Here is a 61,178-nt window from a genome sequence, read left to right on the forward strand (position 1 = left end):
CCACTTCGATCCTCGAAGCACTCCATCACACTCCTGGTGTTGTGACATGGCCCATTATCTTGTTGAAAAATGCCATTACCGCCGGAAAACATGATCGTCATGAGGGGGTCTGCGTGGTCTGCAACCAGTGTACTATACTCCTTGACTGTCATGGTGGTTTACACTAGCTGCCTTGGCGCTGTGGATGCCCTCGTGAATGTACCTCAGATCATAATGGGGCCACCGCCAGGTTGTCTCCATCCGGCAGTACAGCTGTCAGGGACCTGTTCCCTCCTGCAAGACGACAGATTCCCGCTCTCAGATCGGCGTAATAAAGAAGGTGTAAAGATTCATCAGATTATGCAACGCTCTACCACTGCGCCAACGTCCAGTGGGATTGTCACGTGCCCATTTCAGTCGTAGTTACGAATTAGTGATATTAACATTGACACATGCATGTATTGTCAGCTGCAGAAGCCCATCGTTAGGAGAGTTCGGTGCACTGTGTGTTCCGTACATTTGTGCTCTTCCCAGCATCAAAGTTTGATGTCAGTTCCGCCACAGTTCGCCGTCTGTCCTCTTTTACCAGTCTGCCCATGCTACGACGTCCGACATCTGTAACGAGGAATGGTCACCCAGCCCACCACGCCTCGACGTGGATTCACCGGCAGTTTGCGAAATCCTTGTTCCAAGCCTGCGGGCCACCACAATCTGCCCTCGGTCAGACACAGACAAAGTGCGTGCCTTCCCCATTCTACACACGGACAGCACGCCCACTGGTACTACACGCACCGTGCGTGTGTTTGACTAGCAGTCATTCCCCGCCAGGTAATGCTGCTATCCCCAAGACGCCTTTATATCGACTGTGGCGTGGTAGTCACAATGTTCTGCCTGACCAGTGCATGTGACATATTCTAGGTTGAGTGTACATGGAGTAGGATTGTGTCCTTTTTATAAAATAATATTCTGGATACGAAAGTAGACGAAACCATGGTGTTGGAGGCTACCAAATGGATCAGCTGACGTCTACGGCAAGACACGCTAGTTGGGCCACAACCACGTGTGACATCACGAAGTGAGTTACTGTGGAAGTGTTTTGGGTTAATCTCGGGGCAATGGTATGTACCAAATAAATTAAAAATAGAGGATACTGATACCCCATGGTTCAAAACATGAGTCAGAACACTTTTGCAAAACCAACGAAAAAAGGAATGTCCAGTTTAAAAGAAAGGAAAATCTCCAAGTTTTCACAACGAAATTCTGTCTCGGAATCTGGCAGAAAACCAAAAGAGATTAGTGTTATATTTAAAGTACGCTAGCGGAAAGACGTAATCAATACTTTCACTGCGCGATAACAACGGTGACATTACTAATGACGGTATCACTTGTAACACCCCAAGGACAGAAAACCCCAATTAACAAACTTGGTGGAAACTTAAAGTAGGGAAGTGAGTCATCTTGTCAGTGACGGCAACTATTGACGATAAAATCCACACTGGTAATATTTTGATTAACACCTGTATCATTCAAATACTAAGAATAACATACAAAAAGAGAGATAAAAGAAAAGGATTATCATAGATTCTTTATCAAACATCTAGAGAATAAATTCAAAATCATATGAACGAAGGTTAAATCCAAGAAAGCAATTCAGTCACATTTACCATGGAAGAGAGTTGTAGCCGCATCGAAAAGGAAATTCAGTGCGACTACAATGCAACTCGGATATGGAAATGTTCAGTTAGTTAGTTGCTCTTGAGTCGCTCTAGAGTACTTTTGCGATAGTTGTCTGGACGCAAACGATACTAGATTGTTTGAGTTTTGGAAGTTTGATCATTCGTGAGGTAGAGACTGAAGTATTGCTCAGTCATTCGACTGATGAAAGTTAATCTTTAACGTTCTCAACGCGACTGTACAGTAAGACGAGTGTTAGACTTCAGTTGCGTGATACTGGTTTATCGGCCTAGTCTTCGTACTTATGAACTGTTACAAACTTTGAGAACAATGGATCAACGACAGAAACACCATTCGTAGTCTTGAGTAGGGCACAATAAAACGAAGACACGAAGAAAGACAAGTACGCCGATTAGTCAAAAGTTGTCGTCAACGTCAGGATTACTGAACTGAAAAGAAGTTAATGTTGAATGATATATCGGTGGGCGTGTGTTGCAGGGACAAACAATTAATTACAGAAAGAACAATAAAATCTGAGTCAAAAGTTAAATCTTACGTGTCGCCTATCTCATTAAACGGACAATACAATGTGTATTAATGCAAGTTGATTGACTCTTTAAACATTTTAAGTGACTAAGTGAGTACATGAATAATGGACAGTGATAAGTAATTAGTTTAAACCAGTATTACGGCGCCAAAAAAAATACTCCAACATAAGTTATCTCTGGAATTGCGTCGGACCGTTGTTTATAACTTGACGTAGCAACGGCATAGCAACGAAATACTAGACAGCAAACTTTCATCCTCGCTACGTATGACGTGAAAAACTACCGTAATGATGAAATCAAGAATGAAGATTTTATTTCATCATGGAACTAACCGGGCATAAAAATAAAAATAAACGACTGCAGTTTACCAGTTCGCAAAAGATGAGAAGACTATTGTGGACAGGTGACAGAATATTTCTAAACCACGCGAGCAGTTGTGATCTTACGAGAGTTACGGGTGTTGTTCCACTTCATACCGACGGGGACGAACATCGTTACGATTCGCGTCTCCGCCTGGCGAGTATGGAAGGAGGGAAGGGCGTCACACACTAAAGCAGAATTACTAACCTCGGTTTTCCGAAAGTCCTCCGCCAAGAAAGACGAAGTAAATATTCCGGAATTCGAATCTAGAACAACTGTCAGCACCAACAGCGCAGAAGTGGGTATGCTCGATGCAGCGAAGCAGCTTAAATCACTTAATAAACCCCAAGCCTCCGGTCCAGATTGTGTAACAGTTCGGTTCGTTACAGTGTATGGTGATACAATTGATCCATACTTAGCAATCATATTCGACCACTCGCTCGTCGTAAGATCCGTACCTAAAGAGTGGGAAGTTGCATAAGTCACATCAATACGCAACAAAGCAAATAAGAGTAATTCGCTGAGTTATAGACCCATATAACTAACGTCGATTTGTAGTAGGATTTTGGAACATATTCTGCGTTCGAAATTACGGATTACCTCGAACAAACTTATTTATTCACAATAATAGTCAGCACGGATACAGAAAATATCGTTCTTGTGTAACACAACTACCTCTTTATCCTCACGAACTAATGACAGCTGTCGACAGAGGATGTCAAACTGACACCATGTTTTTAGATTTCGAGAAGGCTTTTGACACCGTTCCCCACACGCGACTTCTAACCAAATTGCGTGGCTATGGAGTATCGCCTTAATTGTGGTACTGGATTCGTGAGTTCTGCCAGAAAGGTCGCAGTTCTTAGTAATAGACGGAAAGTCATTTAGTAAAATAGAAGTAATACGTGGCGTTCACCAAGGGAGTGTTGTAGGCTCTCTGCTGTTTCTGATCTATGTAAACGATTTAGGAGACAATCTGAACAGCACTCTTAGAAAGTTCGCTGGTGATGTCATTCGCCGTCTTGTAAAGTCATCAGATGATCAAAACCAATTGCAAAATGACGTGTACACGATACCCATGTGGTGCAAGAAATGGCAATTGATTCTAAGTAACGAAAAGTGCGAAAATATCAGGATGAGTAGTGAAAGAAAACCGATTTCGCACAAATCTAAATGCTGTGAATTCAAATGGGACTGAAAGTACGAATTGGAACGATTATGTAGATAATGTTGTGGGGAAAGCAAACTTTAGGCTGCGAGTTTTTGGCTGATCAGAAAATGTAACTGGTCCACTAAAGATACTGCTTACACTACACTTGTACGCCATCTCCTGGAGTACTGTTGTGAGGTGTGGGATCCACACAAGTTAAGACTAACGGCAACCATCGAAAAATTTCAAAGGAGGGCAACTCGTTTTGTAATATCAGGATACAGTGAAGATGGCTCTGAGCACTACGGGACTTACCTTCTGAGGTCATCAGTCCCCTAGAACTTAGAACTACTTAAATCTAACTAACCTAAGGACATCACACACATCCATGCCCGAGGCAGGATTCGAACCTGCGACCGTAGCGGTCGCGCGGCTCCAGAATGTAGCGCCTAGAACCGCTCGGCCACTTCGGCCGGCAAACAGTGAAGAGAGCGCCACGGATACCATAGGTGAATTTTGTTGTCAATCATTAAAACAAAGGCAGTTTTCGCTGTGGCATGATATTCTCATGGAATGTCAGTCACCAGTCCTCTTTGTTGGTGCTTATCCGCTTAGCGAGACATAATCGTCATAGCAAAATAAGAGAAATAAGAAGTCACACAGAATGATTGAAGTGTTCGTTTTTCCCGTGCGCCGTTCGAGAGTGGAACGGCAGACAAATAGCTTGAAGGTAATTCGATGATCTCTGTGCTAGGCAATTGATTGTGAATTACAGAGTAACCATGTAGATGTAGATGTAGATGAATGGCGAAGAGAATGTGTTCGCTTCCCCCCCCCCCCCTTCCCTCTTCTTATAGTACAATTTTTTTCTAATATTTGGCTCTGAACCTGCCATCTTCTCATAAGCGGCACTGCAACAGGCCGTGTTTCTGTTCTCGGTTTCTGCTACGCTGCAACGAAAACAAAATCTGCTGCGGTAAAGTTGCTGTTTTACCTGTAACACCCTTTCAGATTGAACATAGAGACTTATTCGCAACGGAAAATAGGAAAATTAAGTCTTCTGTCTCACCGTTCGCTGCTCAGTGGCCTGCGTGTTTCAGGTCAGAGGCTGAACAGGGAGCGTTATTCTGACAGAGATCTGCGCACCACACCCACTCACGCGCCTCCGGAGTCAGCCAATGAACGACGCTGCGCCTCATTGCACATACACGTGACAGTCTCTTATCCTGCCCACGTACGTACTGTAATGCAGAGTCATCGTGCCACACCAAGGTGCGTGGCTCACGCGTGATATTCGTAGGGCAAACGGAAAACTTGGCAAACACGTCGACAGTATTGTCTGAGCCTACGCTAAGCGGTCGCTGACTTGATTACGTTGAGAGGCTAAGCTTTTCTAAGCCATCATATTTTCGTGAGCGTTGACATTAAATACCCTCATCTCCGAGAAATTCATTGTATACTGATAACGAGGCTGTACAATCGGTGTAGAGGATAAGGTCTGCGATAGACAAAGAGTGATTACTGAGGTAATGCATTCATGTTAGTCAATACCGATGTACCACACCTGAAGCAAAAAGCAACATTTGTTCTAAATAGTCAACGACAGTAGGAATAACTACTGAAATGAGACCATTTAAGTGTGTACCAATGGCTATTCGTACAGTGTGGTCACAAACTCTGTAAAAGGCTTGCAAAGTTGTTGTGGGGCATTTTGCGCTGAGAAGTAATTGTTAAGAAACAAATTCGATATGTGGCAGCCTCCCAGAGACAGTGTCAGCAAACGCATTGTTCGTCATGACTCCTCAAACTGAATAAATGCAGCTTTTGCTCGCCTAGCTTAAATGTATCGTTTCCGGAAAAGACACCTTTTTACTTTTAATGAGCGTTTGAGCACACGGACCCACAGATGTCTGTGCAATAACGGATTTTAGCACATGCAAGTGCTTGAATCTGTGCGCGCGACTACCTGATTGCCTAATGTCAACGCTCATAAGATCAAAAAGGGCGCAACCTATTGATTTATTTTATTAACAATTACATCTCAGTAGAACTTACCCTGCAACACCCTTAGAAGCTTTTCAGACTGTTTCTGACCACGCTGCATAATAGTTCAAATGGTTCTGAGCACTATGGGACTTAACATCTGAGGTCATCAGTCCCCTAGAACTTAGAACTACTTAAACCTAACTAACCTAAGAACATCACGCACATCCATGGGCGAGACAGGATTGGAACCTGCGACCGTAGCAGTCGCGCGGTTCCGGACTGAAGCGCCTAGAACCTCTCGGCCACCGCAGCCGGCACTCTGTATAATGATTCTAACTAAATCCGCTGATAGTCCACTGAATATGAGATATCTAGAATGCAGCGCTTACCACCTATCTCGTGTCTTGTTATAGAAGTGATTCGATGCCATATAGTCCCCGCTAGATGTAGCTTGTTAGACACTCACGACTCGTTGAAACTGGTGAGTGTTTGCACGTAAGACTCGCCCCGCAGCAATCCAAATGTAATTAATAGAAATGAGATTCTGACAGAGCCCGCGGGTCCGTGGAACTTTCACCTATACACACCGGCATTAATTAAATGTCCAACACATCCTAATCACTTTCTTACTCTATACCATTTACTTTCTAAGACTCATTCCATCGCCATGGACCTCATTCGCGGCTGTCACTCATAACATGTCGCAGCGAGCTGATGTTGTCATTCAAGAGGACAGGTGCATTTCGACTCTGCAGTTGGCGCTGCATCTGTCAATCAGAGAAGAAAGAGTGGATGCAATTATCCGCACTCTTGGAAATTCAGAAGTGTGTGCAAGATGGGTCCCGTAGTGTCTAACAGCGAATCACATATAGCACGGAAAGAAACATTTGGCTTCATTTGTTGCAACGATTTGAAGCTGAGGGGGAGGCTTTCTTGTAGCGGATTGTGACAGGTGATTAAACCTGGGTTCACCATTTTGAGCCCGAAACAAAACGACTGTCAATGGAATGGCGCCGTTCCCACTCCTCACAGAAGAAGAAATTCAAAACAACTGCTTCCACCGGTAAGGGCGTGATCACCGTGTTCTGGGACTGTGGAGGTGTGATTCTCAGTCATACGATGCCAAGAGTCGGTACTATTAATTCAGAAACATATGTTATCTCGTTAACAAAACTGAAGACGCGCTTCCGGCGACTTCGACGCAACAGCATCCTAGGATATGTTTCTCTGCCACACGATAACGCTCGGCAAGTCTGAGGACTGCTGAACACATGGCAAAACAGGGTTAGACAGTGTTACCCGATTCACCCTACAACCCTGACCTAGCCCCCTCGGACTTCCATTTGTTTGGGCCATTAAAGGATGCCATCCGAAAAAAATGGTTCAAATGGCTCTGAGCACTATGGGACTTAACATCTTAGGTCATCAGTCGCCTAGAACATAGAACTACTTATACCTAACTAACCTAAGTACATCACACACATCCATGCCCGAGGCAGGATTCGAACCTGCGACCGTAGCAGTCGCGCGGTTCTGGACTGCAGCGCCTAGAACCGCACGGCCACCGCGGCCGACGATGCCATCCGACGAAGACATTTTGTGGACGATGAGGAGGTGATACATACACGCCATGGTTTCGCGCTGGATGAAGGCCATAGAATGGGATGGAGATTACTTGGAAAAATAGGGTGTGTAGATTACATGGAAAGGGTGTGAGATTACATGGAAAAATAGGCTGTGTATATAAAACACCATTCTTTCGTGTGCGTAATTCTCACTATGTTCAATAAGGAAGACAAAAAAATGTGGTGCAACTCTCGTAAGTGCTGATATTTCTGAGGTGACTCAGGACGATTTATAGCCTAATAATTATATATATTTCAAGTCATATGTTTCTAGGTTGGTTGATATTCCCAAATACAAATGTCATCATCATACTCACCAATTTACTACTTGATTAGCAGTTTCTTTGCGTCTCCACTTTATGCGACCATTGCTTGTTTCTTAATGCCAATGCATGTGCTGCCGCCCATCACATCATCCAGGATCTGAAAGCCCTTCCTGCCTCGCTGCCTCTCTCCTTCCTCCTACGTTTCTGTTTTTATGAGCCACTCTTCCATTCTCAATATATTCCCTACGGAGATTCGTTTCCTTCTTTCTGTTACACCCAGTAATTTATTTTTCTCTCTCATTCGCAGTACATCTTCATTTTTCAATCAAGCCATCCAACTTATTCTTTCCATCCTCCGCCATGTCCAAATTTCGAAAGCCTCCAGCCTTGCTTCATTTTCCTTCCTCAGTGTCGGAGGACACTCTTTATGAAACACTTTATTAACCTTTTTCCTTAAATCTATGTGCATATAGCTGCAGAATATTCTCTTCTGGGAAGAGCAAGGCACTAATACTCATTTCCTGCTAGGCAGGAGGTCAGGTATTGAAGTATGGTCGATACTGACAGGCATAATACACATAGTGGTGCAGTTAAGGCAATGTGGCAAATATCAGGACGTAAAATTTGTGAAAAGTTTGTGGAAAGACTTTTCAATGTAGAGAAAAAACAACCAGCACACTGATTAAGGTACCACATACAAAAATTCCTTCGCTTATACTCGTTACGTTCTGTACAGTATCCCATATGAACACATTCGGTTACCAAGGACGTGTTCAGCCATCTACAACTTCGTTGGCTCCCCTCTCATAATTAATGCAGTGTTTACACGCTACGACAGCATTATTCATTCTAAGAACTCAGCCCACCATGTCATTACTTCCGCCATTGACAGCCTTTTTCCGTTCTAAGGACTACCTAGTAAGTGGATTAAAGACAGGAAAGACCCACCGTGGTTTAATAACAAAATTCGGAAAATGCTAAGGAACAGGCCGTTCCGCTCTCAGTTCAAAGGACGCACAGGTAAGACAGGCATAAGATTAGTAGAGATTCGTCTCTGAAAAGATCTATGCGCGTAGCATACAACAGGTACCACGTCATATACTGCATAAAGATTTGGGGGAGAACCCCAAAAAATGTTGGTTCTATGTAAAAATCTCTAAGTGGCTCTAAGTCTTCCATCCAGTCAGTCGCAGTCACTCATTGACCTGTCTGGTTTGGCAATAGAAGATGGCGAAAGAAAGGACGAAGTTTTAAATTCCGTGTTGGCCGTACGTACGTACCGTCGTTTGATCATTGCACAGAGTCCCGTGTGGATGATATAGTAATAAGTATCCCTTACTGTACCACAAAAGTGATGCAGTTCACATCTCTGACAAATTTATCTTGTAATAGCCATTAAATTGCTTTCCGTTTGGCTACAGGTATTGAGTCAACATTTTCACTTTCGTTGAACATTTCCCAAGTGAGTTGTATATCTGAAATCCTGAGTGTCCCCCATTATTTTTGTACCTCCTTCTTTTGTCTATCAACTGAATGATTTCTTCTGTTGCCCATAGTTTCTCTCTAGTTACCTGCATTGTACCTACATTTGTCTTTCCACACTTCTATGATTTCTCTTTTTAGAGATGTTCATTGTTCTTCTACTGAGGTGTCTACTGAGCTATTCATTATCGCAATCTATGTAGTCTCTGAGAATTTCAAGCGGATCTCTTCACTCATTACTACTTCCGTACCCTACTTCTTTGTTCATTTATTCTTTCTGATTAGTATCTTAAACTTCAACTTCCTCTTCATCATTAGTAAACAGTGACCTGAGACTGTATCGGCTCCTGGGTATGCCTTACAATCCAATATCTAATTTCGAAATTTCGCCTGACCATGATGTAATCTGAGATCTTTCCGTACCTCCCGGCCCCTTTCAAGTATACTTCGACCTCTTGTGATTCTTGAACAGAGCAAACACTATTACCAGCTGAAATTTATTGCATAACTCTAGTGATCTTTCTCGTCTTTCGTTCCCACTACCAAGCCAATATTCTCCTGTAACCTTTTTTCTACCCCTTCCCCTATAACAGCATTCCTATCCCCCATGACTGTTAGATTTTCATTTCGCCTTACGTAGTGAATTACTCGTTCAGTATCCTGGTATACTTTCTCTGTCTCTTCATCTTCTGCTTGCGACGTCGGCATGATTACCTGAACTAGTCTTGGAAGGACTGATTTGCTGTTTATCCTGATGAGAACAATCCTACCACGGAAGTGTTCACCGTAAATTACTTGTGTCCTACCTTCCTATTCATAACAAATCCTACTTCCTTTATACCATTTTCTGCTGGCATTACATTATACTCGTCCTTTTCTCTTCATTTCACTACACTGACCCCAACTATATCTAGATTTTTCAGATTTTGTAGCTCCCCTATCACCCTCAAACTTCAGACATTCCACGCCTGAATTCCTAGAGCGCTTCACTTTCGTTGATTATTTAGTCTGTTTCTTATGGTCGCCTCCCGCTTGAAAGTCGTCGCTGAGAGATCCGAATGAGGTACAAGTCCAGAATCTTTCGCCAATTGAGAGATCATCAATACACTTTTTCAGGTACAAGTCGTATGTCCTGTGGATACACATTAGATGCCTTCAATGCAGTGATTTCCATTGCCTTCTGCATTTTCATGTCGTTGATAATTGCTGCCTTTTCCGTCTTTTAGTGGCAGCTTCCCACCCCAAGGGCAAGTGAGTATCCTGAACCCAGTCCATTCGTCCGCCATTTTTGACAAGGCCATTCACAGAATGGTGGTGACATCTTATGCCGGAAGTCCCATTGCCTATATTTAAACAGAGGCGGGATTCGAACCCGGGACCCAAGACGTTCTGATTACTACTCAAAGACTCTACCCCTAGACCACTACTGCCATATGGTAAGATTTGACATTTGTGACATGTAAGAACAACATATGATATGGCGCACACCAAATGATTGGAAGAACTTCGAAGCATACAGGGTGATTTTTTCCACCGTGCACAAACCCTAGGGATAGATCGATGATAGGATACGGAACAGTAAAGGTCTAATGATCTTATATCCGGAATTGCATGGTTTCCATGTTAGAGACGATTTTCTCAATCGCAGATTGTCACAGAGACCGCGGTCTAATATTCGCTGTTCCATGCAGTCAAAGTTACGGTATGCATGGTGTCCTCCTAGAGGGTCGTACTGTCCCTCATACGTCAAGCCCTAGCGCCCTCTCCTGCCCGTTAACAGGTAATGTTGAAACAGATTCATTTTTCTTGCTGACTCACTTTGTACTGGTTGTGATACAGCGTTGTACACATTGGTTCCGCATTCGACTTGAGCTTGCCGAGTTGGTGTTTACATAAGGAAGGGCAAATGGTAACGGGCGGCGAGTAGAAAGGTGGTATCAAGAGACCTGTCCCCGCCCACAACAACCACAGCATTCAGTACTTGCAACAGTTATTCGCCGTTTCTATGAGACAGTGTCGTTTCTGGAAGCAGGAAATCATGAAGGACGTAGTCGAGATGTTCGGACACCAGACTTGAGGGAAAAAGTTATCAAGAATGTGGAAGGCGACCGCTGTGTCAGTACCAGGCAGTTGTCCCGCCAGTATAGGGAAGCCAAACGACTGTGTGGAACGTTCTCTGTAACAATTGTTGCCACCCTGGTCACTTACAGCATGTGCAGGGCTGCCTAGCGACAGACGTTCCACATGGGGAGCAATTTTGTCGCTGGTATCTTCACCAGGCCACCACGATTCACATATGAGTCGCTTTTACGTTGACTGGGATCTTCATCTTTCGTAACATTCATCTGTGGTACAGTATGCAGAAACCCCATTGTATGGTGACAGCGAATCATCAGCATTGGTGCAACCGGAATGTGTGGACCAGTCTTCCAGCCACATCGCCTAACAGGCCGGAACTATCGCCATTTCTTGCCGTTGACTTTGCCTCCCCTGTTGGAAGAAATGCCATTGATGATTCGAAGGGTTATGTGGCTGCTAAATGATGGTTCCATACTCCAATTCGCCATGAACGTCCAAACGCATCTCAATCGTAACTTCCCTGGTATATGGATGGGACAAGGAGGCCCATCTGCATGGTTTGCTCATTCACCGCATCTCAACTCGTGGTTATGGGGCCATCTCAAAAGTATCGTGTATGCAGAGCCCATTCCAGATATGGAGAGCCGCGCGGGGTAGCCCCGAGGTAGATTGTATAAAGGGTGGTCCATTGATAGGTCACCAGTCCCCTAGAACTTAGAACTACTTAAACCTAACTAACCTAAGGACATCACACACGTCCATGCGCGAGGCAGGATTCGAACCTGCGACCGTAACAGTCGCGCGGTTCCAGACTGTAGTGCGTAGAACCACTGGGCCACCCCGGCCGGCTGACGGACACCATTTTGAGCATTTATTACATTATTGTGGTATTTACAGGTAATCACGCTCCAACAGCATGCGTTCTCAGAAATGATAAGTTCACAAAGGTACATGTATCACATTGGAACAACCGAAATAAAATGTTCAAACGTACCTACGTTCTGTATTTTAATTTAAAAAACCTACCTGTTACCATCTGTTCGTCTAAAATTGTGAGGCATATGTTTGTGGCTACTACAGCGCCATATATCAGAAAGCGAAAAAAGTGGTCCAACTAAAACATTCATATATTTTTACGTGCTACACGAATATGTAATGAAAAATGGGGGTTCCTATTTAAAAACCGCAGTTGATATCCGTTTGACCTATGGCAGCGCCATCTAGCGGGCCAACCATAGCGCCATCTGGTTTCCCCCTTCAAGCTAGTAAGTTTCGTTCTTTGTAGTTTTTTTCGTTTAACGCTTATTTCGTGAGATACTTGGCCCGGTCACGATCACTGGACCACCCTGTAGATGACGTTCGTAGCATAAAAATTTTGAAAGAGACTGTAGCCGTTTTGTCCACTGCGTAGCTCATTTTCTACATGCCATGTATGGTTTTTCCATTACGTGGTATTACTTTTGAAGTACGAGGGCAGTTCAATAAGTAATGCAACACATTTTTTTCCTGAAACAGGGGTTGTTTTATTCAGCATTGAAATACACCAGGTTATTCCCCAATCTTTTAGCTACACAACACTATTTTTCAACGTAATCTCCATTCAATGCTACAGCCTTACGCCACCTTGAAATGAGGGCCAGTATGCCTGCACGGTACCATTCCACTGGTCGATGTCGGAGCCAACGTCGTACTGCACCAATAACTTCTTCATCATCCGCGTAGTGCCTCCCACGGATTGCGTCCTTCGTTGGGCCAAACATATGGAAATCCGACGGTGCGAGATCGGGGCTGTAGGGTGCATGAGAAAGAACAGTCCACTGAAGTTTTGTGAGCTCCTCTCGGGTGCGAAGACTTGTGTGAGGTCTTGCGTTGTCATGAAGAAGGAGAAGTTCGTTCAGATTTTTGTGCCTACGAACACGCTGAAGTCGTTTCTTCAATTTCTGAAGAGTAGCACAATACACTTCAGAGTTGATCGTTTGACCATGGGGAAGGACATCGAACAGAATAACCCCTTCAGCGTCCCAGAAGACTGTAACCATGACTTTACCGGCTGAGGGTATGGCTTTAAAGTTTTTCTTGGTAGGGGAGTGGGTGTGGCGCCACTCCATTGATTGCCGTTTTGTTTCAGGTTCGAAGTGATGAACCCATGTTTCATCGCCTGTAACAATCTTTGACAAGAAATTGTCACCCTCAGCCACATGACGAGCAAGCAATTCCGCACAGATGGTTCTCCTTTGCTCTTTATGGTGTTCGGTTAGACAACGAGGGACCCAGCGGGAACAAACCTTTGAATATCCCAACTGGTGAACAATTGTGACAGCACTACCAACAGAGATGTCAAGTTGAGCACTGAGTTGTTTGATGGTGATCCGTCGATCATCTCGAACGAGTGTGTTCGCACGCTCCGCCATTGCAGGAGTCACAGCTCTGCACAGCCGGCCCGCACGCGGGAGATCAGACAGTCTTGCTTGACCTTGCGGCGATGATGACACACTCTTTGCCCAACGACTCACCGTGCTTTCGTCCACTGCCAGATCACCATAGACATTCTGCAAGCGCCTATGAATATCTGAGATGCCCTGGTTTTCCGCCAAAAGAAATTCGATCACTGCCCGTTGTTTGCAACGCACATCCGTTACAGACGCCATTTTAACAGCTCCGTACAGCGCTGCCACCTGTCGGAAGTCAATGAAACTATACGAGACGAAGCGGGAATGTTTGAAAATATTCCACAAGAAATTTCCGGTTTTTTCAACCAAAACTGGCCGAGAAAAAAAATGTGTTGCATTACTTATTGAACTGCCCTCGTAAAATAGTGTATAATAAATGAAAACACTTTGTGAATCGCTATATTTATTTTGCAACTTCTTCACCCGGCTTGCATGATGGTTCTTCGTATGATGATGAACAGGTCTGAACGGAAACCGTCAATCAGTACGATGGATTCTCACCCTATTTTGAAGAAACATCAATATCTCTAGACCTGATCATAATTTGTTCATCTGACAGAAGCCGGTGATCAAAACAATAAATATACAGGTCCTGATGACGTTTTCTTTTACTGTACCGACTTCATGTGTTAGGTTACAAAACAATATGGAAGGGTGGGAAGAAGTATTTCTCGTTTTTCTCTTTTTATCTTGTTATCGTGACTTTGCACATATCTGTCTGTAATTTTCATGACAGGTGGGGATACAAACGTCACTAAATGTTAATTGTGGACCTGGTTATGAAGTAAAGTCTTTCGAGAAGAAGATTTCATTTGTAAGCTCGGATCAAGCACTAGTAAATTTCAGGGTCAGAGTACATCATGAACCTGATATTTGTCCTGGATCTTTTTGGGATTCACGGTATTTGCAAGTTAAGCTGGCACGGCAAGCCTACGCACGACGTGGGCGGGAAGACACACATATAAGGCGTCCGGGCGCCATCCTCCACGCCGCTCCCCGACGCCGACACTTCCATCATGGTGCCCGCCCGGCGCACACTGGTCCTGCTCCTGCTGGCGGCAGCTGCCACACTCGTCCGAGCCCGCCCCGCTGACGAAGGTAAGCAAGACTTCCTTCTCTCTCTTTCTTACCATCCACCTCTCTATCTCTCTCTCTCTCTCTCTCTCTCTCTCTCTCTCTCTATCTCTCACTCTCTATTCCTTCTCCTTCCATCGACCTCACCTCCCATCTGCTATTGAAACAAATGGTTTTACATTTCTTTTGAATTCTCCCGTTCAGGACGCGTGGCAGCTATATCGATCAAGTAGGCTACGGTATTTGCTTCTGACTCCTGTTTCCTTCTCTGTTCGTTAAATGTGGTCCTCTGCATATCACTACTTTCTTCAGTTCTTTTTGCACATGACTCGTTTTCTTCCTTTTTTGAGTTAACAGTCTGGCTCTGGTTCTGCATTGCATTCTACTGTACAACAATGTCTTCAGTTCTGCATAAACATCAATTTCATATCCAACATAGTATTATTTTCATTTGCAATGATTTCTCTCCACAATTACCTTCCCATGTTGGTTTTCACATTATTCCGTGGTAATCTCTCACCTTGTTTCAATACTACGTCTTAAATCTCGCGAAATTTCCAGACGTATTATTCTACTTTACATTATTCTTTTTCATCAAATTAAATTTATGTCAAGAATATGTAAATCTTCATTTCATATCTACGAGAGTAACACTCTTCATTTTCAACATTTATTACAATACATATTATAGTTTCTTTTTCCAGTTGTGATGGTAACTGTTCATTACCTGTTGTTCTTGAAAACAGTTATGTCTGTGATTTCATCTTACAGTGTTTCCCTACATACTTGTTCAGACTTTTCAGTTGCTTGCCGTAAAGCTTCTAAATCACCACTTACTATTACACTTAAACGTTCGTTAACATTTCAGATGTTGCTATTTTTTAGTATTGCATGCACACTTTCAGCAACATTATTAATGTCCATTGTCTCCCACATTGTTGCGCAACGTTCTATTTCTTGATGTTGCACGCACGATTCCTGACGAAACGCAGTTACTTATTTGTTCTCCTTGTGGATACAGACGGAAAATCGAGCAACTGCAGTACTTTTGAGAGCAACATTCTCACTAAATAACGGTCTCGTGCTTCATATAGCTATGGTAAAATTGAGGCTTTTGAAAAGAGAACTGGACGCTCTGGGAACCTGCTATAGGAGAAAGCATTGCCCTGTAAGAATGAGTACCTGAATCTGCTCTGCTCCTTTCTTATCTGTCAAACACTTGCATTTTTAGCTGCTTGTAAATTGTTTCTCAGTCTGTACAAAGAATACAGCTTAGAGAGACAGCTGTTAATTTACTTCCAGCTCTCGTAGAGCTACTTTACCGCAAAAACCATAATAATCTACACTTTTTTTTGTTTAATCGCGACGATTTGGTCACCGATAATTTCCAATCAGTGGAAGCAATATGGGGTGAAACTTACGGTTGATGATAAGGCAATTAGAGACGAAGTATTATTTCGAGTCGCATTAAAATGTGGAAGGAAATCGGCAATATCTTTTCGAGGAAATCGTTTGTCATTCGGCTTAGATGGCTCTAGATGGTAGAATGGGAACTGGAGCCGTACTGCTACGTGAATGAGAGAGACAGAGAGACAGAGAGACAGAGAGAGAGAGTGATAGCACGCGCGCCCTGTCGATAAGGCACTGTGAAGATCACCAGGTGATACAATTCTCTGTTCCATACTGTTGAGACGAATCTAGACGTCAATTTCTTCCGAATAGTTCTACACCTGTAATCTTATTTTCTGTTAATGTAAATGTCTTTCGTTGAACCCACTTTCAACCTACCACAAACGTGAAACAGTATTATTATCGAATCCGAACTTCACGTTCAGTTCTTACACACTTCAGTTCACAATGAACGCCATCAGAGCAAGAAGGTGGTGTTTAACCTTAGCTAGCTCAACTTGTCCTACAGAAAAGAAAATGATATTACATAAAAGCGTATGTATAAATGTAGCCCCATAACGAAGTGAAGTATTATGTACACTGATGTGTATCTATAAAGGTAGCCCCATAACGAAGTAAAGTATTATGTACGCTGACGAAACCATTATGACCGCTTGTTCAGTTGTGTGTTGGTCCACCCTTTGCAACGTTATTTAGCAGCGATTGTGCATAGGATGGATTCTACAAGTCCTTCGTAGGTTTGTGGCGGTGTGTGATATCGAAATCTTACATATTTATTTTTTGAGTAATTATTTGCCTGGTTTAATGCTACCCGCCGCGAATTCCTATCCTGTGCCAACTTACTCATCTCAGAGTAGCACTTGCAACCTACGCCCTCAATTATTTGCTAGATGTATTACAGTCTCTGTCTACGAGTACAGTTTGTACCCTGTACGGCTCCTCTGGTAGCACGGAAGTTATTCCCTGATGCCTTAACAGATACTCTACCATCCTGTCACTGTGTGTCTACGCTTAGGTCACCCAAAAATAGCGCCCAATAAGAGTCCTAGGCGGTTTTCTTCCAAGTTCAGCTCAACGGAATTTAGTGGCCAAGATATGAACGTTACTTCAGTGTCAAGTTCCTCAAACCATTGGAGCACTATTATCTCTCTGTAGCACGGGCAGTTGTTTTGCTGGAAGTTGCCATCGCTGTCCGGGAAGACATCAAGCATTACGACATGCGCGATGTGATGCCCACATAGTCCACAGCTGTCACAGTGCCTTCGATTACCACCGCAGGTGTCATTTGACATCAGATAAATATCCCACATTCCATAACACTGGCCCCACCGGCCTGCGTCCGCAGCACACTACATTTTTCCAGCAGCCATTCGGCTCGATGAAGGCGGATCCGGCCATGACCATCGACCTGGTGTAAGAAAAGAAACGAAAGGAACGTGATTCACGCCACCACGTGACGCGTTTCCATTGCTCTACGTTACAGTCTTGATGCGTGATGAGGCTGTGCCCGCTGCGGTCGCAATTGGCGATTTTTTTGGTTGAACGTAGGAAAACGTGAGGGTCCTCCGCTGTGGAGCCTCATGATCAATATCGTGCGCTGAATGGCGTGCTCCGAAGCCCTTGCGCCTGCACCACCGTTGTACTCTGTCGTCACACATGCCTCAGATCCGTATCTATCCTGACTTACCTAGCTGACAAGCATCCTATCACCATATACTGCGATGAACTGTGGACACGCATCCCTTCATCGCCTATTCGTGTTTTCGCGGTCCTTCAGCCACTTTTCTCAGATGCTCCTTCTCAAACGCTGTCGATAGCAATTTACCCTTTGCCGAAGCCTCTTATGCCTTTGGCTTTCCAAATTAGCGGCCAGTCATCGCTAGAATGATCTCGCATTCGTCTTGGTTTCACTTACGTGCTTTCCTTACTGCGCCACGAGCCCGCAACACTTCAGGACGACATTCAGTCTCGCGTTGGGTAGTAGTCACAATGTTTCCGCTCATCGGTGCAGAATACCTCGTCTAGAACAAGAGAGTAACGTAATCTCAGTAAGAAAATAGTGAATAAACTGGTTAAAACGAGTCTTTCGGCCAGCGAGCTCATGGTTGCTTCTAACACGTTTCAGGATTCCTGCCCAAAGGTACGATGATTTGAAAAGCCTAGTCATTACTCATAGCGACATACGAAATAACGGAATTTGGAAGCGAGGAGCAGCATAGTTGCTAATCATGAAACTTGTTTAGTATAGATCCTTACCTCTCAGAAATCGAGATAAAAGTTGGGGCTGCGAGACATGTAGCCAAAAGGAAAAGCCGATCATAGTTGTACAGGCACAGAATGGCTCACCATGCAGCTGTGAGATTTCAGTGCAATGATTAATGCTGTGTATTATTGACTCATGTCCAATTCCTAACCTGGAAGAACTAATGTCAAAAATAGCTCGTGGTTTGAACTTTGTCAAACTGGATCATACATAAGCCTGTTTGTAAATCCCTTTGGATAAAAGCACACACAGATGTATGATGATGAATACTCGATTTGGTGCATACCATTACAAATGGTTACCCTTTGGAATAGCAAGCAAACCAAGTTTGTTCCAGCAGTGTTTAGAATACTTAATGTGGAAAGCTCCAAACACTGTGCACTAACTTGGTGACATATTTATCAATGGTCTCAGACACAACTCCAGAGGAACCCTTGCAAAATTTTGAATATGTTTTCGAAATTCTACAAGCAGGAAACCTGTAATGCAACAAAGACACATGCATCTTCTTCCAAAGCGAAGTACAGTACTTAAGATACATATTATCTGCACATGGCATCAAGCCAGAGCTGCAGCACACTAACGTCAATAAAAAACTTCCTGGTGCCAGAGACTTTAGGCAGTTACATGCCATATCAGGACAAATAAATTATCAGCAGAAGTTCCCATATGCAGCTACCATCTCTAGCGGTTCTAGGCCCTCAGTCAGGAACCGCGCGATTGCTACGGTCGCAGGTTCGAATCCTGCCTCACGCATGGATGTGTGTGATGTCCTTAGGTTAGTTAGGTTTAAGTAGTTCTAAGTTCTAGGGGACTGATGACCACAGATGTTAAGTCCCATAGTGCTCAGAGCCATTTGAACCATTTTGCAGCTACCATCAATGAATCACTGCACAAGTTTTTATGAACTGACATTAAACAGAACTGTAACAGTGACTGTCAACGCATGTTTAACAAATTAAAACAGTTTTTGCTTGACTCCAAATGTCAACTTCCTAGCACTTCGGGGTTGTAAGTTCAGAAGAAGAACGTTTGGAGCACAGTGTTGTCTGATAGTGAATCATGGACAGTAGGAAACCGGAACAGAAGAGAATCGATGCAATTGAGATGTGTGCTACAGAATAATGTTGAAAACTAGGTGCACTGACAAGGTAAAGAACGCGGAGATACTCTCCGGAATCGCGGAAGAAAGGAACATATGGAAAACTCTGACAAGAAGAAGGAACATGAAGACAGCACATGTGTAATGATATCAGGGAAAAACCTCCATGCTAATTGAGGGCAAACTCCGTAGACTGGAATACACCCAGCAAATAACTGAGGACTTAGGGTGCAGGTGCTTCCGTGAGTTGGTGGTTGGCGCTGGAGAGGTATTCGTGACGGGCTGTATCAGACCAGTGAAAAGACTAAAACAAAGCAAAATATAAGAAACAAAACTGGGCATGAACTATGTGGGACAGTCTAGTTCCCCGTTCTGACAGTTTCCTCTTTTGTGATTCACTCATTGCTGCGGTAGGACGGAGCCAACCGATGTATCATCTAGTTGGTTATTTAGCCCGACATCTTCACCCTGAGCTGTGGATCCGGAACAAGTTTACCATCTAGAAAGACTTTCGATCTTAATTTCTGTTTTGCTCTGGATGAGTAAAGGCAGTCGTTTGGGTTTTAATGTTTTCACCTTTGCATTCTGTCACCTATTTATGGGTTCACACGCACAACAGAAATTCTTCATATGTTTTCTGTGGTCTAAAATTTACGAATTTTCAGTCTTTGCTTCTGACTAAATCTTTGTTACAGTACACGGCAGAATACACTGCTGGAGTCTGCATAGGAAATAGAAATTAGTTAACATCAGCAAAATTCGTTCATATGAAACGTCTGGTTTTTGATAATGAACTAAGGAAGTTGTATATAGGTGCGCAGACAGAGTGTATATCCCCTTCACTAAAAGTTGCTATCACTTTGTGAATGTGGTTCACAATCCGTAATTTGAGTCTCTCGACGAGTATTGTTGACAAGCGTCTCCTCCGCTTCACAATATTTCGCAGAACGTTGCTGTAGTCCTGCAAATGACATCTTCACAGCAAGTTTTCTTTAATTCCTTAAGCCGGACAGTACACGGAATGTCGTGTCTTACAACCATGTGGTTATTCTATCTTAATGATACAACAGAACAGCCGTATCTCTCTGTCCTTATCTGTTGTTTCCTGCAAACTGTGGCACTGTAAACTGCACGCAGAGAGATTAATACAGTCTGTACCTGGATGACCTGCTCTTCCAGCTTAGCGCATAGAGCGCTTTCTTCGAGACAGAGTCGCCAGAGAGGGCCGTACAGAACCTACGCGCTGGGTTATCGACCACTGTCGTAGGACAACGGTCGGCCTGAACGTGGTTTTCATGCGATAGAAGCAAATGACTTTTTCTCAATCTCCCCTCCATAAAAATTTCACACGCAATAGTTACAATACGATAACACTCGAAACGTGCTCGATTCACAGACACAACACGTACACATGTTTCGACCGTTACGTTAACGGATACGTGCGGTGGAAGGAAAAGAATACTTTCACAAAGTTAAAGTAACTAACTGTCAGACTTTGAAATAAAAAGCGAACGTTAGGACCACAGAAAATTTCTTCGACCGAATTCTGTTCTCGCAAGAATGACATCGGCTTATTTAGAGAGAGAGAGAAAGAGAGAGAGAGAGAGAAAGAGTGAAATAAACGAGGTACCCTCCGGTACTATAAGAAGCCTCTACATCTCGATTAAATGATGGTTACGACGACCGCTAAGTGTTTGTAAGAAAACTTTTCCTTTCCCCTGATGTTCTGAATAACAGGCTGACAGCGCCAGATCAACTATTTTATGAGCCTACATGATGATCTTCACCTGTGGCGGAAGATACGTCTTATCTTGGTTCACCCCTGGATTAAAATAATGACTGCTTTCTAACTAGCATGTCCTCTGATAACACAATATTTTCAGTATTGTCATCTATCTACGCTTGCATGGTCCTGTAAACATAATTTGAAAATACGATCCACCGTTATGTTGCTAATGGAAGTTCTGAATTCGAACAGTTTTTAAGAGGAAAGGTTTACATGTTTCAAAGATTCAAAGTAGGAAGTTTAATCTGCAAAACACACAACAATTAAACACTAACCGACGTCGTTTTTTGCTTCTTCGTGGCGTACTTTCTTTCTGTCAGCAGTCATTTCATTGTGTCACATGTGAATTTCCGACACATCTAAACTGACTACTAGCCAATTGGACTAGGGTATTTGCGTGAGAATCTATATTTGAAACTCGTTACAGCCGTTAGTGTCACCACTTTAAGAAGAATCAAGACAGACAAAATATCTCTGGAAGTGTTTTTGCTGTTGGAATAGAGCTCTTTATGAAGAGAGCCGTAAATTTTCCAGGAAGGTGTTGTCTATACTGTTGTAAAAACAGCTGCTTGATTGGTTATTTATGCCTAATCATCAGTAACCATGTTGCTTCCTTCTACGAAGAATCTTCCGTCATTTTTTATCTCGATGGCTTTCCTCTAGTCTTCAGTACACTTAAAAACCTTGGGCCTAACTGTGAATTTCTTTTCTTTAATACCTTTCATCACTTTTACTACTTAATAAAGACAGAGTCTACTTTGAATAGGAACGTTCGTACACTTCGTTACATTCCTAAGAATGGACTGCAACCCATCTTTGAGTCACCATCTAACACCAGAGATAATTAATACCGTGAGTATGAAATGACTCCGATTCAGTAGCTGAACTCATATCCAATTATTGTTGGAAGCATTAAGAATAAGCTGTAAAGTGGCCATTTCGAACTGTAATGATTTCGGGTTTTTACTACAAGCAGTCGCCCCTCTCAAGTGTTTCCTCAGTGGTAGTGCTTTGTGTGTTTCCAGATGAGCTGGGCCGCCAGATGCACCAGTTCACACCCCGAAGAACAGGCCTAAGGACCTACGCATCGACAGTGTCAACATCTGTGGAAAGTCGTAAGTAAATGGAGTGTTAACTTGTCTTTAAGCTCCTGCTTAAGAAACTAAAATATATATATATATATATATATATATATATATATATATATAACTTTAAATGAATTTTTCTTTCATCAAATTTCATGAAGTTAGTAAAGCAATATCAGTTTCACAATATTTTTGTCTCTTATGTTGGTTCTGGGATTTAACCTGAATATTTGTCGAGGTGTTCATATCACATAATACAGCAACAAGCTTTAGATTAACGAAAAAATTTGCCACACCTGTTTAGTTCCATATCGTTGTCCGTCTGCGCTAGAAATCTAATGCTGTGCGAAAGAAGAGATGTTTTCGCCTTTAGTTCGACATGCATCTCTATATTTTGACAGGACAGACACTAGGAGTCTGACATATTATGCTTCCTTTCCACTGACAGCATATGGGATACTGAGTTGGGCTAAGTCAGTTAGTGTAGAAAATGTTTTGCCAGATTTTGGGTACATGGAATTCCTTAACCCTTTCAGATCCGCTGGCTACAGCTGTGTAAGTTAACTTTTACTGTCTCTTAGCTGCAACAAAAGTATTTTTTCCCAATGGAAACTTTGCAAGTGTATCAGCGCGCTGCTTCTTGTGACAACCATAGTAGGCGGATGTGGTTGGATCGCTATATTCCACCGTATAATTGAATATTGTTTTGTTATTTTGCACTGTAATTATTGAATGCTCAGTTTACTATTTATTACAGTAGAGAATATTTTGTAATTAATTATTTCAGTCCACAAAATGTAACCAAGTGTACAAAGTACGTTTTGAAAACGGGTACACATTTTTGTATAAACATTGCATCTAAAATCATTAAATAATTACCTAAGAGCATTACCACGTACAGAAAAAATTTCCTTGCTGCAGAAAAAATTCACGTCCGAAAGGGTTAAGTCATTAGCAGCGCCCCTTCAGTGAACAAAGAAGAGGCAGAGAGAGAGAGAGAGACAGACAGAATTCATGTCACGAACAGGTACTTCACAATTATTCGAAAACTATGTGGTTGTGAACAACGTTCATTTCCCACTTAACAATGAAATGAACAACCTTAGCTGTTTACAGGCGTTGACATACGTCTACGGGGAGAGATGAAAATGTGTGCCCCGACCGGGACTCGAGCCCGGGACCTCATGTTTACAGGGCAGACACACTACCCATCTGAGCCACCGAGGACAAGAAAGATAGCGCGACTGCAGGGATTTATCTCTGGCACGCCTCCCGCGAAACCCCCATTCTCAACGTATGTTCCGCACTACATTCGTTGTGCTCCCGCCCATGATGGATAGAGCGTCTACCATGTAAGCAGGAGATCCCGGGTTCGAGTCCCGGTCGAGGCACACATTTTCATCTGTCCCCGTTGACGTATGTCAATGCCTGTAAGCAGCTAAGGTTGTTCATTTCATTGTTATTTCATTCTAACGAGCTGCTTGGTCACAAATGGTATGTGTTCTTTCGGACATGTCCCCTTTATTTCAACATCAATAGATATCTGTTAGTGACAAATTTTGTGGGTAAAGCTGTCTAGAACGCTGAACGCAGTTGTATGGCTCTGAGCACTATGGGACTTAACATCTATGGTCATCAGTCCCCTAGAACTTAGAACTACTTAAACCTAACTAACCTAAGGACATCACACAACACCCAGCCATCACGAGGCAGAGAAAATCCCTGACCCCGCCGGGAATCGAACCCGGGAACCCGGGCGTGGGAAGCGAGAACGCTACCGCACGACCACGAGATGCGGGCTAGACGCAGTTTTATTTATTACGACTTTTCTGCTACTTCTGTCATCAGATCATAGCTTAAAATTCATTTTCGCCTACTCCCCGCAAAATTGCAGACATAGATGAAATGACTCTAGTTGTGTCGTGAGAGATTTTGATATTTGTTTCAGCAACTGGAACCCTTTCTTTACTAACATACCCAGCGTGTCTGCTGTAATGAATCGGATTTCTGGGAGGGGACTGCTGAGGGAGAGCTGACTACGAGGAAAGGATTGAATATTAAACGGAAGAGTAACTTTCTAAGAGTCGGGGCGAGGAATGATAGACTTTTGAACGTGGTATGGAAGCTGCAATATCTGAAAAGGGAAATGCAAAGGCTCAGTGTAGATGTAGTGGGGATCTGTTAAGTAAATTGGAAAGAACACAGGGATTTCTGGGCAGACGAGTGTAGAGTAAGATCAACAGCAACAGAAAATGGTGTAACACGAGTAGGACATTTTATGAACAGGAAGGCAGAACGGAGAGTGAGATGCTATGAACAGCTCAGTGATAGGGCTGACAGCAAAACTACACCGATAACAATCGTTCCGGTGTACATGCCGACGTCGCAAGCAGGAGAAGAAGAGAGAGAGGAAATATATGACGATATTAAAAGAGTCATTCAATAACAATACTCACAGGGGAGTGGAATGCAGTTGTACGGGAAGGAGGGGAAAAGTGTCTTACGGGAGAATATGGGCTTGGTAGTGGGAAAGAGAGAGGAACTTCTGCAACAAATTTCAGCTATTGTTAACGAATAATCTGCTGAAGAATCACGATAAGGAGGAGGTCAACTTGGAAAAGTCGGGAGACACGAGAATATTCCAGTTAGAATAAGTTAGATTACATCGTGGTCAGGCACAGAATCCAAACCAGTCCGAAGACTAATCCGACTGATGACTCGAAGAATAAATGAATAAATAAATCAGATTATTCCGCCCAAAGTTCCTGATTTTAAGAATGTTTCGTACAATCGACGGAGGATTCCAGTACATATGTATTATACACAGCTAAACATTAAGTATGAGCTGTTGTCTCTTCTCTGTCAGAATCGGGATTGCGTTCTGTGTGTGTGTGTGTGTGTGTGTGTGTGTGTGTGTGTGAGTAAATCTCACCCAAATGTTCGAGGTAGGACTCGAATCCTAGAGCTCTGTTTCACGCAGTATCGACATCTTCACGAGACGACGACTGTTAATGTAGAAACGGAGATTGAACACGACTGTAAATACCTAGAACCTGATACAAAGGGGGAGGGAAACAAGAGTAAGATTTTTGCTATCGGAATAAAGCTAATAATGTTCCGATGACTGCTTCCCGACGACCTCTTGCTTATGTTTCCGTTTGGCCTGGGTAGACTATTGGCTACCCTTGTCTTCATCTATCGCCTGCGCTCGGGCGTCCTACGAATACACGTGGCTAGGAACGCGTCAAAACAAAATTATTAGCTCTGAGGTGTTCACGCAACCTCCTATTTTCTCTTGCAGCATGGCGTTAGGCTTATTCAGCTCTCTGTTTGTTCTACTTATAGCATTTTGGAGCATCTACCTTTAGTTCCTCTTAGTTGTTTTCATAACGCATTCAGCTTTTTCCAGATTCCAATTTTCGTTGTTAATAAATTTGGAGTAAATTGTTAATATATGATAAGGCACTTAACCCAACTCAGCAAGTTCAACAGAAACATGTAACAACCATGCGTGTGCCTAATTCAGTTACTAAGCTATGACTAATTCCTTTCTCCTTCAGAGAGCGAATAGTGCCGTACCAGTTCCCAGCTCGATGACAGACGTGGGCAGACAAGAGAAACACGCATGGCGAAAAGCCGCCTATGGTTTATTAGTTTAGTATGAATGACACATATTTCCTTGCGTGCAGCATATGTGGTACAAAGAAAGCAAAGACTTCGTGATTTGGCTGAACTCGAATAATATTTTTAAAGTTTTAAAATATCAATGCTGCTTTTTCATTTTCGCTTTTTACCCACAGTATTTTTGCTTTTCTTAAATCGCCAGTTTATCTTTGCAACGATTTCTATCCTTATACCATGATCGGTTTCGATTAGTTGTCACAAATTCTTTAAGCGATTACTGTATGACATATTTCATATCTTTGGAGGTCCATTTGGGCCATCAGACAATGGAAAATATCTCGGACGTCGAACAACGGGTCGGTATAGTTTTGAAAGAGATTTCGCCATTCTGTGTTTGGATTCTACTCCTGCATTTCGGTTTGGGAGGGAGACTGATCTACTGGACTTCTTGCTTTGCCTGGTGTTTCTACAGTGATGGAGATTATGGGTGAGATATTTTCAGTTATTTGCGTGTTGTTTAAGAATCATGGTAGAGTTTATTTCAATCAAGCATTGTAAATAATTGTTCAGTTATCGATCAATCATTCTGCGTACAGAACTTCCAGTAGTATCCTTCGGCATGCTGAAAATAAGGTTCTTAGTTTACTTACTTTTCGGGAAGTACAAACTGATTCTTAGATCGGGTAGTATCTTTTCAATCCATCTTGCAGTATACTCAAACCTATGATTCTCTTCCATATTGTAAATTATTTATTGTACTGCTAGAAGTCGTGTACTTCAGACACGCAGATTCGTTACATTTTCGAGAAAGGCATATTGTGTTAGCTACATTGAGAATTTATCTTGGCTTCATGAACTTGCTTGGAACAAGAGTACCATAAGGCTGTTTAGCCAACAGTCCTGTAGTCTCAGCAATACTCTATGTCTTCCAAGCCAAAATGTTAGCATCTGGAAGTGCTTCAAGGCCACCATAATCTGCTTGATTGCCCCATACAACAGCAAGTATCAACCAGGCACTACCTCCATACACTGCTTGTACATCACAGGTCAAGTTCAGATGGAGTCCACGAAAAACATTTGGACCTCCAATCAATTGCTGTTTATTCATACATTTTCTCTGATTATTTTGTTAAACGGAAGTAATTTCGTTTATTATCTTAAGTGACATAGCTGCACATTGTACCGCCGCCATCTTGCTGACGCTAATTGCTTTAGGCCTTGTTACATCTATGTTCAAATTTAGCATGCACAGTTAACTGAATTAATCGTACACTATGACTGCAAACTGTGGTGTGCGTGCTGTAAGACCTTCGGTACACACACCATCAGATTATTTGACTTGTCGCTCTAATGAAGTAGGCGAGTGTCAGCAATATGTCTCCTGGTCTTAACGTGACGTGTTTACCTTCTGTCATTAGTTCAGACGATAGAAATGCCACTTGTACGCGTAGAGTAGCAGATTGACGGTGACCATCTTTAAACAGAACTTCATTAATTTTCACACACATTTATTAAAATAATCAAAATCATAAACCTTACTTAACTTGATTCTGGATGCTATTTACAATTGACAATCTGAAGTTCCTTTGGTGTTGGTACGTTAATCTTATTCTCACATATCTCTGATACTTGACAATGTGTCTATTTATTTATCTTCATGGCTATGTACAGGAATATGCTAATCTTATTAGGCGCCGACTGAAGCTTGACTATAGACTGGTACAGAGCAATGCAGACTGGTACAGACTGGAGCAGACAAATGCAGACTAATGCAGACTGACTAATCGGAGGTCTGTACACTCGTTATAATACCTCGCTCGTTCGGGTATCAATGCGGGAGTGTGATCCGCGAGGAGAAAAGGTTCTACGTTAGCAGCAATCTCATTGGCTGCGTTACATATTAATACGTGGATCGGCGGAAGCAGAATTTGGTCCGTCTTTAAGACAGCGCCATCTCGTAGTGCGCAGACGGACGAGCGCTGCGCCTGCGCTGTTGTGCTTAGCGGGGCGCGCTCCAGTGGGAAAGTTGTGTACGCGCTGACTACGCGGAACTATGTACACAACACAAACCATCAGCGATAAACATACTGGTCTCTGCTTGGCCTGCCGGCTGCGGTGGCCGAACGCTGGCATGGTAGCTCAGCGTGTTCGGTCAGAGGGCTAGCTACCCTCTGTAATAAAAAAACTGAGTGAATGGGTCAACGAAGAACAAATTCAACGAACAATATAGAACAATATGAGACAAAAAAAAGCGGTTTTAGGCGCTTCAGTCCGGAACCGCGCTGCTGCTACGATCGCAGGTTCGAATCCTGCCTCGGGCATGGATGTGTGTGATGTCCTTAGGTTAGTTAGGTTTAAGTAGTTCTAAGTTCTAGGCGACTGATGACCACAGATGTTAAGTCCTATAGTGCTCAGAGCGATTTGAACCTTTTTTTTCGATTAAGTTTACAAGAGGAGAAACATAAGTCGTCAGATATTGTTCTGGAAGACTGAGAATACGATACAGTGAATACAATGCAGTGTTCTGTTATATTAGATGTATGTTGTGTGGCCCACTTCATAGCGAAAGGGTTTACATTTCCAATACAATATTAAGACTATTTCTTAAACTATGTTCTGATCTGTATGGTTAAGAGAAGTGTTCGAATATACCGACAAACTGCAGGGACGGTTTCCTAACTGGATATGGAGCAAAAAAATTCCAATGAATATGTGTTCGGAAATGCATCGTCGCCACAGAAGATGGCGCTGACGCATGACAGTTCCTCTAACAATATGCCGTGTGTTCCTCGTGTGTTGTAAGTAGTGTGATTGAAGCGGCATTCTGTAAGCAGCAGAATGGTCCAGTATTTATGTCAGGAACAAGCCTAGATGGTTTTTGTCTACGGCCAAGCAGATGGAAAATGTCGAGAGGCAGGACGGCTATAGCAAAAAAAAAACACCTTCACAGACACCAACCGCATCATACAACATTTCAAGCCCTTTTGGTGCGTTTGAATGATCATAGGTCTATTCAGATAAGACGAAAGTGCAAGAAGGCGGCTGTGCGTACACCAGATTTGGAGGTCCGGGTTCTACACAACATTGAGACAAACACTAATACAAGCTCCAGCAAATGGCCCGCCAGCATGGTGTAAGCCAAAGAACGATTGTGTGTATTCTGCATGACACTGCATCCCGTGGGTGCCGCTTTGAACATATTTCGTGACGTGGATGCGATGCAGCTCTGTAGCCTACTGTGGTGCTGGACAATCTGTTGTCGTTTTCCATTTCTGGACACATGTTCACAGGACCTTTATCCTCCATTTCCAGTCAGGCATCCGCCCTGCAGTTTGTCGGTTTTATTATTGTTCTTTTCCAGACTAAATATAACGATTGCAGACACAAGGGATCATGCTCATAGCACGGCTTTTAGCTGTAAGCTGAGAGCATAGACATCATACAGTATGATTCAGCTATCCCTACCTATGCGTTTTACGTAACTAGGCAATACCTTAAAAAACAACTACCGAAATTTCCGTATTCTCTCGCTCGCTATGCGCAAACTATTAGACGTACAGAAAAAATGAACGGGTCCTTTTTGTAGGAAATTTTGTGTAGTTAAATTTTATACAGAGGCCATAGTTTTCGAATTACTTACGAAAAACGTACAAAAGTTACCTTCAAACGCGTTTTGCCTGAATAACTCGGAGACTGTGGCCTCCAGCAAAACTTATCCTAGTAAAAAATTTAACTACAAAAAGGTCCTGCTCATGTTTTCTGGATAATTGCACTTATCAAGCGACAGAATATGATAATCTTATACGTGGTTGATAAAGACAGTGTGGGTGACTGAAAGTTATAGCTAGGAGCGTCTGAATCACCCTGTATAATTTTTGTGCTGGTTGTTGCTGAATGATCAGCTACTGTTTGGCTGATATCTAGTTGCGCGAAAATCATTTGCGTTACGATTACATTTAGTATGTGTAGGTGTTTGTAGTTCGTTAAATATTTGTAGATAAATCGCGTTTCTAATTTGTTTCCTAGAACATAGTTATTCACATATTATGGCATAGCTTATAGTGTAGGCCTTTGTTGAACTGTACATGGTAATAGTTCATTCTTATTATATGTCACACGCTTAAGAAGTCTTCTAAATTCTGCATTCCGAATGACAGATAAGGTGAGCTAACTACGTTGCAATATGATACCTGTTGTTGGTGCTGGCAGATTATTACTTACTAGTGAAGCTCAGATTCTGTCTGACAAGCCGAACACGCCCACAGGTGCCCCGTACTGGACCCTGCGGGCGCAGCAGCGACTGGTGAAGAGTCTATTCGCCTCCCAGGTGCGGCAGCCGGCCAAGAATGTGATCATGTTCCTGGGCGACGGCATGTCCATAGCGACGCTGACCGCCGCCAGGATGCTGCTGGGGCAGAGGCAGGGCCTGTCTGGCGAGGAGGCCCAGCTCAGCTTCGAAGAGTTCCCCAACGCTGGACTGTCCAAGGTCAGCATTTCGTACAGCGCGCCTCCATGCATCGTTGATTACACACACACGTATTCTAAAGGCTAATGCCTTGTCGAAGCAACCACTTTCCTCCGTCATTGCCTGTCAGTTTCAGTTCCATGTAATTGTCGCATCCTGGCCTCTTCTCGATGCCTTCGAAGAAAAAATTACCACGAAGCAGTTATCCGAATGAGACGGAAATTGGTTGAGTGGTGTACTTGGACAGATAAGCAAATAACTTCAATTTCAAAAACATTGCATGATTTATTAAATAGATAGAGCTCAACGAACTGAACAAGTCAGCAACGTGTTGATCCTACTGTGACCGTTATGCAAGGTGTTATTGGCCTAGGCATTGACTGAAACAGTTGTTGGATGTCCTCCTCAGAGATACTGTGCCAAATTCTGCCCAATTGGCGCGTTAGATTATCATATTCTTAAAATGGTTCTCGGGCCCTGTCCGCTGGCCAACTATGATTTGGTAAGTGCAAAGACAAGCGGTGGAAACAATCGCCGTTTGCGAACGGGCATTATATTGCTGAAATGTAAGCCCAGGTGGCTTGTCATTGGAAACAACGAAACGGGGAGCAGAATATTGTCGACATGCTACAATGGTGTACGAGTGCTGAAGATGACAACCAAAGAGGTCCTGCTATGAAACGAAATGGCACCCCATATCATCACTCCTGGTCTTCGTCTTCTGCCTGGAAATTCATTGAGTAGAATTTTCTTCACCGATCCCGCTTTGAAATGAGCCCCGATGACAAGCGAAAACGTGTTTGGAGGCGCCCTGGACAGAGTTGTGATACCAACATGACTTTCGCCCGCCGCACGGCTCGACAACCAGGAGTGATAGTCAGGGATGCCCTCTCTGTTCATTGTCATCTACGACCCATGAACAGCACAGGGGTACGTCGACGATATTCTACGTCCCCTTTCGTAGTCCTTCACGGCGAGTCATTCTGGGCTTACATTTCAGTAATATAATGCCCGCTCGCCCACGATGAGAGTTTCTTCTTCTTGTCTTCTTGCTTGCCAAACTCTACCTTAGCCAGCAACATCGGCAGATCCCTCCCACATTGAGAAAGCTTGGAACATTGTGGGCAGACCCTGCTACCGCCTCACGGTTTTCACGATCTAACGCGCCAGCTTGACAGAATCTCTCAAGAGGACTTCCAACAACTCCTACAGTGAATGCCAAGCCGAATAACGGCTTACATACGGACCAAAGGTGGACCAAGGCTTTTTGACTTAATCAATTTGTGAAGTATTTTCTCTTGGATAAACCATCAAATGTTTCTGATACTGTGATTATTTCTTTGTGTTACATGTACATCACAGCTACTGATTTTCATCCCATTTGGATAATTCCTTCTGTGGTAAATCATTTTTCTTTTCTTTTTTTTTGCCTTAGTGTGTACTATATCCTCGGCGGTCATATTCCATTCTTTACCAACACTTTCCCTTCATGAATAGTAATTACGAAGGTGTGGTGTCTGATGACATGTCCAATAAATTCTATTTTTCTCCTATCCATTTCCATTAATAATCTTCTCTTTTCATTGATTTCCCTCTAGGCTTCCAGATTGCTTTTTCTATCCGTCCAGCTTGTTTTTGTGATTTGCAATTATATCCACATTTCATCTTCTTCAAGTACATTTCCTTAAAATTTACTCAGAGTCCAACGTTCATTTCCACAGAGCAGTGTATTCCGTACAAATGCTTTTCCAAAGGATTTTCTGTCGCCTGTATTCACATGTTTGCTGGTTAAAATGATTATGTTGGTCATAAATGCCTGCTTTGCCAGTGCTACCCCTTACTTCATTTCCATTAAGCATATCCTGACTACTGTTAATGTAATACTGAGACAATAAAATTGTTTTACGTTCACAGTTCTCACTTTATCAATTTTTAAATTTGTTTTAATGTCCCTCACATCTTTTTCTCTCCACCATTACTTTCGATTGGTTAAGAGTGTCTGATATGACTTGCAACATTATGTTCACTTCTTTTTCGGAGTAAAAAAAAAATCTAGTACACTGTATCATTTTACATTGCCTTTTATTCTCTTAGGCGTCTCCTTCATGATCTGAATAGGATCCTCAATGGAAACATTAAATAAGTATGGGGATGCTTGTCTAACACCTATCCTAATTTTGGCCTCTTCTTCTAAGTTACTGATATTCAGTTTTTTGCTTTGTGTTTGATACAGTTGATTAATAACTCTTCTATCATGCCAGTCAAGTCCTATTTTTTCATAATTCTAAAGAGTGGTTCCCAGTTCTCATCGTCAAAAGCTAGTGATAAGTCAATGAAGGTCAGGAAATTTTTGTTCATGTCCTCCTTCTCTCCAGCAGGACGTGCGAGGCCAAAATTGCTTCTCTTGTTTCACTGTCTTCTCTAAATCGAAACTGATCTTATTCAGCCTACTTAGCTACTTTTCCTTTTACCCTGATTTTAACGATATTCAAGAGTAATTTTGAGGCATTTGATTACGTCTTAGCGTTCAGTAATTGGTCTATTCAACTGCCTATCTTAGGTATGGTAAGGGTACTTCATTGTGTGAAGCCTTCTGACATGATTCCCCTTCCTTAGCAGTCATTTAGTGATCTGATTAATTGATCTTGCATGTTGTTACACAGATTTTTCAGCAATTTTACAGGAGCGTCATCAACACCAGTTGTTATTTCTTTTTTGAGAATCCAAAGGCTCTGTTCAAATTCATGTCTCATGATTCAGTACATTGCACTTCTCCTTCACACTCATTTATGTTCTCAACTAAATTATTTTCGTTCTTGAATCCCTTATTATCGTACAGTTCTTCTATGTATTCTTTCCAACAAGCAAATATCTCATCATCTTCCGCCATTAATATCCCCTCTTTATTTTTAACTCCTATTGATGTAGTTCTATGTTTATACTTAAGGGCTTTGATCTTATAAACCTGACCCTGTTCTCCCCTTTTTTCGATCTTCTGTGTCTTTAGCAATACTTTAAGCACGTTTCTCTTTTGATTTTCTACACTTGGTTGTAATGTGATTATAATTCCTGTGTAGTCACTTATACTGTTTTCGTTCCTGAGCTTCTTCCTTCTCTGCATTTGATTTAATATTTGTACTACCATCCAAGATTTCCTCTCTTTTAGTTTCCATTTTCCTAAGACCTCATTAGTTACTTCCATTATTCCCATCTTGAAATTATTGCTCTGTACTGGCTCATCACTTCCATTACGTACTTTATCGGTTAATTTTTTAAAAGCCATCCTTATTACTGCTTCTTCTCCATGATTATGACGAATTTCGCATTAGCCATGCACTGGAGAATGACTGTTTGTATAGAATGTTCCACAAATGTCGAAACTATCCTAATGCCATAAGCATGTGCAAACGTGATACTTTTGGCAAAATCTGCTTTCAGTAATCGCTTATTTAAGGGCAGTCAATAGAAATTCGAACACCAACCACAAAGAAACTGTGGAATAGTTTCATTCAAAAGTAATCAACTCGCCCGCCAACACATTTATCGCAATGGGAGACGAGATGATCAATTCTTGTTTCGTAGAATGCTGTCGGCCACTGATGGATCCACAGTCGTCCGAACTCTTTCACTTTCTTGTTCCACTAAAATCGACGTTCGCGCATGTCTTTCCTCAGCTCATCAAAAATGTGAAGTTCACACGCTGATCGATCTGGGTTGTACGGAAGATGTTCAGTGTTTCCTAACCACATCGCTGAAGATTCATTAGCCTTCGTCCGATTGACTGTGTGGGGGCGGACATTATTGTGCAACAGTATGATTCCGTCCGACAGCATTCCTGAGCATTCTGACTTTAAGGAGCTCCACATTTTCTTTTCTGCGAAGTGTCTTCATAGCGCTCGAGGAAATCGACGAGCAGAGCTCCCCCGCAGTCGATAACGTCCGTCCCCACACTACCAGTCGGACGGAGCCAACGCTTCGGCCATTTGTTTGGGAACACTGCAACATCCTCCGTACAGAATATCTGGAAGTAGAAAATACGATTTTATTTTCCTAAGTTTTGCAGAATATTGTTTTGATAACATAGTACAACAGGGGCAGATCAGATATAGCCGCGCCGGCCGGTGTGGCCGTGCGGTTCTAGGCGCTTCGCTCTGGAACCGCGTGACCGCTACGGTCGCAGGTTCGAATCCTGCCTCGGGAATGGATGTGTGTGATGTCCTTAGGTTAGTTAGGTTTAATTAGTTCTACGTTCTAGGCGCCTGATGACCTCAGAAGCTAAGTCGCATAGTGCTCAGAGCTATTTGAACCATTTAGAGATAGCCGCTGACAGATGGACAACCGCACCCACTCATGCACTTCCTCGTTCGGATCGTTCACCGTCTGATTTTCACATCTTTGGTTACCTGAAGGAAGACATACGTGGACGTAGGTTTCAGTCGGACGTGGAAGTGTAAGAGTGAGTGTGATCGTGGATCCGTCAGCGGCCGACCGCATTCTGTGGAACTGGAGTTGATCGTCTCGTGTCTCAGTGTCATAAGTATCTTTACGCTTGGGGTGATTACTTTTGAATGGGACCATTCCATGGTCCTGTTGTGGCGGGTGTTCGATTTTCACTGTACTGCTTCTCATAGATGATCCAGAGATGGGAGACTTCGCAATTTAGAATGACAGAACAATCTAAAAAATTAGTTTTTAATAGAGTTCTCGAAAGTCACGATTCCCTACCTGAAATAATATTTGGTATGTTGCACCGATTATACGATGTCATCAAAACAATTCTGAAGAAAACTTAAGAAAAGAAACTCTTACTTAGTATTTGCAAATGTTCTTGAATTTAATCTTACCGTGAGAAGAAAACTACTTATTCTACCTTCAGTTCAAATTAAACTTACTTTTTTTCAATTTTTCAGGTGCACATTCATTCATCTTTTAATTTGTAAATAAAAATATGTAGAAACTGTTACAAAAGAATGAACCGAGTATTTGCCTGATTTCTATGTACTCTGATAGACATTCAAAATGTTTTGCAGCTTGATTTTTGCGTGTTCGGAGACTCTCTTCAAAATGCACTTTTAGTACCCCTAGTTCTCTACAAAGATGTCCGCCTTCTTAGCTGGGTGGTAAGGTGCTTGCCTCACGTGTAAGCGGGCCCGGGTTCGATTCCCGTCCGGGTTGGAGATTATCTCCGCTCGTTGACTGAGTGTGGTGTTATCCTCAGCATCGGCACGCAACTCGCCCAATTTGGCGTCGACTGCAACGACTTGCACACGGCGACCGCAATCCCCAGGATGGGGCCTCCTGGGTAACAATGCCATACGCTCATTCCATTTCCCTACAAACCCAAAAGCAAAGGAACTTTTCGCAAATTCGATGTTACTTCATTTTTCGATATAGGTCGTTACATACACGCAGTGTCTATTATGCTTTGCAAAAAATTTCGTGTGTTGGCCAAAGAATAATGAGTACATATAGCGTAACTGAAATAAGAATTTCTAAAATAATTTCGAAGTAAAGAGATTTTTATAAATTAAAATTATTGTTGTCCAAGGCAGACACTGAGAACTTTGGCTGTAGTACAAAAGTAAGGTTGTTAATTTAAACAGCATACACGCCAGTTCGTCGCAGAGATCTATGTCTACATCCACACTCCGCAAACCACCTGACGGTGTGTGGCGGAGGGTACCCTGAGTACCTCTATCGGTTCTCCCTTCTATTTCCGTCTCGTATTGTTCGTGGAAAGGAAGATTGTCGGTATGCCTCTGTGTGGGCTCTAATCTCTCTGATTCTATCCTCATGGTCTCTACGCGAGATATACGTAGGAGGGAGCAATATACTGCTTGACTCCTCAGTGAAAGCTTGTTCTCGAAACTTCAACAAAAGCCCGTACCGAGCTACTGAGCGTCTCTCTTGCAGAGTCTTCCACTGGAGTTTATCTATCATCTCCGTAACGCTTTCGCGATTACTAAATGATCCTGTAACGAAGCGTGCTGCTCTCCGTTGGATCTTCTCTCTCTCTTCTATAAACCCTATCTGGTACGGATCCCACACTGCTGAGCAGTATTCAAGCAGTGGGCGAAAAAGCGTACTGTAACTTACTTCCTTTGTTTTCGGATTGCCTTTCCTTAGGATTCTTCCAATGAATCTCAGTCTGGCATCTGCTTTACAGACGATCAACTTTATATGATCATTCCATTTTAAATCACTCCTAATGCGTACTCCCAGACAATTTATGGAATTAACTGCTTCCAGTTGCTGAACTGCTATATTGTAGCTAAATGATGAAGGATCTTTCTTTCTATGTATTCGCAGCACATTACACTTGTCTACATTGAGATTAATTGCCATTCCCTGCACCATGTGTCAATTCGTTGCAGACCCTCCTGCATTTCAGTACAATTTTCCAATTTTACAACCTTTCGACATACTACGGCATCATCCGCAAAAAGCATCAGTGAACTCCCTATGTTATCCAAAAGGTCATTTATGTATATTGTGAATATCAACGGTCCTACGACACTCCCCTGCGGCACACCTGAAATCACTCTTACTTCGGAAGACTTCTCTCCATTGAGAATGACATGCTGCGTTCTGTTGTCTAGGAACTCTTCAATCCTATCACACAATTGGTCTGATAGTCCATATGCTCTTACTTTGTTCATTAATCGACTGTGGGGAACTGTATCGAACGCCTTGCGGAAGACAAGAAACACGGCATCTACCTGGGAACCCGTGAGATAATATACCACGTAAGTTTCCGCACCATTTAGTGTTTTATTAACCTCAAAATCATTTCTGAATGTTTCTCTGGAGGTCAAAAAGAAAATTCGTAGATACTGAATCTCTAACGGAAAACGTTTTGTTACTGTTAGTACACAAAACCATTATTGAATACGTGGTCCCAGCAGGAATGCAAGGAAATCTGTAACAGATAGCTGAAGATGGTTTAGAAAGCTGTATTTATAACAGCATAAGAATATTAATATCCTCCAATAATATTTCTATTTTTGTATCTGAACTTTATTCAGTTCGTCACTACATATAAGTTAGTTTTGATTTTAGCGTCGAATAGTGTCAGCATACCAGAAACACTTATTCATAAAATGTGTTTACTATTGGGTTCTTCATTCAGTCATATCAGTTTTGAAGTTCGTCTCTTTCCTTCAAGCACGTTCCAGGCAATGTGGTATTTAATATCAACTAAACCGTGAGTTGCTCAAACGTACGTAATTAAATATAAAGGCTGCCACGTTTTCTCAAGCAGTTGTTGTAGTTGATAAATATGATCGTTCATATTCAGAGGTGTCTTTTTCCTCCGACTTTTCTCATGATTTTATAAAGAATATGAAGGCATATTTTGCCTGGAAGACGATAAGAGTACTTTCATACAGCATATATTGCATGAACGTCGTGATTATTGTGTGCCTTCGTGTTCAAATCATCAGTCGTTATCGTAACTTATATTACTTATTTCTGTGTTTTCCTTCCTGTTTGGCGCTCGACTTGCATATGAGCCACATAGATGGAAGCTAGTATTTTGCGCCATGGTTAAGACATTTTTATTTATTCACTGAAAGTGAAAACAGTGAGACATTTAAATTCCATCAGTATCAGCTGGACTCTAGAACCAATCTAAAAGCTGTGGATGTATGTTTGCATGCACTTATGTGATGTATCTGGGTAGGAACAGTTAGGAGCGTAGTTTAATACGGTTGGTCCGTAAAATGCACTGTTAGTTCGAAATTCCCAACGAGTAATTAAATAGATGCCGTGTTACCTATTAAGTCCACAAGTGTTCTTCTTCTAACAGACGTTATCTCAACGGAGGTAGGCAGTTCTGTTTGCGAAATTTAGTACGTGTGATCCGAGACGCCCCCTCTAAACTAAAATCTGTCTAGAGGCTGACTGATGAAATAATGGAATAATTACTCGTACATGCCACATCATTAGTCACAAAGAAGGAGAAAACAAAAGAAAAAATTAAAATTCCTAAAATCTCAACTGCCTTCTCAGGAAAAGGCCTCTAACAGTGTAGCCTTCTCTTTCTCTGAGAATCATAAAAGTGTTTTTCCATCGGTAAAGAATTTTCAGACAACTTACTTTGGAATAGCCGAAATATTACTACTAACTGCAACGAAATGAAGGTCGAAACTAAATGGGACCACAATATCTTTCTGTAAAATATTCGTAGAAAGTGGTATAGAGCTTAATTTAGAAGTTAAACATTCACGACCGGTAACGTATTTGGAAATTTGTTGTTTGGACGCTTAAGAAATTTATTTGAGTTTGAACATCTCATGTGGATAATTTATGTCCATATATATTTTTGAGTTTTTGATTTAGAAATTTATTAATTTTTAAAAGATTGTTACTGGATAGCAGTCTGTTTTCTAGTATTGTATCTTTATTCGATTTTTCTGGTAAGGCTATCAAACTGAAATTGTCAGCTGTAAGTCCGGCGTAAATTCAGTAAAGAAAGCTGAAATAATGGTATGAGGTGTATAATCTATTCTCTTATATATCTTGCGATATCACCCCTTTGACTTGGTGGATTTATTGTAACAATACTATCGCAGTCATAGACTGGCATATTACAAATGTTTCTTAAAACAAATAGCTGCACTTACCTGATTTAACAAGTTTGGTTTATCCTATTAATTTTTAGCAGAAGTCACAAACTCAAAAATTTCATGTGTTCTACGAAAGACTTATTCAGTATGAGAAAAATTAGATGAATGGAGACATTGGTCCTGATTCTACTGTCATATTGCTTATTTTTTAGGAAGATTAACAGATCCTCCAGCATGTACAAATGGTTTAGGTTTCTAAGGATATACTGTGGTGCTGGTTCTGCAGTATGAAACTACAAGGCAACTGTGGCACTATCCTACTTAAATAGTGGTACAGTGCCTAGTGTGAAATACCTTACGGATAGATATTTTTGGAACTGCTTACTATTTGTTACTTACGGTCGACTCGAGGTCTTCAGGTTCACTAAGAGGACTTGCGCTCAGATGGAGCACAGGGGACTGATGTGCCGCCTGCCACTTTGCTCCACAGACGTACTGCGTGGACGCACAAGTGGGCGACTCGGCGTGTACCTCTACGGCGTACCTGTGCGGCGTCAAGGCGAACACGGGCACCATGGGAGTCACGGCGGCGTTGACCAGGGGCGATTGCGACGCCCAGAACAATACCGCCAACCACGTCGACTCCATCATCAAGTGGGCGCAGGTCAGTGCGGCAGCATACATTCAACTTTCCACTTCATGGACAAGTACTGCTGTTAACATTATACATGTTATACATACTTACTCAGTTTACGTACAGTACCATTGGCTACGTAACACTATTACATCGTGATGTATTTGGTTTGTAATCAACAGCATACCAAAAGAGCAAGCAGATTTTGTGTCGCAAAGAAGCTGTTGCGATAGATCATGTCGCCCATAATCTGGATAGAGAAAGGATTTCAACAACACCTCAAAATATCTGTTGTATTTATTGATTTAAGTTCAGTCTGTGATGCAATTTTTAAAAAGGAACTGCTACTGAAGGTATACCAGTTTATTCCCGAGTACATCTCACTGGGAAATGAAATATTTTCTATAGTCTACAAAAAGGTGAACCAAAAGGATCTGCACTACCTCCTCTAACGTTTAATACAGAGAGTAACTCTTCTACGCATCGTCAGGCGCATTTTCTCTGGTGTTTCGGCAGTGTGTGGCTGAAGTCGGCTGAAACACGTACTGCCTACACGTCTTTCATGGGAAGCCCAGTGTCGACGAAAAGCGTCGATCAGTTTCTCTTTCAGAGCAATATGATTTTTGATGCGGAAATTTGCGTGACCACTTGATTGAGCGGTCCTACATTAATCTAGTACGATCTGTATTAAAGACGAAGAACAACCAGAACTCCGGCAACGCCCACAACCGCCCAGGTTCGCTCTGACTGCTACGCCAGTCAGCAGCGCAGTTCAGTTGAGACTGGAGTACTATCAATTCTTCGCGTTTCACTGTTCCTGTCATTGCGTATCGATAAAAAAAATCGCACTATATTAATTTGAGATAGCTCAATCGAATAGGAACCTGAAACTGCATTTTAAAAAAACAATTTAATTCGCAACGCGAAACAAGCCGACGCTTTTCATCAGGATGACCCCAACTACACACTGCAAAAATGAAATTGTAAATATCTTCCGAAACACCAAAGAAAATGGGCCTGATGCCTGTCGGTAGAGAGAATCTGTGTGGACAGCGTATCGATCATAAATTCCTTGCGATTGATAACCAATACTTTTCGAAGGCTATTGAAGATGAAAGGCGACACAACGTTGTTCAAACATTTCTCACGTATAGTGAGCGTAGGATCCTCTAAACGCGCCATATTCTCTGCGGAAGATAAACGCTGTTGAACGTAATCAATTTGTAAGAAATCGAATGTTTATTTTTTTCATCTGTAATAATTGTACCCTATTACAATGGTAACTAAATTACATTATACACCATTTTTTACAATAACACTTTTTTAATGAAAGTGATTCTGGAGAGCATAATTCGAATACGAAGAAACAGATCCGCATCACCTATCATACTTCTACAATATCAACACTTAGTTTTTAAAAATTGGGTTTTTTAATGATTTGAAGTATGAAATTTTATATATTATTTGAGTTAATAATATGAATTATGGATGGATTATTACGACAAGAGATCAACAGTGGTCCAAAGAAACTGATTAGTGTTTCCGAAAAAAAAAAAAAATGTCTACTACTATCTCTAAATATCAAGTTGGGTCTAACAAAGCAGTTTGATTAAGTTGGATCTTATAAAGAAGTTTGTAAAAGGGACATCCAAATATGGACAGTGTTACAAGTATCTCTGCGAAAAGTATACTCATCTGTCGACGCCAGAATGAAACATTAGTGGAAGCAGTAGCTCTGCGCTAAGAAGACTTCATTTTCTGGAAAAGTTACGACTGCTATGGGGTACGGAAAAGGAGTTGTTCTACGGATTACGATAATCAGTCTTTCATATTCCGCAAGACGTATGGTTCGACAGAAAGAAATCTCTCACCGTCGGTGTGCACCAGGCCGCAAAGGTGCTGCAATAATAAGAAATCAGGAAAATTCCAAATATGAACTGCTGTGTTTTCCGATATCGTTCATCAGGTTAACTGCTCTATGAAGCCCAGACACCTTCACTTCTAAATGATATAAAAGAGATATGTGACTAATGGAGACTGTAGTGGAGGGCTCGCAACAGCTGTTTCCCTGACAAACCTAAACCAGAGAGAGTTTCCACTACTGGAAATAAAATTTTGGAGGAATTACAGTGAACTAAAAGAAACCAAATTGTAAACATGGCAGCGAAACAGCAACTGTGTAAATCTGAAGAGGTTGAAAAATAAGCCAGTCAATTGCAAACAAAGGTTTATTAGCCCTTGACCCAGGTTTCGATGTCTGTAAAAATATCTTTAGAATGAATGGGTCTTCTTACATCACATGATGGCTCCATATTATCTAATGTACCATCATGTGATGTAACAAGGCCCACTCTTTCTGAGGAAGCTATTTTTACAAATATCGAAACGTATGTCAAGGGCTAATAAACCCTTATTTGCTACTGGTTGGATGATTTTGCAACCTCTTCTTAACAGAAACTATGTACAAAAATAAGGCTTTTCTGTTTCATTTATCCGGAACGTTAATTCATCAGGAGTCTAAACAGTAATTAAATTCTGGCCGAAATATTCTCTCCTTGCAATCGTAGGAAAATATGGAAGTCATCCATAGAAATGATTTACTTTCTTCGTTGTATTTTCGAGTTTCCTCTCAAAACTTGAGATATTTTTTGAACTATTCGAAGCTTGACAATGACATCTGTGGTAACTTGTGCCTGTAAAAAGACTGCGACGACGATGAAAAATTTTATAGTTCGTCGTCATAAACTAATGTCGACTCTGAATACCTCTGTACAGTACCTGACATCCATGAAACACACATACGATGCAGATATCACACGATGTCTTACGTATCATAGTGGTAACGATGACAAAACCTGACAGTGACGTGTTGTCTGAAACACGCGTTGTGTAGCATGCTACTACGTGTCAGTGGTCTGTCTGCAGGACGCAGGAAAGGCTACGGGTATCGTGACTACGGTGACGGTAACACACGCGTCCCCTGGAGGAGGTTACGCACACATCGCGGATCGCAACTGGGAAAGCGACGCTGACGTCATCGCTGCTGGAGGCGATCCAGCGATCTGCCCGGACATCGCGGACCAGCTGGTTAACGGCAACCCAGGTCGTAACATAAAGGTCAGTGGCAGACGGAGAAACACTCTTTACTTTACTGACATTTAAAATTAGATTTTCTTATGTGCAACATATTCCTTCTTCTTCATAGATTTCGACAACTACAGTATGATCTAACCCGTATGGTGTTTCGATGTGAGAAACGTTTGATGTTCAGTGACAGCTTACAGAGTAACTCGTTAGGTTTGCTACCTCGCTTTTTTGGTGGTTATACCTCACTAACAGTATCTTAATTTCAGTGCGTGTAATGGAGATCCTTGTGAAACAAGAGGTTGGTCACGTTTATACGAAAAAATTTCCAGCCGTTCTCGGTTGTAGAGCCTCTAAACACAGTTAAGGTCCGTTGATTTACAATGGCGTGTTTCACAGTTCCTTTTCTCGGCTGATCTGATTAATCAGAAATGGTTTGCGAAAGCCTGCAACTGGGCAAAAATGGATTTCTTTATAAATAACTTTACTACTTCCAGTTACGATTTTCTTTTGTTTATATTTTACACTGCTTATTTCGGTAAATAGGTACCAATTTTCAAGTGCATTCTCTATGCGTACTATTCTATTTTTTGTACCGTTTTTATGTGAGAGGTTCTGCATTCTTTTGTTATCTTTAAATTTTATTATCATCCTTAGGAGCAGGGTCTCGTAGATGTTAAACGTCACATACAATATTCTGTGCACAGTGTACATCATGAATAACAAATTTAAGTCAGTTAATGTAAGTTTATTATTCACAACATATAATGTGCACAGAAATTTGTGTGTGATGTTTAACATATGTGAGGCTCTGCACTGTATAGTCAACGTATATTGTGAACAGAAATTTGTTTCCGATGTTTAACATGTGTGAGACTGCACAAATAGAACATAAGACCTTAAAGTCAACAAAATGGGAATCATTTACCGAAACTGGTTGTGACTGGTGGAAGAAAAGTTATTTACAAACAGACCCATTATTTCCAGCAGTGTCAACTGTATGTGCGCAGAACTGTTTGCAGACAATGTAGACGTACAGCTGTTGACATTTAGTTATCTTGCCGCGTGGGATTAGCCGAGCGGTCCAGGGCGCTGTAGTCATGGACTGTGCGGCTGGTCCCGGCGGAGGTTCGAGTCCTCCCTCGGGCATGGGTGTGTGTGTTTGTCCTTAGGATAATTTAGGTTAAATAGTGTGTAAACTTAGGGACTGATGACCTTAGCAGTTAAGTCCCATAAGATTTCCAACAGTTTTAGTTATTTTCTGTCACTGACCCTGGCGTTCCTAGTTTTGTTAATTTCTACAGGGGAACAGTTTTGTACTGTTATTCACTATACGGTAACAAGGAGCCCATGTGAAATCATACTGACCGAACAGTCCTTGTGGAATTTCTAAATTACACTCCTATTAGACACATTCTCTCCATAAACTCAGTAACTGATAATCAAACAATTTGGTTATATTGCACAGCTCATTAATGCTTATTATGACGTGCTAATTCTTTAATACTGCCTGCACTAATAACTTACTGCTTGCACTAATATCTTACTTAAGATTAATCGGATTAATTTTGACTGGAGCCTGCACAAATAACTCCTTTTTACGGAATCTGCTATTTACGGTACACATGTCACATTTAAAAGCCAACTGCTCTAATTTTGTACTACAAGCTGGAAATTAACAACGTATTTAGATAATTACTCTTAAAACACACAGTGTTTCGTATCCCTTGACTTTAGTTGACCTACGGGAAATAATCGCCCAATTCCTTCTGTTTCAGTTTCTAGTTCACTTTTCTTCCTTACAACTATCCTTATTTTCCACAAAGTCAAAGCATCAATATGGTCAACCGAAGTTTCTATAGCACAGCATTAAACCGTCGCTGTGTGCAAGATAACTGGTTTGTCGAGTGTCTTATCTGCTCTCTCTTTATCTACTTGACATTTTTTGTGCAAAGTATCCGCGTCACTTAGCTGTTCAAATTCTGGTCCGCAGGCATAATTGATGATCAACTATAGCACATCTTCACAGTCAGAAGTCTGTATTCGAAACGGAAATATTCTTTCTAATTATAACAGAATAGTTGAGAATTCGTATTTTATTTGTTCAAAATTCGCCGAACAATGGTACTTTCAGCTGCGTCTCCCTTGTGTAAAATTTCAGTTGTTTCCCAGCACTTTGGTAATTGTCTCGCTTCGACCAAACAGAATGACCCAGTTTTATGAAATAACGGTCCAACAGTGCTACATGCATCCAGTTCACCGCTCAGATATCATTGTTTCATTGTTTCGCCATGTGTTCCAAACGGAAACGCTCATAGCAAATACTTCAGGATTTCGTTACGTTTGTTGACAGGTAATTCTCGGAGGAGGCCGCAAGATGTTCTTACCTAACACGACTGTGGACGAAGAGGGCGCGAGTGGTCGTCGCTGGGACTCGCGCAATCTCATCTCTGAGTGGTTGGACGACAAGTCGGACCGTGACGCGACGGCCAGCTACGTGTGGAACAGAGACCAGCTGCTGGCCGTGGACACCGAGAAAACTGACTACCTGCTCGGTAAGTCGGCAGTGTAGACAGCAGCCATAATATACTATGTGATCAAAAATATCTGGACACCTGGCTGTAAATGACTGACAAGTTCGCGGCGCCCTCCATCGGTAATGCTGGAATTCAGTATGGTGTTGGTCAACCCTTAGCCTTGATGACAGCTTCCACTCTCGCAGGCATACGTTCAACCAGGTGCTGGAAGGTTTTTTTGGGGAATGGCAACCCATTCTTCATGGAGTGTTGCACTGAGGAGAGGTATTGATGTAAGGCCTGCCACGAAGTCAGCGCTCCACAACATCGCGAAGGTGTTCTTTAGAATTCAGGTCAGGACTCTGTGCAGGACAGTCCATTACAGCTACGATAGACCACTCCGCCACAGGCCGTGCCTTATGAAAAAGTGCTCGATCGTGTTGAAAGACGCAGTCGCCATCCCCGAATTGCTCTTCAACAGTGGGAAGCAAGAAGGCGCTTCAAACATCACTGTAGCCCTGTGCTGTGATAGTGCCACGCAAAACAATTGGTGCAAGTCCCCTCCATGAAAAACACCACCACACCATTACAACCTCGCCTCCGAATGTTACTGTTGGCACTGCACAAGCTGGCAGATGAGGTTCCCCTGGCATTCGCCATACCTTTACCCTGCCATCGGATCACCACATTGTGTACCGTGTTTCGTCACTCCACACAACGTTTTTCCGATGTTCAACAGTCCGACGTTTACGCTCCTTACACCAAGCCAGGCGTAGTTTACCGACGTGATCTGTGGCTTATGAGCAACCGTTCGACCATGAAATTCAAGTTTTCTCACCTCTCACCTTACTGTCGCAGTACTTGTAGTGGATCCTAATGGGGTTTGGAATTCCTGTGTGATGGTGTAGATAGATGTCTGCCTAGTACACATTACGACCCTCTTCAACTGTCGGCGGTCTCTGTCAGTCAACAGATGAGGTCGGCGTGTCCGCTTTTGTGCTGTGCGTGTCCCTTTACGTTTCCACGGCGGCGTGCAAGCACCAAGATACAAAGCAGTGGCGCAACATAATTGAGGAGCATCTAGAGACAAAAAATGCACACTGTAACTTACGTGTAATGTAAGAGGAGATGTCGTTCATGTAAATACCGTTACTCTCATTCTGTAGGGTGATCCAAAAGCACTTTAACATTTGAAAATTCACTCTTTCACGGAATAATGTAGGTAGAAAGATTAAACTTTATACACATACCTTAAATGAAATGTCGAAAATGAGTGAAAATTCTGGCCATCAGAATGGTTGTGGACAACAACTCGTCAGTGACGCTTATAATCGCTCCTTCCGTGTAGTAAGATGTTAATATTTGTTGTAGTGAACATACAAGTCAAAAGAGTGAAAGGGCCATCATAATGATGGAATGAATGAGGAAAATCGGCGAAACCTGTGTGGTAGTCCTTTCTTTAACGCGATGATGCTTGATCGTGGAAAGATGGTTAATCAGTTTTCTGCTTTAGAATTTGCAATGAAATTACGCTAGTAAATCGGTGTCGGACTTCGTTATCATGTAATTACATGAAGATAGGTTCGTTTTCGGGAACGTGCTGTGAGCCCTTAAGGCTTCGACACTGGCAGCCAGTTCATTCCGCAATAGTGCTGAAAAATATTAGAAATGGTTAGATGAGGACAAGGAATAAATTTAACAATACACGCGAATAAAGTAAATCTTCAAATTCATATAACACAGTTCTTTTAACGCTCATACATTACAATTTATTACATCTGTTCGCTAAGATGGCTACGACAGGAGAGAGAGAGAGAGAGAGAGAGAGAGAGAGAGAGAGAGAGAGAGAGAGACTAGTATTTGCTATAAAACAAGATCCTATCGTAAATATGTCACAGAACTAATCTCTGAGATCGGAAAGCTGTTACATTACTAAAAGATTGTGAGATTGCATACCCAATGAGAATCGTGTGTAAAATGAACTGTTATCCACCGATTATGTGACGCAGAGAACATCTCCGCTGTGGGGACCAGAAAATGTGGAAGATGACGATTGATTGTCTAATGTGTTGTGGAACGAATAAGTCCATTTCACACTCCATGGGCCTTTAAACACCCTCACCTGCAGAATTTCGGCTACCGAAAATCATAGAACTGTCGTGGAAGTCCCATTGTATGACGAGAAAGTTACGGTGTGGTGCGAATTTACATCAGTTGTGATCCGACACTCTTTCTTCGAGGAAATGCGGGTAGCTACTTTTGAAACGGTCAGAGTGGCGGGCGCGAGGTAGACCAATATGTTAGAGAATCGCATCACCCCTAGTATGGCTGATAAACACCTGCTGTAATGCACGACTCTTATGTAGGATGGCGCTCCATCCCGTATCTTTCACACGTATGAAAGACCTCTTGCACACATCGTTCGGTGAGGATCATATGCTGAGGCGGCACTTCCGTCACGGCTTGACCACCCAGGTCCACGGATCTCGGTGTGTGTGATTACTGTTTTTGGGGTTACCTAAAGTCGCAAGTATGCAGCATCGTCCAACATCGTTAGGGATGCTAAAAGACAGCATCCGACGGTTATTTATCACCATATCTATTGACATGCTGCGCAGTGTTGTTCACAACATTGTCCGACGACTACAGGTATTGTTAATGATTGACGAAAGAAATGTTGAGCATTTTATATGAAGAACATTATCTTTGATAATATTTCTTTTGTGCCATGTGACGCGCCCTCTGTTGCTCATTTTGTGCACATTTTCCGGTTTCGATAAAATTCCATCACATTTCAAGCAAGTGTTTTAATTTTTACCTCTCTACCTACGTTACTCCGTGGAGTATTGAATTTTCAATGTTAACTGACTTTTGGAACACCTTATACTTCGGAATTTATAATATGAATAGAGAGACTATTATTAATATGGTGTATCAAGAATCGTACATGTAGCGAAAGTTGAGAGACGAAGATGAGCTAATATTAAATAAATTCATAATAAATTCTTAATTATACTGAATAATGACGCAGGTTACAATTACGAGCTAGGGCGTTTTATAATATTTACAATTACGTGTGGCTCAAAAGCCTGGTGCACATCTCTCAATTGGACATGACTCTGACCCCTTACGAGTCCACAAAATACAACGGTAGTCCTATCGGGAAAAATGGGCTCTACAGATTAACGTGGAATCCGAACCACGTGTCCTTCCTGGCGAAGCTTCGCGTAATTGAAAGACAGAATGAGCAATTCCATGGTCCGACTGGGTTTTGATCCAGCGATCTTTCGTTTTCCAGGCACGGTCTTCACCGCTGCTCCTCCTGGCACGAGGTGCACTGTTTAAATGAGTAGTTTTGTGCCCTTATGTTTCCCTTCAACACCACAGTATCATTACTGCTCTAAGGAGGTCTCTTCCACAGTTCTCCATGCGTTAAGATCTCCAGATCTTGTCTAGGATTCCCAATAGAAGTTTCTTGGTCCATTTATCATCTACTCGCTTTCTAAGTGCACTGCTCACTACCATTTTGTTTTCATACCAGTCACAATTATGTTCTCCAGTAGAGATGGTCCTTGGCATATTTCCACAGTGTAGTGTTTCTCCCAGCAATTTCGTCAGCGTAGCCCGTACTTGAATGTGCAGAAACCTTTGTAAAATACTATAGCACTCGCGCACTATGTAAATTGTTACTTACGTGTCCAGTAGAACAACTAACTCACTAATAGGTTGAGAAACTGCTTGAGATTCCATTTGACAAGTGGAATGACTGAAATTTGCTATCACTCTAACTTGTATGTAGTTGGTTATAAGGTGCTTGCGAGCAAGTTTTCCAGCCTAACGAAGATGCTGCTTTAAACAAACATTTAGAACAGTTTCTAAAATTTCATTTCTGACAAGGAAAGCAAATATTGTAGAAGAAATTCAGTTCAAGATGTACGTAACGGTCTTACTTTTCTGTTGCCTCTCAAAGGTCTGTTCGAGTCATCTTACATGCAGTACCACCTGGACGCCGACAACGCAACGGAACCCCGTCTCAAGGAGCTTACGGAAGTAGCTATCAAGATGCTGGAGAAAAATAGGGACGGATACTTCCTGTTCGTAGAGGGTAAGTCCATTCATACTCATACTTTTCAAATCACTCCGAAACGTTTGGCAGAGCGAACGTCCCTCTGACCTATGTATTAGGTAGCGCAGGAAGAATAACATGATGTGGGTTTTTCATCGTCACCACCACCTCAAGGAAGTTTCAGCAGTTGCGAAATCAAAAGGTGAAAGCTAATGTAAAAATGTGAACTAGCCGTCTGAAGATGAACCTGTCGATTCGAAACCGAAAAGGCGAGATTTAAATAAATTCTTAGCATTGTAAAAAGTAGCTGGTTGCTGTTATTCTCTATGTAAGAGTCAACCTATATTTTGTACGCACCCACGGGCTCAAAATGTTACTTATCGACAGTGATAGACATCCTTGGGGTTGTGAAGCAGCTGAATGGGTTGAAAATAAGTAAATCGCCAGGTCCTGATGAGACTCCAATTCGGTTTTACAGAGAGTACTCTACTGCATTGGCTCCTTACGTAGCTTGCATTTATCGCGAATCTCTTGCCCAACGTAAAGACCCGAGCGACTGGAAAAAAGCGCAGGTGACGCATGTATATGAGAAGGGTAGAAGGACGGATCCTCAAAATTACAGACCAATATCCTTAACATCGGTTTGTTGCAGGATTCTCGAACGTATTCTCAGTTCGAAAATAATCAATTTCCTTGAGACAGAGAAGTTGCTGTCCATGCATCAGCACGGCTTTAGAAACCATCGCTCCTGCGAAACGCAACTCGCCCTTTTTTCACACGATATCTTGCGAACCATGGAAGAAGGTTATCAGACGGATGCCATATTCCTTGACTTCTGGAAAGCGTTTGACTCGGTGCCCCACTGCAGACTCCTAACTAAGGTACGAGCATATGGGATTGGTTCCCAAGTATGTGAGTGACTCGAAGACTTCTTAAGTAATAGAACCCAGTACGTTGTACTCGATGGTGAGTGGTCATCGGAGTGGCCCAGGGAAGTGTGGTAGGTCCGCTGTTGTTTTCTATCTACATAAATGATCGTTTGGATAGGGTGGATAGCAATGTGCGGCTGTTTGCTGATGATGCTGTGGTGTACGGGAAGGTGTCGTCGTTGAGTGTCTGTAGGAGGATACAATATGACTTGGACAGGATTTGTGATTAGTGTAAAGAATGGCAGCTAACTCTCTATACAGGGTGTTACAAAAAAGTACGGCCAAACTTTCAGGAAACATTCCTCACACACAAAGAAAGAAAATATGTTATGTGGACATGTGTCCAGAAAACATTACTTTCCATGTTAGAACTCATTTTATTACTTCTCTTCAAATCACATTAATCATGGAATGGAAACACACAGCAACAGAACGTACCAGCGTGACTTCAAACACATTTTGTTACAGGAAATGCTCAAAATGTCCTCCGTTAGCGAAGATACATGCATCCACCCTCCGTCGCATGGAATCCCTGATGCGCTGATGCAGCCCTGGAGAATGGCGTACTGTATCACAGCCGTCCACAGTACGAGCACGAAGAGTCTCTACATTTGGTACCGGGGTTGCGTAGACAAGAGCTTTTAAATGCCCCCACAAATAAAAGTCAAGAGGGTTGAGGTCAGGAGAGAGTGGAGGCCATGGAATTGGTCCGCCTCTACCAATCCATCGGTCACCGAATATGTTGTTAAGAAGCGTACGAACACTTCGACTGAAATGTGCAGGAGCTCCATCGTACATGAACCACATGATGTGTCGTACTCGTAAAGGCACATGCTCTAGTAGCACAGGTAGAGTATCCCGTATGAAATCATGATAACGTGCTCCATTGAGCGTAGGTGGAAGAACATGGGGCCCAATCAAGACATCACCAACAATGCCTGCCCAAACGTTCACAGAAAATCTGTGTTGATGACGTGATTGCACAATTGCGTGCGGATTCTCGTCAGTCCACACATGTTGATTGTGATAATTTACAATTTTGATCACGTTTGAATGAAGCCTCATTCGTAAAGAGAACATTTGCACTGAAATGAGGATTGACACATTGTTGGATGAACCATTCGCAGAAGTGTACCCCTGGAGGCCAATCAGCTGCTGATAGTGGCTGCACACGCTGTACATGGTACGGAAACAACTGGTTCTCCCGTAGCACTCTCCATACAGTGACGTGGTCAACGTTTCCTTGTAGAGCAGCAACTTCTCTGACGCTGACATTAGGGTTATCGTCAACTGCACGGAGAATTGCCTCGTCTATTGCAGGTGTCCTCGTCGTTCTAGGTCTTCCCCAGTCGCGAGTCATAGGCTGGAATGTTCCGTGCTCCCTAAGACGCCGATCAATTACTTCGAACGTCTTCCTGTCGGGACACCTTCGTTCTGGAAATCTGTCTCGATACAAACGTACCGCGCCACGGCTATTTCCTCGTGCTAATCCATACATCAAATGGGCATCTGCCAACTCCGCATTTGTAAGCATTGCACTGACTGCAATACCACGTTCGTGATGAACACTAACCTGTTGACGCTGCGTACTGATGTGCTTGATGCTACTACTGTAGAACAATGAATCGCATGTCAACACAAGCATCGAAGTCAACATTATCTTCCTTCAATAGGGCCAACTGGCGGTGAATCGGAGATGTACAGTACGTACTGACGAAACTAAAATGAGCTCTAACATGGAAATTAAGCGTTTCCGGACACATGTCCACATAACATCTTCTCTTTATTTGTGTGTGAGGAGTGTTTCCTGAAAGTTTGGCCGTATCTTTTTGTAACACCCTGTATATATATAAAAATAAATTAATGCAGATGAATAGGAAAAAGAATCCCGTAATGTTTGAATACTCCATTAGTAGTGTAGCGCTTGACACAGTCACGTCGATTAAATATTTGGGCGTAACATTGCAGAGTGATATGAAGTGGGACAAGCATGTAATGGCAGTTGTGGGGAAGGCGGATAGTCGTCTTCGGTTCATTGGTAGAATTTTGGGAAGATGTGGTTCATCTGTAATGGAGACCGCTTATAAAACACTAATATGACCTATTCTTGAGTACTGCTCGAGCGTTTGGGATCCCTATCAGGTCAGATTGAAGGCTGATAGATTTGTTACTGGTAGGTTTGATCATCACACGAGTGTTACTGAAATGCTTCAGGAACTCGGGTGGGAGTCTGTAGAGGAAAGGAGGCGTTCTTTTTGTGAATCGCTACTGAGGAAATTTAGAGAACCAGCATTTGAGGCTGACTGCAGTACAATTTTACTGCCGCCAACTTACATTTCGCTGAAAGAACACAAATATAAGATAAGAGAGATTAGGGCTCGTACAGAGGCATATAGGCAGTCATTTTTCCCTCGTTCTGTTTGGGTGTGGAACAGGGACAGAAGATTCTAGTTGTGGTACGAGGTACCCTCCGCCACGCGCCGTATGGTGGATTGCGGAGTATGTATGTAGATGAAACTAGCAAAAAATTAATCAAGTTAGGTATCCCATTTTTCTCGAGATGGTAACTAAAACTTTGTGACTACCTTCCATAGTTGGCTGTTATGTGTGTGGTGGTAAGTATCTGCAACTGGCAGTGTATAACGTCGCACGGTAGAATAGAGCAATAGTTGTTGGATAGAAAGTGACGAGTGAGCTTCGAGTGACAATGCCACTCGAGTGTGTTGTTGATCTCGCAGCATTATGCAGTGAACGTATATCGCAACGACTGATACCACTCTTGCTTGGGGATTTACAGGAGGCAAGATCGACGTCGCGCACCACTCGACCCTCGCTCACAAGGCGCTCGACGAGGCCATCGAGTTGTCGGAGGCGGTGCGAGTGGCGCACGAGCTGACGGACGAGCGCGACACGCTGATCGTGGTGACGGCCGACCACGCGCACACCATGTCCTTGAGTGGCTACGCGGCGCGCGGCAACGACATCTTTGGTGAGTGACGGCCACACGGGCAACTAAAATGAATGCGGCACAACCGGCGCTCAGCTGAAATCAACCGATGAATTATGGCGCGAACGTTAACATCAGGCTAAGCTACAGATCAGACTGTTAGCACAACTGGTAACTGGCATTCACATTTTAAGGATTGCCAACTTCAACATAAACGAGACCTCGGGCTACGCTCCATATCTTCCTGACAACACAACCAAACCGATCGACTGACACCGAATGCCAGCTGTACCACACTCAGTTTTTGCGACTCATGACAGCCACTGGAAACATGTGTCTCGGTACGAGAAATCACTACAGGACTAAACGAATGTTCTGTTAACTACTTCAACCTGCGATACTCAACTTTAAAACGGCAAGTTTAATACAAAGCTATTAGTTCACAGGCAAAGGGATGTTTCATGTCGTCCGAGAACGTTTTTCATACTGAAGAGAAGAAAAGAAGGCCGCAGTTCTTGAGATTTCCACAGGTGTGAAGACTGAAAAAGTGTGACTAAAATGTTCTCAATCCACATGGCTGCTACACTTTACCTGGTTGTTGCTAACGTGTGTCATTATTGGAATAAGAGCGGTGACCAGCCAGCATGAGTGTGTGGACGCCAAAAACTGAGAACTGAGTTTGCCAGGGCGGCCCCGCGGGTCGTTCGTACAGGAAAAAAGCTGTTTACAATCCAAAGGCCAGACACTTTTGTTGACCCATTAGGAGCCATGTCTAGAACGTAGCCACCAGATCCGTCCATGAGAGATTGCGGCCAGTAGCGTTCCAGTTTCAGCCATTAGTTAGACCACTCTATTGGTAATATCGTCGAACGATACTGTTGGCAAAACCTAAAAAAAAGAGCAAATAACTTGCTACAGATTTTCCAAGTACGTACCGACACACTTCCCTTGACAGTGTTTCACAGCAGAAAAGTAATAGCATTTTCCCCGTCTCTGACACAGAAATGTGTGTGTGTGTGTGTGTGTGTGTGTGTGTGTGTGTATGGGCCGGGGAGGGGGGAGGGGGGGGGTGAGTGTACATGAAATATGAACAAATTTTCATTACAAAAAAGCTATATGGGTAGGATATCACCCCTCATCACATCTATTTGGAGTAAACTACACTATTTATTCTGTATCCAGATGCACATCACGCAGAAGAAATTGTGACCAAGTTACAACAAAGAAAAAATGACGTGGAATTAACGTCGTTAACAGTCACTTCCAAGCATCAGAATACACGTAATGGGATTACTTCTTCCTGCATGTTCAGTATTATACCTGTCTGTCTATAGGCGATAGTGGCATCTAGTTTGTAAAACGTGTTGCTGACGCTTTCATTTAGTTACTACGAAGTTGGAATCAGGATGTAACTTTATCTTCTTTAGAAATTCTTAATGAGAATCCTTGATGTCTCTCGCCTGATAGATATTATCAGCTTACTGTGCAATGTAATCAATGACAGAGCATTTTAATGTATTTTTCTCTCGAGTGGGAGTTAAAAGTTCGGCTACCGTAAGATAAGGGGAAGTACTCAAGGACGAATATGCGCAACTAAGCTTCAGATTTGCATTTCTACTCGTAACAACGTAATACACTAGCCACTAGACACTAAAATTGCCAACACCATGAACGGAGTATGGAACTGATGTCAGACTGGTATGAGGTGTACAGTACCATATGCTCGTAGATGTGAATGATTAGTATTTCAGCGCACATTCTATGCTCAAGCAAAGATTACACAGCAGACGTTCAGATGGTTCAAATGGCTCTGAGCACTATGGGAATTAACAGCTGAGTTCATCAGTCCCACCGGCCGGGGTGGTCGAGCGGTTCTAGGCGCTACGGTCGCAGGTTCGAATCCTGCCTCGGGCATGGATGTGTGTGATGTCCTTAGGTTAGTTAGGTTTACGTAGTTCTAAGTTCTAGGGGACTGATGACCTCAGAAGTTAAGTCCCATAGTGCTCAGAGCCATTTGAACCAATCATCAGTCCCCTAGAACTTAGAACTACTTAAACCTAACTAACCTAAGGGCATCACACACATCCATGCCCGAGGTAGGATTCGAACCTGCCACCGTGGCAGTCCTCCGGTTCTGGACTGAAGCGCCTAGAACCGCTCGGCCACAGCAGACGTCTCATTCAGAAATCGCATTTGGATGTAAGTTGCTAGTGAGAAGATCGTGTTATTGGCAAGGGGGGGGGGGGGGGGGGAGGGGCTGCAAGTTTTCGTGTCAACAGGGACAAAACATTTTCTCCATAGCTGTGATCTAGAAATTTTTTGAAAATCTTTATCTGCTCATCGGTTTCTCCTGTTAGGCTATACACTTTCCTTTTATTACGTGGTCAATAATGTAAAAAAAAAAAATGGTTCAAATGGCTCTGAGCACTATGGGACTTAACATCTATGGTCATCAGACCCATAGAACTTTGAACTACTTAAACCTAAGTAACCTAAGGACATCACACAACACCCAGTCATCACGAGGCAGAGAAAATCCCTGACCCCGCCGGGAATCGAACCCGGGAACCCGGGCGTGGGAAGCGAGAACGCTACCGCACGACCACGAGCTGCGGACTCAATAATGTAAATACTACCAGGATAACAGTATAATTACAATAAATCCTCCTTTTACATTCTCAGGTTTTACATTTTCCCACTACTTACATCATTTCCTGTTCGTCCCCCGGTAAATACTATGCTCGCAACATTTCCCTGTCATTAAGAATTTCGTGCAGATACCATTTCCCACGTTATGTACTTGTGAACCAATACAACACTCTTCAATACATATGTTCCCATTCGTGCAGAACCTATAGTATAGCTCATAACATACAACTGAATATTTTTATGATGTTATTCCATGTTTCACAAGTTTGTGTCTAACTTCTATTTAAGGCACAACAGTTCATTCTTTTAATGTTGGCAAGAACGAACGATACACATACTAGAAAATACGCAACAGTGTTGCCCAAGAACAAATTCATATATGTTTTAAAAAATTCAGAGTTTATCTGCTTAATGTATCTGTCACGCCACTCTCAAGTTGTACCATGTATGGGTACTGAAACAAACATATCACTATTTTGTTCTGACAGTGTACCAAACGTTATGGCCATTTATAAACTATTGTGATCTGTTTAAAGTGCACAATCCAACTGTTTCTGCAAATTTACAACGATTATCTATCTACAAGCACGTGTTGTCCGACATCAGACGTTCCCTCACTTTCGAGAACCTCTGCATGTTGACTTCGGTACACTGCAATACACGGGTTTACAGCAGTTTTCGAACATCCTGAAAGAATGAAATTTTTACTTATTTATCCTTTTCATTAGTTCATTTCCAATTCTCTATAAAGTTTTTCATTAAATAACTTAAACATAAACAAATAAAAATAAAATAAAAACTGAAAAATCAGTCAAATTTTTGTGAAATGATTTGTCTAAAAGTAAGAAATAACATAATGAAACGTTTGCTGTGTCTTTAAATGATGCTGGATATCGTGTACGGCAAATGAAATGTGTTAATGTTTGTCTAATGATTTTGTTTCTTACTTTCACACATATTATTTCACGAAGAAATTTACCGACGCCTTTTCAAAATATTTTATTTATAATTCACTTCAATTGTTGTACATCATTTTTACGTCATTTTATCTGTCTTTTCAGTTCAGTTTAAGGGATAATTTTCCAGGTTTTTTCCGTCATGTAACTCCAGTTTCTCAAATTCATCAACTAAATGAATTCTCAGTAGAGGCAGCTACCCCCACTGACGCCCTCTCTGCGGGCGCCCCTGATTATGGGTGATCTACCAATGAGGAACGTCTACCGACATGTGTCGGATTTCGCCAGCGACAGGATCGCAGCCCTTGGAAGCTGCGGTTAGTCGTGTCGCTATATTACTGCTATCATAGATCGTGATCCCACGACTTTCATGCGAATGTGTAATTAATGGCTCAGTAGAGTTCTACTCAATGCCATGAAATAACTCAAAGGCCCACATCACTAGCGTACGACAGAAAAGACGTCATTCCACCAGTCGTTTAAGATCCTACGTCCATGTCACATACGAGGGATGTTCAATGAAGATTGATCATATTTTCTCACAACATTCCTTTACTCGTCCTCATAATTTTGATGGTCCTTCTCAACATACTCTGCTTTGGATGCGATGAACTTATCCCAGCGTTTCTGCCAGTATCTAAACACAAGCCTGAAATTAGTTTTTAAAGGTCCTTCAGAAAACCGTTTCCGCAGCCTTCAGTAATATTTCTGATGATGGAAGATGCCTCCCATGAATCAGCTAAGGGAGTAGAAAAATATCGCACGGTACTGAATCCGCCCCAGGGGAGGGTGATGAAGCACTCCACTGTGATTGCTCCAAGATATTCAGTAGAAAAAATTACAATATGGCAAGGTAAGTTACCTTTCTACAGCATCCATCCAGTTTCGCGGCTATGTCTCCTCTTGCACCTGATATGGACTGCAGGATATCCCTGTAGCATTGTCCAGTTATTTATGTGTGTGCAGATACAATACGCTGGTAAACGATTCCACGAATACCAAAAAATGAAATGACAATAAGTCTCCCAGGAGAAGCATCATTTGCTTTTTTGAGGGTGTGTGTAATGAAGGATATTTGCACACTGAGCTCTGCTGCTTGCTCTCAGGATCAAACTGGTCAAGTTTTGAAAGAAACGCAGAATCTTCCTCTAATATCAGTGTTTACTGCAATCAGACCTCCACGGGAATGATCTTAAAAAATTCAGCAGGCTTGGAGTCCACTGTGCAAAAACTCGCCTCATGTGCAGATTTTCTGTCACCAACTTGTGGATAGCACCCTAAGATATTTTCAGTATCTTGGTAAGTCTTCCTAAGGCTATTCGTCTTTGGACTCGGTCGTTTCCGCATCAGGCTCTCTTATCTCAGACTGGTACGTTTACCGTAGCTTATAATCCCCGAAAGTCTGTAACATCATCAAGGAATCACCTTGACAAACGTGGAACCAACATGCAATGTCGTACCTGCATGTGTCATCCAAGCAGAATGCGGCTCGATGTCTAGCCACGTTAGAAGCGGTGTTATTAGGAGAGGCCGCAACTATATATATGAAATTTTGCGTCCTGCATGCTCACCAATCAACTACGGATTTACCAATATATTATTCCTTCTACACCACATGTGCAGAGTAAGCAAGACTTCTCATACGCTATTTTTGTTGATGTTGTAATTTGAATTCAGCAATATTAGTGTTGCTTTTAACACTAATACAGGGATTATTAAGTTACTTATTCTGAACATATATGTACTAGACACAAATACTCCTGCATTAACAGCTTCTTTGCAACTGATATATATATATATATATATATATATATATATATATATATATATACCACCATTGCGCAGGATTTGCCGGCAGTGACTCCGAATCCATGCCGTATCAGACTCTCGGCTACGCAAACGGTCCTCAACCTTACCTACAGACGACGGAGGACGGATCAAGGAGGAATCTGGCCGAAGTCGAGACTGGTAAGTTTGCATCTGCGTCCTGCAGATAACAGTGCGTTGTGCGCATCTTTGCATACTAGAAAGATATTTGTGATGGATTCAAATCAAAAAGTTAAGAGTTTGGCAAAGGGGAAATTTTCGACTAGGCTAACTGTAGGCTTATATGTACCAATAGTCTCTTAATATGTAGTGCAGTTATATTTTTTGTGTAGGACATAAGTTGCAGACAAGTGACTCAAAAGCAGAAGTAATCTGAAACAAATGACGGTACCGCTACTTTATATGTCCTGGAGAATCGATACATCGGTAGCTGTTTCGATATTTCTTTGTTGAAGTACATCACATGAGCATTGAAAGTTTTCCAGGTGATGGAAAAAGTAGCCGTTAGCAAATTGAAATGCAAGTATCAAAGAAAACGAAATTTATTGCAACATGACATCTGTTTCCTTCATCTGTATGCCAGAGTATTTCTTATTATGTTAAAGGCTTATCTCATTTCACAAAATGTCTTACATATCGAACACTAACGGCCTTCATACACTTCCTTTATGTACTGCGTTTTGTTCTGACAATGCTTCCCGATGAAGAACATCTACTGTGTTCTGTCTTCTCGGAAATCTTCAGTCTAGTCGCTTATGTCTCCCTATATTTACCTAACAAAAATATGTTAGTTAGGCAAAGATGAAGAACTCTATCGAAGTCAAAAATACCAGCCTGAGCTCCCTCTGGATCTCGCGAAAAAATTGGGCAGGCACGCTTTCATGTAATCAATGCTTGCGGGATCATCGTTGATACGACAGAGCACACGTTTGCACTTTTTCTTTTTTTAAGAAAGTCATCATATTCCATCGTAAGAAATGTTATGTGTCTGTAAAGGAAATTGACATGAATGGGTTACAAGTGTACTTCTGCATCTCTGTGGCCTTTTTAAATACTGTAGCTAAAAGTAACTTTTTTGACTCAGATGGTGGACCCTATTCTTCAGTTTATTTTGTTGTCTTTTGAGACGTGTGGTGCAGCTCGCCACGATTTCCTCTCTTGTGCCAATCTATTCATCTCAGAGCAGCACCTGCAATCTGAGCCCCGCAATAAACTTTTGCAAGTTGAGAGGAACTTATAACATTTTCCCACCACAAAAAATTGCGGTTCCCCTACTATGAGAATGATAGTTACATCTGTTTGGAGCCGTCTTACTCCTATTTCTTTTTAACCAGTCTACAATAGTTGAAACCTCCAATATGAACTCCTTACCTCCTTCTGTAAAGCATGTTTAGTTAATGTGATTGACATCTAAGTATCAGGAAGAAGAACATATACATTAGACAGTAATTTTAGCTTGTAAGACAAATGCAGGAACGGGAGATAGCACACGCCGTCCTGTAGAAAGGATGAAAAATGGAACGCAATCTAGATGCACGATCATTCCATCTGAGGGTGAGAGGCTCCTAGTATCACCGGGATTCTCACCCTCGGATGACGAGCAGCACCGGCAGCAGGTGTGGCTACTCAGGAATGAGAGGCTCGGTATATTTATAAAGATTTCCTCGATCTTCCTTCTTTTCTAACTTATTCGTACATCTATAGAAAACTTTAAGCATTTATGTTTCACAGTTAATTTTAAATTTCCGGTTAAGTAAAGCTGCAACTTCGTAAAGACAGGAACAAACCAAGTAAGCTTCGTTTTATGTACTTGCACAGCTTAGTACTATGTGGCAACACGCCCTGTCTTAGTCATTAGCTGTCAGGTCAAATTTAAATGGCAGCCCAGGAAACAAGTTGATAATCCAAAGGGCTGTGCTTCTACAGGTGACAAAGAGTACGAGTTCCCGTCTATGGTGCCGCTGTATGTGGAGACACACGGTGGGGACGACGTGGCCGTGCTGAGCCGGGGACCCTGGTCTCACCTGCTCACCGGTGTCTTCGAGCAGAACTACATCCCCCACGTCATGGCGTACGCCGCTTGCGTTGGCAATGGCCTCACCGCCTGCAACAGGTGAAACTTCTACACTATCTTCCCTCACTTACTCTCCAGCTTTTGTGTTAGCCTCTCTAGCCACAAGGTAACGCACTGGTCAGTACACTGGACTCACAATCTGGAGGACACGACGCAAATCCGTGACCGGCCTTACAGATTTAGGTTTTCCGTGATTTGCCTAAATCTCGTAACTCAAATGGTTGGTTCCTATGGGAGGGCACGGCCGATTTCCTTCTCCATCCTTCCATAATCCGAGCTTGAGCGCCGTCTCCAATGACCACCTTGTCGACGGGACGCTGAACACTAATCTTCTTCTCCTGTACTAACTAGAACTATCGTGAGTGTACACAGGATATGGGCAAGGAGTAGGGAACGAGTGGGGGACTTATAGTGTCGGAAACAGTGTCAGTTACCATTACCTTCCTTCAGCTCGGTAAACCTTGACAACTACCACCATCTGTACTGCTCTTACTGTTTATCTCTCGGCCGCTACAATTTTA

The 61,178-nt window shown here is 42.4% G+C and overlaps 1 protein-coding gene across 1 annotated transcript; it reads left to right on the plus strand.

Annotated features, from left to right (window-relative positions):
- Window positions 1–30,270: 30,270 nt before the first annotated feature.
- Window positions 30,271–60,700, plus strand: LOC124606840 (membrane-bound alkaline phosphatase-like). The gene is made up of 8 exons (XM_047138916.1): window positions 30,271–30,429; window positions 39,466–39,639; window positions 42,535–42,726; window positions 45,047–45,248; window positions 49,180–49,314; window positions 53,002–53,193; window positions 58,602–58,724; window positions 60,510–60,700. The coding sequence occupies exons 1-8, from the start codon at window positions 30,298–30,300 to the stop codon at window positions 60,698–60,700; spliced, it is 1,341 nt and encodes a 446-aa protein (XP_046994872.1). The 5' UTR covers window positions 30,271–30,297.
- Window positions 60,701–61,178: the final 478 nt, after the last annotated feature.

This window comes from Schistocerca americana, chromosome 3 (assembly GCF_021461395.2).
Source record: "Schistocerca americana isolate TAMUIC-IGC-003095 chromosome 3, iqSchAmer2.1, whole genome shotgun sequence".
Taxonomy (NCBI): domain Eukaryota; kingdom Metazoa; phylum Arthropoda; class Insecta; order Orthoptera; family Acrididae; genus Schistocerca; species Schistocerca americana.

Excerpts from the sequence above, each read along its gene's own strand:
- LOC124606840 (XM_047138916.1), top strand. The coding sequence starts at position 30,298 with ATGTTCCTGGGCGACGGCATGTCCATAGCGACGCTGACCGCCGCCAGG. Across the intron at positions 45,249-49,179 it reads GAAAACTGACTACCTGCTCG|GTCTGTTCGAGTCATCTTAC; the intron begins GTAAGTCGGCAG and ends TGCCTCTCAAAG. Across the intron at positions 58,725-60,509 it reads TCTGGCCGAAGTCGAGACTG|GTGACAAAGAGTACGAGTTC; the intron begins GTAAGTTTGCAT and ends GTGCTTCTACAG.